This window comes from Zonotrichia leucophrys, chromosome 4 (assembly GCF_028769735.1).
Source record: "Zonotrichia leucophrys gambelii isolate GWCS_2022_RI chromosome 4, RI_Zleu_2.0, whole genome shotgun sequence".
Taxonomy (NCBI): Eukaryota; Metazoa; Chordata; class Aves; order Passeriformes; family Passerellidae; genus Zonotrichia; species Zonotrichia leucophrys.
In genome coordinates this window covers 5,460,174-5,532,262 of record NC_088173.1, presented here as the reverse complement: position 1 = coordinate 5,532,262, position 72,089 = coordinate 5,460,174, and the positions used below count along the sequence as shown (strand labels likewise).

The window sequence follows — 72,089 nt, the reverse complement described above, 5'->3', positions numbered from 1 at the left end:
TCCATTGACTCAACCCACAGATCTCCACATCAGATCATTCTTGGTGCCTTTCAGGATGCACCAGGCACAGGCAGCACCATACAGCTCTGACATGCAGTCAAGCCTGACTTATCCTGCAGTGATTATCAAGTGGCTGGTACTCATGCACCCCCTTGGATCACTTGTTGCTGACTTTAAGTTAACATTTCTTCTAACCTGCCTCATCTCAGTGACCCTCTGAGGCAGTCGTACTACAAATAATGGCTGAACAAGGTGTGTTTGTGTCCTGCACAAAGGAGTGTCATACAAAGGAGACTCCTTTTAGCAGATGAAGGACTAGGCAAACTAAAGGCAAAACTATTGAGAAGGAAAATTAGAATTTTTGATGAAAAATATATCATGAAAACATCTTTCAACAGCTTGTAGAGACAGTAATTTTCAATCAATAATTATAAAATTAAAAGAATTATAATTATTTTAATAATTATAAAAATAAAAATTAAACTCAGATGAGCAGTTTTTGGTATTGTAATGCCTCCCTTTTCTTTGTCTGGTCACATATTAGAATGACTTGTTGAAATGTGAAAACAGGTAGAAAAGTGAAACAAGCCATTAATGGGAAGAGCTAAAAGCATAGTATTTTGTTTGGTTTTTCAATAGCTTGTACCAAAGTTTGAGCAAAGAGAGTAACAAAGCTTATATCTCCTGTCAGCACATGTTCTTGTGTAGTGGCTGGAATTCAGCATTACACTGTAGATTTTCAAGAAGGAGCACCCTGATTTCTCATGTACCCATATATATCAAGGCTTGCATGTGATCAAGAATTGCATGCTGACATCCATTTGGGATGTGGTTGCTGGTTTGTCCATTTCTGGTTATCATCAGGACATTTATGTATTAGGTAGATACTGCAGAAGTATCATTCTTTGAATACTAGACTATGTGTAAGGAGGCAGAACTTCTGCTAATTGATACAAACAAAATCAGTTTAACTGTAAACTATGTGGTGCAGACATATAAATAGCTAGAAAATTAGCTGATTTAAGCACAGTTGCTGTGCTGGCTTTCCTTGTCCATTATCAGTGATACATTCTTCTCCCCAGCTTTGTTTGGTCCCCCCTTGGTCTGAGGCAACATCAGGACAAGAGTACTGCCTTTATTTTACCTCAGGTTCCCTCTGTGGTGCCTTAACTTACAGTCCAAGCTCCAGGTATCCATGGAGGCTTATTCAGGCTTTGGTGGTCACAGATTCTGTCTTTCCCCATAACAGGCTGCTCTTTGTTTCACCAGTGATATGCCTATGAGCAGTTGCTTCTTCACACAGTTTACCAAAGCAGGAATTTTAGTTGGTATGCATGACCCAGGAGGATCTCCCTTTTTTCCTCCTCCTTCCTATCAAAGAAGGGATGAAAAGATAATGTGAAACAGAATTTACTTATGTCTCCTCAATTGTAAAAACCATTTATAGGAAATGATGTTAGAACAAAAAGTTTAAATGAGTCACATTTCAGATGCCTTATATAATGTTTCCTTCCTGACAACACTAAAGGGTCATCAGAGTAAGGAGGCTGAAGTTCTTGCATCTGAAACCCTGTATGTTGGTTATCCTTTAATGCTGTAAAAAGCCAGGGTCATACTAACACCTTTGATCCTCTAGAGTAATTAATTCTGTCAAAACCAATGCAGCCAGACCTATTAAATCTTGACCAAAAAATTACCAAACCAGGAGGTAAATGGGTTGTAACATGGTGGTGCAACTCTTTCAGTTGTGAAGAGAACTAAACTTCAAAGGCAGAGATGTCTTTGCTCTTCCTAAATTTTAATTCTTCACCAAAGTCAATATAAGAAGAGAAGCACAGTATGTGGATCTATATTCAGATTTTATCTGTTAGAGATAGCCCTTTGTGACAGGGCTCCTTCCATCTTAAAGCAAAGGAGGAAAGTCCCAGGGACTCCAGACCTGGGAGCCCACCTGCACTGTTCACCAGAGGGGTTTGGGTGGTGCCTGCTCCAGCAACAGAGAGAGCATCCTCATGTTATTAATGAACAACTCTGCCATCTTTCCTTATAATAATTTCACATTGCTGTGAAGTGCAGCATAAAAATTCTAAGAAGAGAGGCCATATAGCTCATAACTTTAAAAATACTCTTTTAGTTTAAGAAAATTGTTCTGTTAGTCTGAGTCATAATGATGAAAGAGAAGCCACTTGTGCACAAACAATTTTACTAAATAATTAAACTTATTTCATCTTTCTGTTAGCAGGTGGAAGTGTGATAGCTTTTTTTGCTTGGAGTTGGTATTAAGGCCTGGTTTGAAAGGTGTTGCTTCAGTGGATGAGTAGTACAATTACAAAATACACTCAAATATCCAATGAGAAATGTTCTTAAGGTATGATTCAGTAAGATAATAGTTACTGGTATAAAATTTTCAGGGCTATCTTGTGCACAGCTGTTATTTTTAAGGAGAAAAAACCCTTCTGGTGCTGAAGCTGTGGAAATGAGACCCATTTCATGTCAAGAATGATCTATGGACTAATAGCTCCTGAAAGGTGAAGACTTACTTATCAGATGTCTACCTTTAGAGTTATGGCTGGCTGAGGTAATTTGACCAATTACTTTTACTGATGTCCTGAGCAGTCTGTGAGCTTGTTTTTGTTACCAGTGACAGTATGGTCCAATTTGATGCCCTCAGACCAACATAACTAAACAAATTAGCTTTTCATTCCAAAGAAAATATAACCTAAAGCAAGCTGTGACTTATGTGAAACAAATGCTGGCTCCAGCCCTTAGGGTCTGTAGTCTTACCTCCAGCCAAATTACCTTTAAAACCACACAGGAAAACTCTGAAATTCAATTAATGGGTACTTACTACCAAAAAATAAATTGCTAGGGCCTGTGTGGATACTGGAAAAAATATCAAACTTTCCAGAAGTGCAGCTTTTTATGAAATGTTCAAATTACTTGAGAGGTTGGGGTACTGGCTGAGCAGCTCTGCTCTGGGTTGACTTTCCTGTTACACCACATATCCTGGGATTAAAAACACAAAATATATGTACCTAACTGAAAATGTGTCTGTTTTGTTTGTCTCTGATACAGAAGCAGAAATCACTTTGCACTTTACACAGTCCAAATCTCCTTCCTTTTCCTGTTTTCTCATTCACAGGAGTTGGTATTCTTCTGCCCCTCAGAAAGTGGAAGGTTGGAGGATGTTGTAGGATAAAGGTTAAGAAGTAATAAACCATCGCAGTTACAATTGAGTTTATTTCCTTTATTCCACATTATCAACTCTCTCTGGTTCTGAGTAACAACAGAAAACACAAGGACATCAATCCCTGTTGTTATTTTTCACATTTTATATAAACTAGACTAAAATAAAGACAAATAAAATAAAAATGGTTGGAATGTCTGTATAACATAAGAAATGCTTAGGCAATGTAAGAATAAAATGCATTTCCTGACAGTATGAACACTTGAGCTTTTTTTCCCACCTGCCAGGAGAAGGACAAGGAGAAAGAGTATGGACAATGCCTTTTTTAGAGTTCCAGCCCCTTGAATCATAGCATTTTGAAAATAACATATTTTATTTTATGTTATTTTATGTTATTTTATTTTATTTTCAAGATAGTTGCCTATCCTTGTGGAACTAGGCAACTCTTAAAATAGTTGGCTTAGGGGAAAAAACAACAGTCTGAGTAATTATTTTAGAAGAGGTGACACAGATAAGATACTCCAGTGCCTATTTTCCCCACCTTACTTTGACTCCTGAGCACCTCCTGAGAATTTATACTTTTCTTCATTAGGAGCAACAAGAACTGCTTTAAGCTACATATCCAAGATGTGCACTCATCTCTTTTAAGGTTGTTTAGCTTTACACAAATGTCAAAAATATTTGTTTTTGTTACTACACTTACTAGAAAGAAATTCATAGTGCTAGTTGTTTATCTTGTTTATTCTCATTATCCTGGGCTTGACAGCATGACATCAAGATTATCTGGGTACATTTGTGCCTCAGAGGACTCTTACCAATACCTTCGTAGAATTAGATGTCAGGCTGCATTTTCTTATAATGAAAATACCCAGTTTTATCTTCTGGGACTCTTGTGACTGCCATCCTTACTTTGGGCCAACTATTGAGCAACTGCAGTCACAGGGATTTACTCAAATATGGGATGCAGACTGGAGTGTACAGCAGGAGTAATTCAGAAATTACTCTGATGAAAAGTGTTTGGATTGTGACTTTGGGTGTCCTCCTGAAATTCTCCTTTTAGAGGGACACTGTGAACTTCAGCTGCAGCAGCCTTACAGAATAAAGAATAGAATTGTCATATATACCTGTGTTCTCCAGAAATATGGTGTGGCGTTTACCAAACACACACCTCTAAGCACAAAGTCTAAGTTTACAGTTCTAAGTGTAAACATGATTGAGATTTTGCTTTTGACAAGTACCATTGATGGATTTACACTTGTGAAAATTGCAACTGGATTCCTTCAGGGTGCAAGTCTGATTTTATTGCATATAAGAATACAAATGTATTTCCAAAAATCACATATTCAAAGCTCTAACTCTGAAAGAATTGTAGACTATAGTTTCACCCTTTAAGTTGATGTTACACTTTTGAAAAATTCCTTGTTGTTTTATTTCATCACTCTTCTAAATATGGAGACCCAGGTACAGACTCAAAAGGGAATCTGGGATCCCAGCTGATTTCTTTCTATTCACTTATTCATCCCAGCTGTAAAGGTCTGTTGGTTAAATCAGGCCTTTAAAATTACTCCTCTGTAATGCTGTGTCTTACAATTCGGCCTTTCCCAATCATCTTTGTAACTCAACTGCCCTCCAAGGATTCACACAGGAGTGACTGACTGGCATTGAGACTGGATAAATTATTCTGTTGATGGTGCCTAGGAGGTAATAAAATTCACTGGAGTCCCTCAGATCTGGAAAGCCAATGAAGTCAGAAGAAGGAAATAGCAATAAAAGCTGTGTTTTGTCAAAAAGTTAGTGAGTGTGTGACTGTGAATACCTACAAGGGGTAGTCTCTAGAAAAAGAGGTTACCATTCTGCAGACACCTTTGACACAGACAAAACTTAGAAATAATGGATGATATCTCCATTACCTAGGACTGTAGCTCATTCATTTTCTTTGTGACCAGAAGAATATTTATATAGCAGTTTCCAGCCAGGGAGCTCAAGAAGCTTTAAAAACTACAATTAGTTTCACCTCTGAGTTTGGGCAGTGCTATCTCTATTGCACAGATGGAGCAACATTGACATGGGGAAGCTGTTTATCAAATGAGCCAAACCAGCCTGTGGAGGAGGTAAAGCCTAAGCCCCCAAATGCCTGCCCCCTGCTCCTGCACTTTGTCCATTTTTCTGTCAAAGAGCCTTAATGAGCTTTATATATGTATAGAAATATCAATGCATAATAATCTGCCTTAGCATTCCGAGGTAGGGCTAAAAAATGTAAGAATAAGACATAAATCATTGATTAAAATGTCAGAAGTGATAAGAATAAAAGATTGCTTCTGCCTTTGCTGAATTACATATGCAAATTTGCATACACTACAAAATGAACATCTCTAAATGAATGAATTAGAACCTCATGTAGAAATGACTGAACCACATTTGCATACAACATTTATTAGGAGGAGATGTTCTTATTTTTGGAATAAACAGTGAGAACAAATCCCTGGAATCTGCTGAAGCAGCGTGTGCCTGCAGCTTGTCAGAGCGCACCGTCCGCCCTGCCAGTGTCTGCAAACAAATATGAATTGCGCCCTGAAAAACCACAACTAGAAGAATCAGGAAAACATTAATGCATCCCAAATGTTTACAGGAGTTTATCACATTGTTTTTAGTCTGAAAAAATTATAACCACTGAGTTTGTCTTGATATTATTTTCTTTTCAGACAGCCAGATTAGTACTTTGGCAGGTTTGACTTCACCATTAGGACAGGCGTACCCATATTTATTTGAAACGAACTTTATATTCTACTAGCTAAAAGAAAGGCAACTTTTTAGTAAGACCAACCCAAAGGTACTGATACAATTAAAAGGTATTGGAATTGGAAAGTACAGTACATCCTACCTATATGTCCAAGACCTCAAATTATCTGGTATAGAGAATCATGAAATAAAAATCCTATCTGAAGTATATGTTCTTATTCCATGTATGAATTCAAAACATTGTAGTTTTCAAGATTTCATGAAGTGCTGAATCTTCTTTGAGGCTTTATTTCACCCAGAGCTTCTTTTATTTGGAGTAAAGGCGAGCACACTTCGCATCTGCATTTTCAGCCACCATAAAAACTCTTCCAAGTATAGGAAATTCCTTTCAGTTAGTTATGGTTAAAGCACCAGGGGAGAGAGGAGAACAGGAGGAAATCCATCCTGACTCCCACCCACAGGCATCCCACAAGAGGCTCAGACCACCTCTTCTTCCTTTGTTGCTCGTTTCTTCTTAAAACGAAGAGTTCATGGAAAAAGGCATTAGTCTCTTTTCCCTGGGCACCGTATTTTCAGTAGTGACCCTGCAAATGCTTTGCGTGGTTTAACCCCAGCCGGCAGCTCAGCCCCACGCAGCCTCTCACTCACTCTCTTGGGTGGGATAAAGGAAATTGGAAGGGTAAAATCCCCCTACTAACCACTATGAAGAAAATTCACTCTACCCCAGTCAAAACCAGCACAATTTATCAAAAACAATGGAATGCAATGAAAGAAAAAAAAAAAAAAAAAAAAAAAAAAAAAAAAAAAAGAAGGGGGGGGAAGGAAGAAAATAAAAGGGAAAAAAAAGAGAAAAAAAGAAAAAAGAAATTTTTTAAAAGGGGGGGGAAGGAAAAATAAAAAAATCAAACCACCTTTTGTACACACGCGGCTCTTTTCCCCGGAAGGCCTGTTGCCGGTGTTAATGTCTATCCCGGGCCAGCCCGCTGGAGCTGCGGTGCCGCTCGCTCGTTATCCCCGCGGGAGCGCCTCCAAACGGGGGCCGGGAGCGCCCTCTGCAGGCGCTGCCGGAGCGGGCGGGTGCCCCCGGCCCGGCGGCACCGCGGCCAGTGTCGCGGCCTGAACCCAGCCCTGCCAGTCCTGAACCCAGCCCTGCCGGTCCTGAACCCAGCCCTGCTCGTCCCGAACCCAACCCTGCTCGTCCCGAACCCAACCCTGCTCGTCGGCGCACCTGGGTTTGTCTCGGGTCAGCTGTCTTTTCTCTGCCCCGAGATGCGTGGGATGGTTCTGCAGCAGCCCGCGCTTTGAAGAATGAGTCTGGACTCTTCACTTTTCGGTCTTCAGGTTGTTTATTAATTCTTATCTACAAAATTTTCTTTCTGCCCAGCTGAGGTCCGCTCAGCCCGGCAGCCACGAGCACTCTGAACGCCTTCGAGGCAGTGTCGTCTTTTTATACTACAAACTACGTATATCATATTTGCTTTTGATTCCCAATACCTATCACCTATGTTAGACAGTGCATTTCTATTCTAAACTAATCCCCAAGTGCCAACATCACAGCAGAAAATGGAGAACAAGAAGAAGGACTAGACACACCTTGTTTCCTCCATCTTGTCTCCATAACCCTTATAACAAAAATCCTAAAATCTACATTTTCACCCTGTGAATACCTTATTATTACACCATTCAAACTTGTGTGGCTTTCACATCCCCATGCCAAGCTGGCAATTCATTGGAAGGATCAAAATCAAGCCACCAGGTGTTCTGGGCAGCATGCCAGGGTCTCCAAGCTCCCCAACGGGGTTCTCGGCAACTCTGGACATCCGGAGGGATGTGCTGAGTTCCCACATGTTTGTCCCAGCGTGTCCCCTGCGTCAGCATCCCCTGGCAGATGCTCACCCGTTCGCTCGCTGCCTGGGCAGTCGGGTGCACTGTGTCACGGCACCCCCAGCAATGACTTCCACCTCTCATGTTACACCTGAGACAGGGGATGTCATCCAGAGGGACCTGGACAAGCTCAACAAGGGGCATTTGGGAACCTCAGGAGGCTCAACAAAGCCAAATGCCCCCTGGCCTGGGTCTGGACAAGCCCCAGTATGGACTCAGGCTGGGGGGGGAGGGAGGGAGGGAACCCTGTGAGAACAACCTGGGAATGCCGGTGGATGAGAGGCTGGACATGACCTGGCAATGTGCTGTTAAGCATGGAGAAAAGAAGGCTTCAGGGAGGCCTCACTGCAGCCTTTCAGGGGACTTGCAAGAGAGATGGGACAAACTTCTCAGCAGGGTCAGTTCCAATAGGACAAAGGGTAATGATTATGGAAGTTGTAGAAGCAGGATTTAAAATAAACCTGGATTCTGCATGCCAAAGACATTTTCCTATGACATTCCCAGCTCTCAGAGAAATAAAACAGCACAGTACCTTGGTACAAATGAATCTTGGACAGCTGGCATTATCAGTAACACTATGTACCAGATACCTCTTGAGGAAAACGGTGTGAAAAGGAAGGTGGTGGCATTGTGTCCATTTGTAACATTCCCGTTTCTCTGTCATTCTGAAGTGTAGGATACAGGACATCATTCTGTGTAAAGCAGAGTCCCAAAACATGCCCAAAAATCAGAACAAATGTCTGTCTACACATCCTGATTTCACATTCCTCAGAGTTTCTTCCAAATATGTGAAGTCACATCATCCCACACATAGCAAACTTTCCCTTCATGGCAATTCCATCTCACTTTTGGCAAGCTTCGGTATGTCAGTCCCTCTAAGCCCATAGCTGTAATTTGGAAGGACTAATTTTTTGTTGTTGTTGGGGTTTTTTTGTTTGTGTTTTTGGTTTTTGGGTTGGTTTGTTTTTTTTTTTTTTTGTAGAACAAAGCACACGTTTGAGCAAGGAACATGGCATTTCTTTTCATCTCTTTAGCACTTCAGTGGCTTCAGTGGCTTGGTCATAACCTGGACCCCTCTGAACGAGCCACAGAGCAATAGGGTGGCTCCTACTCTGGCTTATTGACCTTCCAGAGAGAGAATTTCAAAATAATTAAAGTTCAGAAGCCTTGGCGGGTTCACTTGTTAACAAGTGTATTTGAGTAAGAGGATATCTTCTAGGTTTGATCTTAGCCCTGTCACAAACATTTCTACTGGAATTTCTAAATTGTTTCTCTAGCCAAGTTGAAGCCTGAGGAAATTGTCTTGATTCTTTGTAGTGATCAGATTTTACATTTTACTTTATGCTAATTGAACACCTAAAGACTCCATACTTCTCATCATAAACAAGAAAGGTTTCCTAGAACAGACAAACAAAATAAAAATTCCTCCACCAAGGGGAGTCTCCCTCAACTTACAAATCCAAAACCAAGAATAAAAAAACATATCCAAGACAATTATCTTTTAAAGATAATCATATTCTTGAAAATATAATATTCATTGCTCTGCATATACTTGGGGGAAAAAACAATATGTGCTTAATGTATTTTCTCCATCTTTGGATACAATGTTTTATTGTTGGAGTCATGCCAATCAGCTGGCATTCCCTGCTCCATAATGGACTGAACATGTCCCCAGAGTCATTCCTCTCAAGTTATACCCTGGATGGATTTATCCTTTTGTGTCCTTTCATCAGGTTTCACCAGACAGCTGCTAACAGGAGGCCAGAAAGAAATATTGGCAAATGTGTCAAAAAGTGGTCATAGCTGTTTGACCATTCTGAGTCTGAATATAATAAGTATTGATTTTTTTCCTCTTCCTTTTGTATTTGGTACCATTAGTTTAGCATTTTGTTACCATATAATTATTAGGGAAAAAAACAGAATCAATATAAATACAGCCTTTCAGTTCTTAATTTTCTGAGTTATTTCCACTCATTTTCACTTGGATTTGTATGCAATTTTTTTAAAATGCTCTATTATCATTAAAAGAAAAAAAGGAAAAAAAGTCCAATTCTATGATTCCAGAAATTTCTTTTAAGTTCAGTAGGGGGGGTACTAAGCATTTACAGTGAAAATCAGGCTTGTGTTTCAGGAGCTTCCTTCCCAGGAAGCTCTGCAAATAACAGACTGCTGCTTATTCTATGGATTTGTGAAAATAGATCCAAACTGATGGGATTCTAACCCAGCAGTCATCCAGGAAGTACTTAAAAAACAATTATCTCACAGCAGAAGGATCTTTCGTTAGAAACCTATGTAGAAATAAGTGAAAATTTTATGTGGATTCTGTTGTCATGGTTGTCTCTGTCCAAATCAGAAAACTTTAAAATAACTCCCAGCACCAGGTACTGTTACCACTGCCAGGTAGAAGCACAGAAAAGTCCTCAGGACAAGAAAAGATGGACCACTCCCAGAGGGAGATTATGGAAGATACTATGAACTCAAGTCACAAACTTCTTCACATTACTTTATTCAATTTTGCACTTGCCTTGGAACACTGATGATTAAAAAGAGGTCTTGGTCTTAGTTTTCCCAAACTAATCCAAATCTGTCCTTTTTACAATATATGTTCTTAAATACCATGAGTGTCCTAAAATCCAAAGACATCCACCCAGCATCCAGCTAGCCTGGTGCAACGTCGTTCTTGGGGGAGCTCTGATGAGCCTCCAGCTTGGCACACATTGGCCTCTCTGCAAGAACAATGAACCACCAAAAAGTGTTCTCTCTTCTCTCCACAACTCAAAGGTCTCCTGCCCAGTAGTCTCTGAGCCTGCCTAAACCACACCACGAGAAGCAGCAGCTCAGTTCAGCCCATAGAGGGTGTTCTGTACCATGGCCAGAGGCAGAGCAACTCGTACCCTGTGGCCTCATTCTTGCTGAGATGGTTTAAGCTGAATGGGGCTCTTGACTCACCTCTCATGCTGCCCTCCCCAGCCACAGAGGATTGCTCAACAGCAAGCCTCTGACTGCATTTTGTGGCATTTACATTCTCTGAAAAAATTCCTTCGCCCAGGATTTGTCTCCTGGGAAGCTGAGAGGCCTCAGAGAAAAAGGAAAGCAGTTCTTATCTCATTTGCTTCTCCTGTGTTGTGCTCGTGTGTAGAATGTGCTTGGAGACTGTTTAGCCAAAGGTGATTGCCTGATTGGATTCTGGTGTGAGTTGTTTTAACTCGTTAGCCAATTGGGGCCAAGCTGTGTCGGGACTCTGGAAAGAGTCAAGAGTTTTTATTATTATCTTTTTAGCATTCAGTAAATATCTTTTCTGTATTCTATAGTATAGTATTCTTTAATACAATATAGTATCATAAAGTAATAAATTAGCCTTCTGAGAACATGGAGTCAGATGAATAATTCCTGCCTTCGTTGGGGCATTCCCTACAAACACAGCAGCATTTTGTGCTCTGAGGGACATGAAACTCACAATGAGAAACAATGGTCTCTGCTCTACCTTTTCAAGGAACTGGTACAAATTCTTAGCAGAAGGAAAAACTCTGATATAGAAGTAATAACCAACAGCCCTGAATGGATGAGCTGGTGATCTGGCAGGAGGGAGCATCACTTTTTGAGTGACCATTAAATGGCATTTGGAATAATGCTGTTGGTCAGTACATCTCCCCTTAATATTCAGGGTTTTTAAAAAAAATATTCTCTTTAGTTGATGAACAGTTAGTGTCTGAATTTCCAACATCTGCAACAAATCTACCAAGCCTAACAAGAGTTTCCCAAAGCCCTGAAAACCTTGCCCCTCTGTCAGCAACAGCTGTTCCATTAGTTTAACAGTCTGCATAGTGCCCTCAAGATCCTCAAATTGCTGCTTTATATTTCTGCCTTGGCAACACTGATGTATTTTGAGAGCCTTTTTTGTCACCAACCCACTCTACTCCTAAAGAGAAATATATGAAAACAGGAAACTCTTCTATGGCTGCAAGCAAATGGTACCAGTGGTCCATGAGATGTGGAACATTCCCAGGAAATTTCGCCCTTCTGTGTGCTTCTGGAGGGGTGTCTTACAATGTTGCCAGTATAAATTAATGAAACCACTGTAGCATCTGAGCATTATATAAAAGAAGGGTGGTAGTTTTCAGAAGCAATTACCTTTCAGAGTGAAACAGTAAGAGCATACAGGCCATTTTAAAAATGCTTTCTGGGTTTGTGTTGCCCATTACTGCCAAATATTCCCAATCCCACAAATAGTTTGTTTTATCTTTATTATTCTTTTTTCATTTTCTTTGAAATTATGAAAGTGCATTAAAACCCCTTAAAGAGAGCATTCAAAACAAATACAGAGTGTGCTTAAAGCGTTCTGTCAGAATATGCTTCAACTAGAAAAATTCCCCAACTCAATACTGAAATGTCTTGCAGGAAGATTTTCTATAACATTTTGCTTCAGTTAGTAAAACATTTTCAAAAATTATAACATCTGTTCCAACACATTACATCTAGATTAACTTGATTTCATCCTCAAGTTATTTAGTTCAGAAATTTTAAATCAAAAATAAAATTATAAATGTAATTCTTGCCAATCAGAATATTCAGCTATCTTTCTCCACGGGATTTTTTTTCTGTGTCTTCCACAGAATGGAACTGCCACTAGAATTTCCCACAGAAACAGGACTCTGTGCACAGCCCTCATTGAAACAGCAGTCCTACTGACAACTCTGTGGGAATTTGCTGTCCCAAGCTCCTTAGCATCACCTCTCTGCTCCCTTCAGTAGCAGCATTAATGAAGATGTGGTGTCTCCAAGATGGATTTGAATTTAGGGCAGCAGTTTATAATTAAGTTTCCAGGTTTCAGAGCTTCAGGACAGGGTTGGCTCCAGCCCTCCACATAGAGACACCTGAAAGAAGATATCTTTGGATGCCAGCCCAGCTGAGCCCATCAGCTCAGCCCGGCAGAGCCCCTGAGCAAATGGAGGAGGGCTCTGGAGTCCGTTCCAGCTGAGTCAGTGAGGATGGAGAAGAAGAAGCATTTTGATGAGCCCTCAGGAAGGCCTGTCAGAAGGGTGCCCTGCCTCTCCTTTGGATGGAGATCCATGAGCTCTTTCCCAAAACAGAACACTGAAAATAAGGCTTTTCCACATAATTCAAATTTGCTGTGTGCCCATTCACCTCTCTCCAGTTTCTCTCCACATGAGTGCTGGGAAGTGGGATCTGCCTTTCTAAAGTGCTCCAAGTACAAGTGCTCAGAGAGCTGGGATCCATGGCACAGCCAGAGGCAGAGCGAGGATCCCAGCCCCTGGGTCCTCCCCAGCCTCTGTCACCCAGTGCAGACCCTCCCTCTGTGAGACTGATGTCACCCCTGCAAGACACTAAGCCTAGAGAAAGGGAGTCAAGGAAATTAAGAGTTTTTAGACACTAACATGTTGTTTTAATGAAACAATGTTAAGAATCAAGCAAACTGACAAGAGAAGTGCCAGACCCAAGCAGGACCCCCCCTTGGCACTTGCTCAGGGGAGGTTAGCAGCATTGCTGCTGTCCTGCAGGGATGTGCCAGCTTGTTTTACTCACCAGGTTACATTACAATCAGGATCATCATTTCTGTCCACTGGTGATCCCCTTGATGAACTGTCTTGACCTACCTATAGCTCCACAGCTCAAAAACCTAAACCTATGCCTGAAAACCACTCTAAGTCATTGTGGTTAAATCTGTGCATTTCTCTATTAATACATTAATTAAAAGCTGCCATAGGTTTAAATTGTCACTCTTCAAAAAAAAGGCTCTGTAGTTGTCTTAGGAATGTAGTATATAGAAAGAAACAAAGGGCTGAGAATAAACAGAAACCACAGTACAGTGGTACAAACCCATGATACACACAAATTTGGAAGACTATTCAGTTCAAACCTTAGTAAGGAGATGAATGGAAAGGTAATATGGTAAAACCATCTTCATTTACAGGCAATCATAATAACAGTTACCTGCATGATGACCCAAAACTTCATTGATAATGTACATCATGCAATAAATCATTGTTCTGACATTATCATATTGTCACATAATTAATCTCTTTATTTCTTGTAAGTGCAAATCCTGAAAGAACTGGGAAATTACTGCTATTCCATTTTGGCAGTCACAACCTTCAGTTGCTCAGGCCTTTGGCATTGCACATTTCAGCGCTCACCCTCACACATCCAATCTGTCTGAGCAGCTTCATGACTTCCCTTCTCCGTCTTAAAAGCCTTCTTAATTGCCATCTAAGCTCATTTACAACCAAGAGGCCCAGATCTACAAAAGAAAGTCTAATTAAATTGTGCTATTTAATGCGAGAGGATGTTACAAAGGCCAAGTAAAAATGAGCTCAGAAGAGATCAGATACATTCATGGACAGTGGTGCTACTGCTGCCTACTAAACATGGGTTCAGAGGCAACCTCTGGCTTAGAAAGTCCTTGAGGATCCAAGAGGAAGGCTCGTGCTACACGTGCACTGTTATTTGTGTTCCTTGGGCTTCCACTTCTGGTGGAAGCTGTTTGTGTTCTGGGCTTCCACTTTCAGAGAACAAACAGTGGACCAAATGCAGGTGCTCTCTTCCCAGCCTGGTGTCTCTGATATAATTCACTTCCAGTGCAGGATGGAAGTGAATTATATCAGAGACTTGTTCATGAGCCACCAGACAAGAAGGGCTCCTACTCCTTGAGCTGAAGGGAGATGGTTCAAATGTGGAATAGAGTTGCCTTAGCAATGCTCACTCCCAAAGCCCATGAGGCTGCACAGAACTCGTACTCAACACATTTCACTGCTTTGGTTCTATACTCAGGGGAGGAAGAGTGTGTGGCAGGAGCAGGAATTGCAAAACACAGATGAATGGAGGAAAATCCAACCAAGATGCACGTACAGAGATCTGCAGTCTTCAGCTGCTAATCACTGTATGGCCAATGCAGACTAGATCCCTCCTAATTTACAGACTCCTGTGTGGATAACTGAAGATAACTGGTTTCAAGAAAGGAACACAGATCCAGAAACATGCAGGATCAGAGCCTAGAGGGGTTCCTGCCTCAGGACCAAGATCCTCATCGCGGTGACACCTTGCCCCACTTCACCTGCTTGGAAAAAGTCCTACAGTACAACCCAGTCCCCAGCACGGAGGAGAGCCAGCCCAGACCTTTTTTTTTAACAGACACCTATTTGCATTTTGACATCATTAATAATCCTGACATCATCAATCTACAAAAATATCCTGTCTTCTCAGGAATATGTCACTGTGTGACCATTTCACCTTCAACATTTTCTACATTGGCAAAAGCTATGTATTTTAGGCTTAAAATCTTGGTATGTTATAAGCTCAGCCTTCCTACACAGAAAGTATGTCACCCTATTTTGATCTCAAGCATCTCTAGCTGCAGCCCTAAACCCTACTTACAGTAATGAATAATAATAATCAATATATACTGTATGCTTTCTTTCATATTTTCATGTATAAATTGCCCATATCCCTTAAGAATTGGTGTGGGAAAATACATTCTGTAGAATTCTTCATAACAAAATACTTACAGCCTATGCTACATACTAGAAATTCAGCAAGACACAGCAAGAAATCAATAAAAACACAAATTGCTCCATCAATACGTACATTCATTTATACTCTTCAAGGTTATCTTTGCTATGCCAGCACAGAGACACATTTTCTCCATATATAGCCTTGCATATTAAACCAGGCAAGAGAGAAGGGAACGGAAACAAAAGCTATCAGTACAAATCTAATCTAGCTAGCATGCACATTCACAGACTTTAGAGTTGGCTTTCCTCTCTGTTCAGGAAGCAGTCTGTAATCTGGGTGCACCAGCTGACACTGACTCTCCATTCCCTGTAAAATTATCTTCTCCCAAGGCAGATATGTTTAGTTGTAGAAAATAACCCCAAATTCATCTTATGTACATATCACTCCATCCACTGGTATAACATTTATGAACAGAACTTTTTTTGCATCAGTGAAAGATGAATGTGTTATGACCCATGAATTAATGGGTTAAATTCTGTTGGTGGTCTTTCATGTCAAAAGAGCACAAAGAGAACCCACATAAATATCTTTGAGACCCTTCATGTACATGGACTTGAGCTGGAACCCACTGTTCCAGGAAGACCACACAATGCTTACATTTTTACTGACATTCCCATCTATGCATTGTGATGGTGGTATTTATACAAGGATATATAAGGCAAAACTAGGTCTGTTGTGCAGAAAAACACATCCTGCAAACATTGGAGTTTAGGGACAGAATAGGCTGTGTTCCTAGCAAGAAAATGGAAAAATACTAGGAAAGATGTGAGGTAGGATCTGTCAGAGGTCTCTATTTAATGGAGTCTAAACAAGCCCAGCAGTGACAGGTAAAGGTTTCATTGCATGAGGTCTGTGATGCAGACTAGCTGCACTGGGAGATGTCTTTCTTCCTGTGGCAGTCAGTCATTGTAGAAAACAGCATTTCAGGAGACCACCCTGGTGAATGCATGCACTGCTGTTTTGGCATGTTATTAATATTGCACACCATAATACATTGCTTAGTTGCAGAATTCTAATTGCACCATTTATTATTTGCACTAATCAATCAAAGCCTGACTTGCCATGCCTGTGTCATTGGTATTTTCCCATTCTGTCCAGTTCTGATGCAGTCTCTTGCCTGTTATTTCTGTTGTGTTTACTATTAAAAACAAAAATTCTGCAAGGTTAAGCTGAACATGCACTTCCTACTAGGAGCTGACTATTACATTGCTTATGGTGGAGAGCCATTATTTTTGTGGGCAGATCTTCATGGTGTTTCCAAGAAGAGAAAGTGAGCCTTGAAAAAAGCACAGAAAGAGCTGCTTCCCTCGTGCTACATTCCTGATGCTGAGTGTATGGGCAACAGCTACACTTTTTACTCTTACCCACCACCAGTGAGAAGGTATAGATGAGAATTAATATGATATGTTCTGGGCATCTCAAATCTTAATGTAGGATCAGCCATGTGTTTCTAAAGAGTGTATTGTGGATTAGTTCTTTTGTTTCTGATCAGATTTCCATGCCTAGAACTTAAATGTCTGATCCAAGTAGTTTACTGAAAACCTGTTTGATTTTTAACTAACATGGATTTTCATTTTTTCATCAGATAGTCACATGAAACCTTCTTAAAAGGCCATAACAACGCCACATAAGAAAGTAAGATGGAAGTCTGTATTCTTGGAAAGCATCTTGCTGCTCTGGAGAACAAATGAAAACATCTCTTTGCCCATGCAACACTTAACATGATTCAATTCCTCTGCATGTGAGGTGTGTTTATATAACCCCTTACTTCAAACACAGCACAGGGAAACCTTTTCTGAGCTTTCCCTGATGAAACCTCAGAGAATCTTACAGGCAGTAGCAGACATCTGGGCCAAAGAACCCAAACATCCAGACACCATGGGAGCTGCATAGCAGCACAACCTGAAACTGCAAAACTGTGTGTTGGAGAAGTTAAACAGAGCAGTTAGCAGGCTTGTTTGTTTCCTTCTCTGGAGGCAGCTGCAAGCAAGCTTCCTAAGTGTTTCCCCCCACGTGTGGTGGTGTCTCAGCAATACACTGAGACACGTGTTATGATTTTTGCCCAGTCCATGTTCAATATGGAAATGACAGTCTTGCAATTTCTGTAATCATCTCACCATCTATCTCTGGATTTCAGCATTTAGGCAGACAGGGGCACTGCAATGCCCCATGATTAGCTCTGATTGTGAAACTCCTTCTATAACCAAAATGATAAAAGTGATCAATCACCTTAACAATAGTTAATAGCTCTTTTCCAAAGCCATAATAATCCTGTGCTGCAGTCTGACTACAGCAGGCTATTACCCTATGAGCCCAGCCTTGTTTCTGAAAGAGCCCTGCCCTCTCTCATCTAGCTGCCTGAAAGGACACCATATATCATGGTTCCAGAGGCTTCTTTCCACCTTCCTCCATCCCTGCACGGTAACTCCTGCTTGTCTCTGACTCTCAGTCAGCATCATAAAATCTCAGTTAGCTCCCTGGGAGGCTCTCATAGGAGGTCTCCAGTCCCTGAAGCCACTTCTTGCTGTCTGGCTGTCTTTTACCTCACCACAACTCATGTCAGTACCAGACCATTTATTTTCACACCCATCCTTTCCCCTAGAAAAACAGAAAAATATTGTGAATTTTTAGGCACATTAGCACTTGGCATTTGAATGCCAACAAAAAGCAGGGAAATGAGCTTGAATCATAAAAACTGTGATCCCTCTGGCCTCCATGTTTGGATGCAGTGGGGCCTACACTGTAGCGCCTCTCTGAAGGGTGGTGCAGGGATGCTGTGACTCTACCTTTTCCAGTTCAGCTACTGCCTCTCTCCAGAAGTAATCAACTACCAAAGATGTCACAACTTTAGGGTCATTCCACTGAAATGTCTCTGTCTCTCTAGTTTGCCTCAAACTAATTTTTTTCTAATTGCTAATTAAACTAAGCTGAGTATATTGAATGTTAGAGGACTTTTCACTTTTATAGGTTATGAGATAAAACCTTCTGAGAAAGTCAAGACCAAATTTGTGAGACTGATGGAATATGAACACATGACAAGTTTTCATGCCAGAGCAAAGTCAGCTGGGCATCACACAGGAGGGATCATAGAATCATAGAAAAGCTGGGGTTGGAAAGTACCTTTAAAGGTCATCTAGTCCAATGCCCTCTCCAATGGATGCTCATCACCATTTATGTTTCAGGAAAAAATCATCTTCCTTATGCTGGACTCAGAGAGCAGCAGGGTCGTCAGCATCCTGTAACTGAGTGCTTGTTACTGCCATCTGCATACTGCCTGGTACTTGCTGCTGTTTTTCAGACCAACCTGTCATTTCTTTCATATAGCCAGCCAGGGCACTTGTGATGCTGATTTAGGGCCAGGGTGAGCTTTCAGTTAATATTACTCAATCATTTTCTGCAGATTTATCACCAAGAGCTAGGGCAGCCCATCACCAGTCCTGAAGGGGTGAACACACAAATGGAAAAACAAATTCCTGCTGAGATAAGATTTCTCTGTAGTCTTTGGAGAGCCACACAGACCTCTGTCCTGAGACAAATAAAGGGCACTATTGAGCTGGGAGAGGTCTGCAGCATGAACCAGGAGCACCCACAGCCTCCCAAAGCTTGAAGAGTAGCACAGCCTCGAAGTATTCTTACACTAATTATCTTTTCATTAGGTAATTTATTGAATAGTGGAGAGAAGGAGAAAAAAAATCAACTCATCAGTAGTGCAAGAAAGGCAGTATCATAAACAAGGTAGAGATAGGATGAAATGCTTGAGAAAATGGAGGCAAATTTCTCAACCAAGACAAGGGAAAACCTGGGTGCAGGATGGTGAGGATTTTGCTGACCTCTCCCCTGGAACATAGCTTGAACCTTTGGGCATTTGTAATGATCTAGTAGAGCCAGCAGCTCCTCAGGAAGGCACAATGTGGGGAGAACAAACACTTTCTCACAAAGGCTGGACAGCACTGGCACATCACAATACCTTTGGCAAGGTCCATGTTTCCAGAGCCCTGTCTCTCTGAGTAGCTGACTTCAGCTCCCACATCCTTATTTCATACACCAATAAACAACCCCAGATTCTCTTTTCCCCTGCAATGATCTGAAATTGCGCCCACTCTAGAGGGACACTTCATTCACCCTGTGATTCAGTAGCAATGACTTCACTAGTTGAGCTTTTGACTTCTGGTCTAGGATGAGAGAAAAAACCTGATTTGGAGGTGATGGAGAATAAAGGGTTTATTCAGATTTGGTCTGGAGGTTTTTTCCTCCTTGCCTGTCCTCTGAAAGATCCTCTCAAGTTCTTATCAAATATATTTAGCATTTTTTTCATTGTAATAACCATAGTTTCTTAATACATTGGAGTTTAAAATCAAAAATAGATTCCCGCATCTTTGGCACATCTGCAGGTCCTTTTTTTATTAATTTAGCATTTATTATACATTTAGTTCACACACCCTCTTAATAAAGATATGTTTCCCACTGTAAACCCCAACATTTCCAGTTCCCCACCATCTGCAGCTGTTATGTCCATGAGCATATCTGTGCTTCTGGCTTCACACCAGCTTATCTGCCTATGTCCAACTTAAAATTCATAAAAGTTCCATTTGATTTCAATCTAATATTCCATTCATCTTCTGCAGCAGTGTCCATTGGTCAGAGGGAATTTTTCTGAGCTGGTGATGTTGTTGTCATCTTCTTTGTCCCTGCTTTGTCTGTGTGCACTCTGCTGGCATATGCACTCTTGCAAAGTAGCATAATCCATTTCAACTTAGCATTTCTTCCCAAATATCAGGTATTATTATTGCTTACATTGGTTTTCACTGCATATCTATCCATTATTTTTGTTGACCAGGACTTTCTGTCACTCTCTTTTCTCTAACATTCTGTACTTCCCTTAGCAGCCATAGTGTCACCTCATGTAGTCCCCATGAGAAAAAAAACACCTTCATTTGGCACCTCCAGAAATATTATTTTTTGTCACAGATTAATTCTAACTTCCTAAACACTCCTGTGAGTATTTTGCCCAGATTTTTGTCATGATCTTGTCCCTTATTAAAAACTTTGGACCTTGGGATTGTTGGCCTTAGATGAGTCACAGACTATGTTCCTCTTTTGAGTCTTGGATTTATTGATATATATATATATATAGATAGGTATACATACACATATGCTTGCATTTATATACATATATGAACATACAAATACCACACATGTCCATGTATAATATATCATGCAATGTTAGCAACAAGTTTTTCTTCTGTGATATTTTTCATCTCTTCCCAGTAATGTCTCCAGTCCTCTTACCAACCTTGGGGACTCCTCTGGACTTGCTCCCACTGTTCCATGTTCTTCTTGTGTTGGGGACACCAGAAGTGTACCCAGTACTCCAGGTGTGTCTCACAGAGCAGAGCAGAGGGGCAGAATCCCCTCCTTCACCCTCCTTCACCCTGCTGGCCACGCTGCTTGTGGTGCAGCCCAGGACCCATAGGCTTTCTGACACTGCCTTCTCATGCTGAGTTTTTCGTCAACCATCACCCCCAAACCCTTCCCCACAGAGCTCCTCACATTCTTCCACTGCTTTTAAGACCATTATTTTATTTCTCAATAAGAAAGGCCACATGAGACAATAGGCCTTGAATGATTGTACTGGGACTAAGGCTTTCTTTTTTATTTTTTTTTCCCATGATTATTTTAAACATATCTGAGGTAATATGGGTTTTAGCCTGAGCAGATCTTATTTAATCAGACTTCTCAACAATGTCATTCATAATGATGACAGTCCAGTGGGAACTTGCAGCATCCTGAATTAAATCAAGTAGAATATAAATATAACCAAGGTATTCTCAAAGTAAATACAAGTAACCAGTTTAAAAATGGCAACTGGCTTTTGCTTTTTTAATTGGGGTGACATTTTGCAAGGCCATTTCTGGGTGAGTTTTATATCCTTTCATTCTCTTCAGCTTTTCTTATTTGTATAATGTTACCAAGGCATATATGAAATACATTTCAAAGTACAGATATCAGCTCATTTACAGCTAATTATAATAGGCAAGTGATGCAGTAAATGGAACACCCGATTTTCTCCCCTCTTTTTTTTCCTTTTGGTTGAAGCTTTTGTGATGTTCTCCAGGTGACTCCCATGCATAATGTAACACTAGCAATGCTGTTTGCATAATAAGCTATTTTCTACTACAGAAGCAGAAACATTTTATCACTATAGAGAAGGCTTGGATTATGAATACATTTTCATATAAGTTGATTTATGTGAAAATTACCAATAAATGCATTCTAGCCATAAGTAAAATGTTTGTTCCTGCTTTAAGGAGTAGTATCATTTGAAACTTACTGGGAGGGGGCATGCACATCCCACCAAGGGAAACTACTTTATTAGTGTGATTCAAATGTCAGTCACCTTCTGAGGTATGGAGCTCCCTGAGTTTCCTCCACTGAAGTCAAATGAGAGTGGGAAATGCTCAGCACTAGACAGAAGTATTCTGCATCTCAGTACACTGAGTTCCCAGTTCTATGGCATTTAATGCAGTATAAACACTAAACCAAACCTGCCTTTAACCCATTGGCACCTTCTGCAGTTTTCACAGCAGTTGTTTGTTGCCCTCTTGTTTCAAAGGCAGCTACCTTTTAATATTTCGAGGTTTCCTTATTAGTCTTATTTTGAACATTTTTATTTAAATTGGAGCAACCTTGTCAGCAGCTCCAGAGGGCAGCTCTGGAGCCTCCCCTCCCTGCCAGTGCTCTGGGAGCAGAACTGTGCAGGCTCAGCCCAGCCCAGCAGGGCCAGGCAGGCCCCAGCACCTCCATGTGCTCACAGAGACCCCAACCACCCTCACAGCCACCCTGCAGCAAGGGGACCAGGGCCCTACACACCCCCCACATCGCCCTAGAGCCATCTCAGGATCAGCACAGGACCACTGCTCACGTGTTTGGTCACAGATGAAACCTGACCTAGATGCATATAAAGTACCAGTCTCAAAACTGACACCCTTGAGACTGAGCTGGTGCCCTTTGAAGGCAGCAAAATAGAGGGCTTTGGATGTGGCCATTTGCATTGGAGGGTATCCCAGAACCAATTAATTGCCATTGCAAGTGTGTTTTTGATGAGCTAGGGTAAAGAGGAATTCCTCAGGGAGTGCTGGACTTGCTACTACTCAGTGAGGAGCTGTTCCTGCAAAGCACAGTCCGGGAGCAAACCCTGGTCGTCCTGAGCCTGTGGAGACCTCAGCATAGCTGTCTGGCACAGCAAGGCTGTGTCTCACCAGAGCAGATCAAGCCTCTACCTTTGAAATAATGAATAAACCTACACCTCAATTTTTCAAAGCTACACACTGCTCAGATCTTCTGCTACTGTAAATCAGGGTGGTTTTATCGACACCAGAGGAGTTCTGCTGGGTTACATGAGCTGAATGCCTGACCCAGTGCTGGCAATCAAGATTATTTCTGCTTAGTAGATAACTCATGGAAGAAAACTTTTCATACAATATGTCAATTGTTTTCAACTCTACAAAATTAAAAGGCTAACTCTGTAGTTGGAGGGCGGTTGACTACTGCAAATGAACAACATATAACATTTTTTGCCTGAAACACTACTCTGTAGTTGTAAACATTGCTTAATGTCATAATTTCCCTGTAGATTTTGTAAACTTCTGCAAAGCCACTCTTTGTAGAAATCCATTGATTTCACCTGCATTACACCAAATAGGTTGCTGTGAATTTTCTTCCAAATACATACTTATTTTCCTAAATGCCTTCCAGTTTTACTAATTAACTTCTCTCCCTTTCCCCTGCAGATTTGCCTGTGAGGAAAAGCACTGTTCAGCACACAGCCTTGAGCAGTACACGGCCCTCCTCAGCTCAGCAGCTGAGAGATGCTGGGGCTCTTTAGCAGCGATCACTGAGCCTCGGTGGGGAGCTGGGCCCGCCACAGCAGGCTCAGCTGTGCTCAGGCCCCACTGCTTGTGGTCCAGCCCTTGCTGATGGCAGGATACACCGTGCATTGTCTTTGTTCGAGATCTGACAATGCTTCTGCCCTGAGTTGCCTCCAGGCAAAATCCTGCATCATTCGCTCCCACACTGCTGCCGGGAAGTGTCTGTACCTACCTCTGCTCCTCATTTACATTTGCTATTAGGGTCACCTTACAGAGCACAGCTCACTGCATTTCTCACCAGAGAGAAGAATATTTTATATAAAAAGGGAAAATAAATCCTTCTCCTAAAAGGGATATTCCCAGGACACACCCAGATTTCCTACATGGCCCAGGCCCCCTGTGCCCTGAAGTCTGCTCCACACCATGAGCCCCGAGGCACAACTCAGCCAACTCCTGAAACTTGTGATCTGTGTTATGTTCTCAGCCCCTCCCAGGTGAGCATGGCAAGCTGCACATTTTGGCTCAGAATCCCTTTTGATGGGTACCAGAAATCCTTGCAATTCTCTCATGCCTGATGTGCTCTTTGTGCTGTGCCTGCCTTGTAGCCTGCTTGGGAGCCCTCCTCTCACATCAGGCAGATTGGCTAATTGCTGTGGAGATTCCTTCACAAAGTTCCTTTCCCTCTGAGGTTCCTGCCTGCTCTCTGCTCTGACACTTGCTGCTGGCCCGGGTGCTGTGGCAGCTCCACTGGCCCCAACTTGGGTCACTCAGCCAAAATCTCTGATATGATGAAGCAAAGGCCCAGGTTACCCTGCTGTGGACATGCCAAGCTCTCCTAAGCAGGAAGTACCACGTGGGTATGTTCCCTCACTGGAAGAAGTCCTGTGAGAAAAGTCCTGGATATGTTCCATCACTGAATCTGGGGATCCCAGCAAGAGGAGTCTGGTTCAGCTTCCCTTGCTCTGCTCCTGTGCATAACAAAACTGATGCTAATTCACAAAGTAGCACTGACCCCTATATTTTCATATTTTCAATTTAAAAGCATTTTAAACTGTATCTATTTTACTACCATTAAATACATTGGTTTCTCTTTAAGATACTAACTAGTGTAACTGCTAGAGCATGGATTCAAGAAATTAACCTAATTCATGTTCAGATGTTTAGTGTGGAGACTAAAGGTGGAAAGCAAGCTACAGAATAGGGGTATTAGATCTTGCATTCTTAGTTACACATTTACTATATCTGTAACAGCTCACTTTTCCATTTTAAACCCTACTAAGTGGAGACTATTTAAATGTACTGCTGTAGTAATAAAGAAAAGGTCAACTCAATGTCTGTCTTGGCCATTAATCAATCTTCCCCATACTTTCTAATTATCTTGATTGCCTGATTGAATGAAGCATGGGACACTGATCATCTCTATGTTCCTTGGTTATATCTGCTATGGGCTTTTTTTTTTGAGACAAGAGAGGATTTTTTCATGTAGTGACTGTTTTTCAAAAAAGATTGCCAACTTCTTGCTCTGATAACGATCTCCTTTGCTGCCTTATCTCCCACCATTTTCTGTAGCAGTTTTGCAGCCTGTTCCCTATAAAATGTTGAAGTGTCTTTAATCATCTCAGGCAGCAATTTTGTGTTGGTTTTTTTCCTCTCCTTTTCAGCAATCTGGGATTCCCAGCATTTGTCTTTCTCTCCGTCTCTCTCCCTCTTTCTCTCTGTCTCTCCCCCCTCTCTGGTTATGAATTGCAGTTTTTTGTTTTTAGAGAGAGCTTAATGCAATGCAGCAAGACACAAACACAGGAACAAATTACAGACATGAAAAGATGAGATTTTTTTATAGTGATAATTCTCTTTTACTCCTGGGTGTCACACATCCATGAGGGACCCCAGAACTCCACCAAGAGCAGCCAGATATCTTGTTACCAAGGCACTCGGGACTGCACAGCTCATCTCCATCCCCAGGTGACAGTGACAGGGAGGGCCTTGTGGAAAGAGTGTGGCAGGGGACAGGCAGCAGGTCACATGCAGCCTGCAGAGATCCACCCCAGGGACTGGAAATACATGTGACTAATGGCATACAGAAAGGGACAATTGTGCTGCTCCCATATGAGCTCTGGGAGATAGTTTGGTCTCAGTTCAGCTGCACAGGGTGACAGGAGACCTGCAAGGATGTAAGCCTCATCTTAATTTTTCTGTGCTGAATTCATTGGGAGTTTGAGAGAATGTTTGAAGAATGCAAAAGGGGATCCTTTGGAAGCATTTCTCACCCCTTTGATTATCTCTACAGTTTGACTGAATGAGTCATACAACCCAGCTCCTTCAGATATCCATTAATGCCAGGCAAACAAAGCATATTCAACACATCACTGTCTTACTGTGAGGTTTGTTTTCTTCCTGTTCATAAATAGTTTGAGAACAAATGTGTTCATTGTTTGAAATCTTTGGCCAGTAATTTGTGCAACTTACACAAACCCTGAGATTTTCTGAAGTAGCTGATGGTGAGCCCTGTCTTCCTTCAAAGCTGCATCAGCAGGCAGACAGCCTCCACAAGCTTGCAGTGGCAGGCACCAGCAGCCTCTCCAAACCTCTGCACTACTTGGCCCTTGCTAGAACCAGTGTGCACTGGTGGGGTGATGGTTAGGTCCTCCACCACATCCCAAAAGCCTGGATCAGACTGAACTTCTCCATCATGGTATAAAAGTGGAACAGGATTATTGCTGGGCAAGTGTTCTCCTGTGTTTCCTGGTGTGAATGCTGTTACTGAGAGAAAACCCAAACTCTTAACACCCCCATTCTTTACACACTGACACCCCCAAATCAGGGTAATTTCCCCAGCAGCTCTGGAGCAGTGGGCTGAAGCTGGGGGAACCTGAGCCGCTGCATTCCCCAGTGCAGCACCAGGACCCCCAAACTGGGTTGAGCCAGGGGACACCTTTCCAAAGCAGATACCCCCTTGGTTCCTGAGAGAGGTCAGCTGGGACTGCTGGGGTGTCACACTCCTTTCCCCTCCACTTGTCCCTACTTCAATGGCAGAAACCCCTCACAGCGATGCCTGAGCACCTCCTGCTGCCCAGCATGCCCTGAGCCTTGCTGCTTGCCTGCTCTGCACATTAACCACACAGCACAGGTACATGTCTCTGCCCTGAAGATCTAGAGAGTATGACTTGATCTGGTAGTATGATTTGCTTTCTTTTCTTCCTTTTCTTGGGAGAATCTTGTAGGAGCCAGATGCTGATTTTACACATAGCAAAGCCACAATTGGAGTACCCTGGTGGATGCCACCCCTGGCAAATGGTGCACTCTACTAGAAATAAACAGTGCAGCCAGGTTAGCACCGGTTGAGGGAGATCACTGTTGTATGATTGTCTTATTTCCTAGTCTTCCAAAGACAACCCAGCAGTGATAAATGAAACAGTACCCCTGATGGAAAATTACTAGCTGCAAAATTACAAACTTTAGATTCAGTAACAGTACATTCAGGCAATATTTACATGACAAATAAGAGAAAACCTCTGACAGAAAAATCTTTCATGTACTTGTCTGGTTTTATCACTCAGCTCACAGTTTTATCTTGCATTTAATCATATTGCCCTTCATGTGCCATCCAGTAGCCAAAGTACTAAACTATCCTTAATCTCTCTGTATCTCATTACAATGTGAGACAATGGTTTTGGAAAACTTTCTGTTAAGTATGATATATCTCAGCTGCATAAAGTATATGCTCAAAATTCATATAGTGCATGGAATAGCACTAAAAATTCTAGGACCATCTTAAAAGCAGAAGAAGTGGATAAAATTATGCAGAAAATACAGAGTGATGGGTAGGTAAAGCGTTATTAATAGATCATAAAGACAAATGAAAAATATCAAACGCAATTTCATCTAATAAAGAACACAGAGAAATACATATCAGTAGGTCTGATGGCATAAGGCTTGCTTTGAAGGTTGAATCCTTCCATCCTCAGAGGAGGGCTCTATGATATCTGTTTAGGGCAAGTACAATTGAAGAGAAATCACTTTGTTTTGGTTTTGATACCTAAATCTGTAGTCAGAATGACGTAACATATTTTCAGGCCAGAAGAACATGGTACAATAAGCCAACAATACTTATAAATATTGTTATTTACTCCATTAAATCCTTATCAGCTTTAGATCATAGATATTCAGCACTGCATAACAGTGGGTCCTTAATTGCATGTGATTGTTGTCACACCTCAGTGTTAAAATTACTTATTTTCTACCTGCATTTACAAGTGGAAATCCCTTTGAAGAAAAGTAAGTGTGAATAACATTGTTATTGTTGGTTTTGTTGTTGCTATGATTATTATTATTGCTATTATTTTAGCCTCATCTTGATGGGGTGTTACATTCTAAAGAGTATCAAGTGGCATTGTGGAAGTCGAACTCAGAATGCCTGAATTTGGGATGCTGTATTATACTGCAAATAGCTGGCAATTTATTAGTTACACATTCCATTTAATACACCAGTTTCTGTGTATTTTAAGATGTCTGTTTTTAAGTCTCTCTAAGACCCCTGTTGTTTCAATTACTTATCACTGTGGCCTGAGGTATCATTACTGTGCTGAGGATAATAAACAACTCCTCCTATTTCTGCTGCTGGAGCTGTGACTAACTTAGCATGATCAAGAAGCAGCATAGGATGGAGAAGTGCCATATGGCAGGTGGTTGATCCTAAATCATATTCTGCTCTGCCAGCTTTATTTTGTGGTCTGGGGCAAACCTCTAAACCTTGCTTTTTGGAAGAGCTGAGCACCATATGAGCCCACAACATTTATTGACTTCACAAGATCAGATGTGGTTTTGAAATCATGTATCTTTTGCTGTAATAGGATTGGGGTCTGTTGTTAGGAATAGCAGGAGTCGATTTAACACAACAAATTTAGAAATGCAATATTGAAGGACTAAGCATGAGAGCAGTTCCATTTGCATTGCAGCATGGAGCTGCATGTCAGCGGATGTTCTGATGGGGATCTTTAGCACTTGGGGTCTGAGGTGTTTGTCTTCTCACATGAAGTCACAATGCCTTACTAAATATCAGTCTTGACAACTATCCCACAACCCTAATGTTCCCTTTAAAGTTGGGATACAGTTTCACCTGGTTCTTCCTGTGAATGTCATTAATATTCTCTCCATAGCATATTTTTATATTCTCTTACCTGTTACCAACATTTGACCAATTGAAATCAGAATTCAAGTCATGTAACCTCTGCTTACTTGTTATAACCAGGTCCATTCTGTTGATTTGGAGAGTCTTAGTTTACAAGAATTTTGTCAGCCCTGAAGAATGTCATAGTTCAGAGTTATCTCATCTGTATCTGTGCATCATTGAACTTATGTCAGTTTTAATGGCAAAGAATTATGTCACCTTTTATTTGCTTACAAGGCCTCAGAAGTTATATATTAAGAGCTTTTTCCTTTATGGAAGAGTAGAAAAAACACTCCATAAACTCGAAGTTCATAGAGAATCCTGCTGTTACCATTCTTGCAATCATGTCTTTCAGCTGATTTATTCCCATTAAATCTAATGTTACAGAAAAAAACTGCTTTACAAATATTTAATGGCTTCTATGAATCTGAAAAAGTTAATCAATAAGCTTGTGCCTCTTTAAATATCTTATTTTTCCCCCCACATATTCAAAAGAAGCAGTGTCTGGTTGCTTTCTCCTGCATTTGGGAGATTGTGAGGTCTCAGGCATTTGAACATCTTCTTTTCATGGGGTTTTTTTGGACAGGTTTTTTGCAGACTTGCTGACCTAAAAGTGGATTTACCATCCAAAAAGACCCTGACACTTCAATAAGAAAGTTCAGAACACATTTCCAATGCTCTTCTGTCTGTGCCCAGGCATAGCCAAGGTTTCATCGTGTTGTCTGTTCCCCATGTTCCACCAGCAGCTCTGAAAAGAACCTGCCCTGCCCCATCAGGCTGCTGGCTCAGGTGTGTGTAGACTTTCAGAGTGCTGGGAAGTCACACACCTGTGAAAGGTTCCCTCTGCAGATGCCTTTAAAATTGCTCCACCCATGAACTTGCCGTCACAGCAACTCTTCTAGCCCAAATGTCTTTGTGCTATATTATTGTGATACTGTCATCTGCAAGGCAGGAGCTCAATCCCACACGTGGCAAGGCACAAGTGTAATGGGGACAGGCACTGGAGACACATCTTGGAGAACAGGGCTGCTTGCAACCATGTCAGCCCTTCAGGAGAGCTGGCCTCCACAAACCTGGCCCTGGATGGAATATCAGCTGGCAGAGATGAGTTTTTAATGCCTCCAGGATTATTTTGGAGAGAAATTCTCTTTACAAGATGGGAAGAGTCCACAGAGAACTGATGCAGGTCCCCATGGATGGACTGTGAGCAGAGCAAGGCTGCCACGCTCTCCAGAGACAGCAGCTGCTGGTGGCCGGGTCTGTCACAGAGATGAAAAGATTGATGGCTTCTTCTCCATCCCTTAGTGGAATGGTCAGTCCCCAGTTTGGAAGAACAAAAGAGAAATATCATTGAAAATTAAACAGAGAGACAAGGGTTGTTTACAATCTCTGCCTTAAAGACGTGCAATGGGATGAAGAGATACCTTCCCCAGTGCTGAGGGTGTTGTGCAGTCATTTGTTGCAGTGCAGAGTGTTTATACAATGCTTGTATTTTATACCCCCACACATAAATGGCAAAACAACCTCCTCCCCAAATAAGTAATGACCTTTTTTCAGAATACAGGTAAGTAAGGGGACTGCTGTATATGGTCAGCACTTTAATTTATGTCCTTACAATTAGACTGTAATTCCTCTCACACTTGTTTTTCCCTTCTCTGCTTGAAAATCCTGTTGGATGAGTCAGTGTCACATGGCAGATGTAAACATCAGGCTTGGTTTTCCCCACATACAGAAAGCTCCTCCCTCAATAAAAACTGAACAGCCTTTTTTATTTTGCCTCGCCCAGATATAATCTTGAGGTGTTATATACAGATCTACCTTACAGAAAGTTACAGACATTTTACAAAATACAAAATGAAGAATTCAGGTCCTTCAAAGTGAAAATTGGCACTGTTTTTATGTTGCTTTATCTGCAAAGGCACGGAGAGCCTTAGACTTCAGAGGATGTAAAAATCATCGCTCAGATGTTTGGTAAAGTACCATTAGTTTCCTAAAAATAACATTTGTATATGCTAAATCTTCTAATTGTAGATTGTTTGGTGTTAATTATACATAATACCTTGCTATCTGTCAAGATTTCATCAAAACCTAATTCCCTGAACTAATATTTCATGATCTTCAATTATGTAAAATACTGACTTCTAGACCCAACGAAGAGTGAAATAACAGACCTTAAATCTTCAGTGGAGCAACACTCTCATTTCAGGCCTGTCAGGGAGAAAAGGGAGGACTGCTCTGCACTTTGGGAAAAGAAAGGACCATTTCTTTTGCAACCCAGTGAGTTTTTAGAAACAATTGTTTAAAGAACCTCATTAGCATAAGAAAAAGGCTCTTGGTAAAAATGAATTAGCAGTCACAGTGCAGGTGAAGGAGGCAGATAATGTATGCAAGGTAAATGGAATAGATTGTGAATATGGTCGGTCACATGGCTGTCATCTCCACCTGATTTCTGACATTCGCTTCCATGTCATAGGAAAACAGCCCCATTTCAGTTTTGTGCTGCATGTGGGAACACAGCCTGTACCTGGAGAGTGTGTCAGCTCCTGTGTCCCCTTGGGCATCTCTGCTCCAGAGCTCCCAGGGCTGCTCACTGTTAGTGGCTGGCCCAAGGGCAGCCAGCAGTGGACTGTAACAATCTCACAATCAGTGCCTGTCACTAGAGTCAGGGAGAGAAGGCTCTGAGGTGCAGGTATATATGCTTCACACAGCTGAGAAACATTGTGGAGGATTCAGCTGTCCTCTGCTCAGTGCTTAAAACACCCACTTCTACAGTTCTAGGGTAAGATCCTGCTTGACTGTGGAGCAGTGAACAGGAATGGAATCTTACAGGGACAGTCCTGCAAAAATTTTAGGCTGGGTTATTGGGATGCACAGAAGCATCTCCAGTAAGGAGCATTTCTGAGGATGGGGTTTGCAGCTGGTAAACAGACCAAGGAGTCACACTCAACTCTCCTTTCCTTGTGGCAGGGATCCCAGATGTTGGGCATTACTGTCATCATCATCCTCATTGGTTTGTATGCGAACGCTGGTAACTGTGGTGCTTTGAAAACTGGCTAGCAGTGGTTGTTTGCAGAAAGAACAGAAGAAAAATTAAATGAGCCCTTCACAGGTAGATCCTCCTAGACCCTGGTCACCAACAATTAATGACTTCTTGGCACGGGCAGTGTACCTCTAGCTCTCCTGTAACAGTCAGCAACAGCCCTGTGGTCTATACATTTCTCTTTTGGATGCATTGTAGTTGGGATCTTCTCGGAGTCTCCGGTGCTGAGTCCATGTGTACGGCATGTAAAATAAACATGTTTTAAGCTTGCTAGTTGAATGAATATTCCCCAGCTCTTACAGTTGAAGAAATATTGAATCATCATTCTTCACTCACCTTTCCTACACCACTCATTCTTTTATAGCCTCTTATTATATCTCTTTCCAGGTATCCCTTCTCCAGACTGACAAATCCATGTTTATTTGAAGCCTTTTTGTATGAAGGTGAAGCTGAAACCTCCCTAATGCACCTCACACTTTGAAAAATGAAAAAAATGTAGATATTATACTGTATAATCTGAGAAATAATATTTGATCATGTAATTAGACTGTATCATAGGCAAATGCTCTAGGGAACAGAGTTAATGTTGCATGTACAACCTTAATTTTATTTCCTGACTTTTAAATGCCGAACTAGGCAACTTTAACATTTTCTTAATGCAATTTTTGTATGGAATATTATATAGGCTATTACATATGCATGCATCTTGAAATCTGGAATACATTAGGCTGTAGCACACAAACTGTGGCACACACATCTGTGTACTAGATCTCAGCGCTAGCCTTGACTGGCACCAGCTCACAATTACACAGGTCATTTCAGAGTGGTGGTCTCAATCCTTTGGAGTGTCACTGCCCTATTGTTCATTTGGTATTTCTGTAAGTCTTACACAGGAGTGCTACAGAGAATTAGCTTGAGAAGTATTTTTTTTTAATGGATTGATGATAACTTTCACAACCTCCTTTTTACAAAGCTAGCCTTATTTGAATATTTAGGCTTCAGCAGCTTAAGAGAAAAAGTATGTCCTTAGAAGCTTTAATGATTATGAAAATGTCAGAGAATACTATAAAAACATAAAATAATTTTCCAAACAGAATGACACCATGGCTTTACTTCCTGATCTCTGCAGACCTCCCTGGGTATGAAGACAGTACAATCGAAAGCTAAGAATTCCCCTTTCAAGTGGTAAGTGTAAGAAGTCCTTTTCTAGCTACAAAGGGCTATAAGATGACTGACTTCAAGGCTGACTTGTAAAGGATTAGACACTGTCCTTTCTCCATCTTGTTCCACACTGTAATGTCAGGGTATCTCTGAAGCTATATGGCAATTTTAGAGGTTAGAAGAAATCCTTGGCAAAGACAGAGAACTGAAAAAACTGCAGGGTAGACACTTGGATAAACCAGAATATAGGAATGATTGATGTAGCTCATCTAAATAATTCAATATTCAATCATCAAATAAAAAATAAAACATACCATACATGAATTGTCATGAATTTGTGACATGAAAGTGTACCATTGGAAACAGGGTTGTATTTCCCTGGTCAAAGACACCTAATACATGTCAGGATTACAAAAGTTTAATATCATATGACAAGAGCAAGATATCTACTGTCTTTGGAGGTTACTCTTGAAGAATGTCACCATGGACTGGATGGAATATACCACTAATAAATCACAGCAATGTTCTTCCAATAGACTAAGTGATTTTTGAAAAGGGCAAAAAAAATCAAATAACATATTCAGCTAACAGGATTTGATCAGCCGATCATCTAGTGAATATTAAAAGAGCTGATCTGATGAATAAATTATTCAGTAGAAGAAGGCAAAATTAACAAATTATGTATTTGCTGAACAACAGCTAAACCATTCAGCACATATATAATTAAATATTTATTCATACATATTTATAAATAGTTCTTGCACTTTTTTGTTTGTTTGTTTCATCCAGGTGAATAAAAACTCTCAGCTCTTTTTTTCTTTCTTCTGAAGAAAAGAGCCTGTCTTCAGAAAGCTTGATCTCAGGTCAGCATCTCACTGAAGCCAGCTTCATTTGCATTTTTAATCTATGTAAGTGAACATGTGAAATCTTAAATGTGTGTCAGGTTTTAATATTTAGCTTTCCAGTTTTTCAGAGGCAAGTGTCTGCAAGTCTGCAAGTCTGCAATTGTAAAGAAAGAAAGGCTGTGTCTGCTCATGCTTTGGTTAGATCTACTGGGGCAATGCAGCTGCCTTTCTTGATACTTGGGTTTGCCAGGAGCCACAGCATCTTGCTTTCATACGCATATATGGCTAGAAAACAACAATTTCTTTGGAAATCATGGTCTACTCCATCATAATAGAGCTGACCAGAGAGGATTTCTTCCCAGCAAAAGAAAATTACAGGAACCATAATATTAAAAAATAAAAGTGATTGAAGAAGCACAGAGACAAAAAAAAATGAAACAAAACCCCACCAACTTTGTTTTTCTTAACAAGCTGAATTCTACATAAATGCAATGGTTGTTTTTAGAGGGACAGCAGGAAATGCTTCCTTGAAGAGACACTCTTCTACCAGCTTGGAAGATTTCAATAAATTTTTAAACATTATTCCAAATCAAAATAATGTATATTATCTAAATTCTGATCTCATCTAGTCTACCTAAGGATGGCAAAACCAGCATCAAACCCAGTAGATACTTTCAAGGAGAGAGGCCAATAGAAGCCTTCCTAAATTAGGATTCAGAGAAAGAGCATTAGCTAAAGTTAACTCTCACCTCTCTGCTGGTATCAATGGGCAAGTTCCTCTGTAGTAGGCCACAAACTCACTGCCACATAGCAAAGAAACAAGAATATAATCATGAGGATGCTCAGGATATAAAGAGATTCTTATGACAGTCACAAAAGTAAAGTTGATGGACACTCAGGGTAGTCTCATATTATTTTCTGAGACAACCTCACACATCTCATCTTTTTTTTCTTTTTCCCCAGATCCTTTACATTAAAACAAGTAAAAGCATACACTTTCATAGAACATTACTTATTTGAAGTGCTGTTCTGAGATCAGCTCTGGATGACTTTTGGTAGCACCTGACCTGGTCTGGAGAGCCAGAGGTGGGTGATGCATCAGAAGAACTCCAGCCTCTGCAAATACAGCATCTGTGCATTTACCCTGCAGCAAACATGGTTTCACCTTTTTTTTTTTTTTTTCCTAAGCAAAGGTAGCTTGTTGTGGACACATTCCCAGGCATAAAGACTTGCATGGTGATGGAATTCCATCTCACATGAAACTAAAGCAGTCTCCTGGCTCTACTTCCAGAAATTTTTGCCCGTATGTGCTGTTGCCTTCCCCCCCCCCCATTTCTATTAATGAATTCAACTCAGTTTATGTTTCAAAGTTTTTGGAACCTCTCACAACTCAGCCATTTTGTGGTGCACCAGTCAGTCTGCAATTGAGGTCTCAGGAAATTCTAGGTTTTGCCCATCACTTTCTTCTTTTCTGGACTTCTAAGAAATTATTTTGCCTCCAGCTTTTAGGACCCCCCGCAGGATTACAGGTTCTGCTTATACATGATTACTAATGTAGAGGAAGTTGTTCATTTCAGTCCCATGAAGTGGTTGAGCTCTGCATTTAAGGATGCAAAGAAGCTGTTGTCATTATTTCATGTAAGATTTAGGGGCTGCCTGAGAATGGGACAGTGATGAAGGGAAATGCAGGGAAGAATTTGCACCCTTCTGTTCCTAGGCTCTCTTTAAAGCTGGAAAAGACATCTAATATGGGCTGAAGCCTTATTTCAGCAAAGAATCATGTGTCATTCCCATTCCTCCATCACTGTTGGTATCTTCAGGCTGTGTTTTTTGTCAGATTAATCTGAGTTGACTCTCTGCTCAGTAGACACCACAAGGCTGATCGTGTCTATTCTGTGGTGCTCAAACCACAGTCGGGTTCCCCATCTTGATCAGTTTAAGGAAGATTCTGCTTCCAGCTGTTTTCCTCTGTCCATCCCATCTGTGATTCCATTGTAACTGATGTGCACAGCTTGCTTGACAAAATTTGACCATATTTTTGAACAGCCATCAAGCTGTGTGAGTGCTGAGCCCAAGTGTAACATTTCAGTGCAAAATATCAGTGAGGTCTCTGCTTGGGGAAATTAGCATTTTCTACACTAATTGAGTTCTAGCTCAGTGTGACTTCTGACCTGCAAGGACCACCTTTTTACAAGCCTGGACAACAGAGATTGGAAAGTACATGAAGGGCAGGGACCAGCAGGACCAATGAGAGTGGCTCAGGTTTAGTCAAGAAGTTGGGTCCCAGCCTGAATTTTGGTCAAGGAAGCTCTGCCTTGCTCTGCACAGCCAGCAACCCTCTCAAAATGCTGGTCTCAAAACGCCAAGTGTGCAAAATGAGAAGCATTGCAAATCTAGGCATTGCAAAGAGCAGCTATGCAATATAGAGCAGCTCTACATTACACGGTGATGGCCAAGACCAAGAGAAAGCACCAGCAAGCTTGGGCAAGGGCTGGGGAAAGAGCTAATGCTCCAGGGAGCTAAAGCTACTCTAAAATGCTCCAACACAGACAGTGAAGATTTCTTAGGGCAGATGGAAGTTTGGACTGTGTTATGTCATTCATTTTATTAATGATGTATTTCTAAAAAAGGCTCAGCAACAAGTATCCTATACTGTTTCTCCCTACTTGAAACTGCTTTATGTAAGCTATCTTTAATTAAAACAAGCTTTTTCATGTGTCCACAATTGATTCCTTAAAATATTAATATTTTTCCCTACATTGGGTATCAGAGCCATTACATTTTCCTGTGTATCCTTTAACTATATTTAAATAATTCATTTATCCATTTTCCAGCCCTCAGGGAGATTGGGGTTTCTTTTACACCATGTGATCCCATTTGAAACAGAGGTTATTTCCTTTTCCTAAAGTTATAGGATCTTTTCTATCTTTCCAGTATTTACTAGGCATAAGAAACCAGTTAGCAACCATTTTATTAAGACACAAATGTAGCATGGAAATATGTGTCTGCCTGTGTATAAATGCCCTTTCCACTGCTCATCAATCTTTTACTAATTAGGAAGACAAAAATATTTTAAAACCAATTAATGTCACTGAGAAACATTCCAGTAATTCTCAAAATACAATGTAACCATGATAGATACATTTCAATTATTTCAAAGCATGTTCTCAGAGCTCTGAGTAAGCATAAGGGAAAAGAAGTGGCTGAAAGCTGCACTGCTTGGCTGATGAATCTCTGACATAGGATGTGGATTAAGGTGTAAGTGAGAGCAGCAGTCCACATTCTCCCTCAAAAAGCCCCTGAGTCACCTGATTAAAGTGCAACCTTGACAAATATGCACAGCGTTGTCTCTCACAGTTGGAATCACCAAAGAGGCTAAAAACAGCACCGTGCACTGCATAATCTCTAACCTCAGGGGACAACAAAAACAGAGAATTGCTGTGTCAATCTCATTTCCTTGTTAGGCTCATTATCATAAATGCGGGCCTTTGGTTTTGAATGCTACACTTCAATAAGATTTACCTATCAACAGCTGCCGAAATATTGAATTCCACAGTCATCTTTTCCTTTTGATGCTTTCCCTTTTGTTTCTTTATCCATAAACATGAGCAACTGAGCTAAGCTTAAATTAACTAGCCGGGGTTAAATGTTTGGGGCAGCAAATTATGGCTAGCCTGCCTGCAGAGTGGTTTAGATTACAGAGGAGAGTTGCCAATCTCAGCTCTCATCATACACTCCAAATGTGCAGAGCAATATTGGCAGTTCATGGCCAAATCCTCGTGCTTTAGCTATCACAGTAGCACTGCTCCCATGAATAAGTGGAGCAAGATTTAGCCCCTGCTCGGAAGATAGGGATGAATCACACTTTTATTCTTTGAGTACCTCACAGTACCTTCAACACAGACATGTTCAGTGATTGATGGCCTGTGTCTAGATTGGGTATTTTTCTATATACTGACAAATATTCTCTTTGCCATGATTTCTAGGAGCAGAGGAGTGTATACTGCAGCAAGGTTGGGTTTCTTATTTGTCATTGTGCCCGTTGTCTTTGTTTTGATTAGGTTTTTTACCGAGGGTCAGTTACTCCCCATCATTTTTCCACTTAGAGTGCTCTGCAATAATCCTGTTACAGATCTCCAGCCCTTAGTGTCAGTGAAACAGTGAAAACTCGAATCAGTAAACAGGTAGGGAAAGACACAACCTTCTCTTCAGGGTCAACTCCCAAGTCATGGCACAGTCTAAGGGAAATGAAGGTGTTTGGCTTTCTGAAAATGAGCTGCTGGTATCAGCTAACGGTTGTTTGGGGTTTTTTTGTTTATCAAGGTAAAAGCTATGTGTTAACTGTTTTCATCCAACTGTTTTCATCAGTGTGCAACCAATCTGTGTCTGTAATTCAGAGTTAAATGTTTGGTTAATAATAATTTCATGAGTTCATGCTGAGACCACAGGGGAGCTGTAGGCTGTGCCACAGGGAGCAGCCACAGAAAAGGGCAGCCCAAAAGTGCTCACAGCAGATACAGCAGCATCTTCCATGCTTGGAGACCATCACTTCACCCAGCCTGCCTCTTTGCCAGGCTAGGGCCACGCTCCTCCCCTACAAAGGCACATAGTCCTCCTGCAAGAGTGGCTGCATACCTGCACAGAGCTCACACAGAGCAAAATGGGGTTTCCTTATAAAAGGGCATTCCACAAAGGAAAAGGTGGGAGCACCAGGGTTAAACACTTTTGTATCACAGGACTGACCTGCAGGAACCCATCAATCAGGCACAAAACACAGTCTTTTGGCCACAACACCAGAGTCCCTCGTCTGAAACTCAGGGGAAAACACAAAAGGAAAGGTGAGGAGACATCCACAGATTTTTTTTTAGGTATATGTGCCCAAAAGAATCACTGAGAGCAAACTAGGGGAAAAGCCGAGCTTTCCTAAAAGCAACTGAAGTGATATTTTGGTGGTGATGGGCACTGTCAAAAACCTCAGCAGAAAGAAATTCAGTGCATATTCCATTTTCCTTACAGATGAGGTCCCCACATCATTTCAGCAGCTTTGAGCCCCATAAACCCCAAACCTGCTTCTCTCTCCCTGTCCATGGAGAGCCAGCATCTGCCCAGTGATCTGCCTGGGATCAGAGAGGGCAGCTTGGAGGACATCACCTGTCACCCCTGCTTTCTCTGTCTGTACAAGGTTCCTGTTAGGCAAGGATTGTTTCCTCCACGAGGAGCTCAGGGGTAGGTATCTGCACCAAAGAGTAGTGAACTCTATGAATGTAGTTGACACCTGAGAAAGTAATTTTGGGCTGTTTATTTGAATCTAACTTTTAGGAGCCTAATACTAACCTTATACAATTTTAGTACTGACCTCCAATAGCTGCTGTGGCAGAGGCCAGTCAGATGAGACAAGGTAGAGGACATATTTTATTTCTGAGTGGGAACAGTTTCTCTCACACATATTTCCAGTCTTTATTTTGCATTACAGTACAATTTTCTTTTTTTAAAAAAGCACAAGTGATCAGACTCAGGCAGGAAACAAAGGGACTTATGATTGATTTTGCTTAGGTAAAACAGCGATTTCTATCACACTAGCCTTTACTTGATGCTTTTGGCTGCTACAAGGAATCGATTTACTCTACTTGTCATAAAAATCAAAACCAAAACCAGCCCAGCTCCTGGTACACCCTGCATGAAAAGAATGCCTGGCTTGCAGAACTAAACTTCACTGTTCTGCAGTAGATGGGCAGGAGTTAATTACCTTCAGCAAAGGGTTGCATTTCATTACCAGTGAGCCCGACTCCGACTAAATAAAAAAAGCTGGAATGGGAGAGCAATGATCAAAATAAGTGGCCAAAATTCCATGTGATGAGAGGAATGATTTCCCACTGCCAACACTTAAATACAGCTAAGGTGTTCTGCAATTTTACTTCCACAAGCCAGAGGGTTTATTGTAATCCTGATAAATTATAGTAACAGAAACAGGCGAGAAGTGGGACAGAAGAAATGGTAATGCAAAATATAATGGTAATGCAGAAAAGAATGGAGAGAGCCAGTGAGCAGTTTGTTATCATTTATTTTTCTTCAACATATCATTCGGTTTCAGCTGTCTCCCATCTCACCCAGATCCCCACCATTTCTCAGAAATGTCTTTCGATGGCATCTCATTCTCCTCCTGTCTTTCACCATCGCCTCATTATTTCATAACTGTCCCTGAAAGGGCCCGGGCAGGCGACAGAGGAAAGTGAGCAGGGGACGCGGGACCAGCCTGCGCCCCACGCGTCCGCCGCATTTAAGCAGTTTGCAAAAAGCGGGCGGGGGGCGTTGCAAATAATGTTAAATGTGATTAATCTCCCGGATTCCTGGAAATCTGACATGCATGAGTTACAGCGAAACCTCTTTTATTTCGCCATGAAATGCTTTTGCATAATGAGAAAGAAAATGTCCTCTGTGCCCTAATCAACTCTGACAGGTCCTGGACTCCCAAATACTTTTATTTATGGCATTATTTATTTCACCCCTAATAACCGGGGAGGCGAGCCCGCGGCTCGCTCCGTGCGGGGAGAGGAGGGAGGGAGAGCGGCAGGGAGGGATGCCCGGCGGCCGGCGGGGCTCCGCGCCCGGCGAGGGGACACAAAGTTTTCGCGGCGGCCGCCGCTCGGCGGGGCGGGCGGGTCCGGCAGCCCGCGAACCCCTCGGGCCGGGCGGGGCCGGGGGGTGCCCGGGGGCGCTCGCCCCCCGCCGCTGCTCACCTGCCCCGCGGGGGTGCCGGGGGCGGCCGCGGCCCCGCCAGCGCCCGCCTCCCCGCCCGCTGCCATTAGCGGCGATTACCCTAAACACTTGCCGGTCGCCGCCCGTCTCCCTCCAGGCATTGGCGCGGCCGCCTGTCAATCAGGCCGGCGCCCCGCCGCGCCGGGGCTCCGCCGTGCCACAGAGACGAGCCGCGGCGGCGGCAGACACAGCCCCGGAGCGGGGCCGCGCCGCGCCGGGGGAGGCGGCGGAGGATGGAGGAGGAGATGCAGCCGGCGGAGGAGGGGCCCAGCACCCCCAAAATCTACAAGCAGCGGGGTCCCTACAGCGTCCTGAAGACCTTCCCCGGGAAGCGGGCGGCGCTGGCCAAGCGCTACGAGAGACCCACCATGGTGGAGGTGCCCCGCGGGCGCGGAGCGGGGCAGCCCTTCCCGCACGCCGCCGAGCCGCTGCCCTACGCGCCGCACGGCGCCTTCCCCAACGGGCCCGCCCGCCCCGGCGCTGCCCCCGGCGCTGCCCAGGGCCACCCCCGCCCGCCGCCGCCGGCCCCGAGCTCCTCGGGCCGCTACGGCCCCTGCCCGCCGGTGGCGGGGGGCGGCGGCGCGGAGCTGAGCGCAGGTACCCGCAACTCCTCTCTCTCCTCCGCGCAACTTCGCGGGGCACTTTGCGGCGGGCGGGAGCGGCATGGGGCTGCGGGCTCCGCCGCCGAGGCGCGCACCTCTCCCGGGCGGCTGGCGGGGGGCGCGGGGAGCCCCGCTCGGGGCGGCGGCGGGCGGGGACGGGGCTCGGGCACCCCGAAGTTCCCTCGGCGGGCGGGGCCGCTCCCGGCCGGCGGTGCCGGGGCCGTGGGCAGGGTGGCGGCGGCGGGGGCTGTGCCGGCGGCCGCGCAGCACTTGGCGGGGCAGGCGCCGCCGGCCGGTGCGCACCTGCGGGAGGGAGGGAGAGAGGGAGCGAGAGCTGCTGCTGCTGCTGCCGCTGCCGGCGTCGGGGGAGGACGGGGGGAGCCCCGCGCCGGCCGCTCCGCTCAGCCCCGCTCCGCTCCGCCGGGGAGGGCGGCAGGCTGGGGCCGGCTACCGGAGGAGCTGCTGGTAATGGAGAGGCTGCTGATAGAGAGAGCGGTGGTGATTTTAACAGAAAGAAAATAGATCGGCTGCTTGCCTGCACCGTTTTCGTAAGATGCAGTGACAAACAGGAGATCAAATTATTTTTTTTTTCTTTAAAGGTGTAAGATACCGAGATGCTGAACGCATATCTTTCCTCTAGTGATGGCTTGGAGTTAAAAAACCACGTAGATCTTGATATGCAACCTAAATTTGGCATCAGGAAATGGGAAATTGCATCTTTAAGCAGAGTACAATCAAAAATGAATTACAATAAATCCTATATAATTGCATAGGTCATTCTCTTTAATGAGATTTTATTAACCTGACTGTCAAGCTTTTGAGTCAGGCAGATATTTTATCTTCTTCAACTGATAAAAGTGTCAGCTATAAACCACCATATAAATATTCATAAATCTACACATCTGTGGCAGCCTATCAGCATCATTCTTTTGGACATTAAAAGCATTCTAATTACTTTCTGTCTAGCAGAGCTGAAATGCTGCCTGTTATAGTATGTGCTTGGCAGGCATGATTGCTTTTGTTTGCCATCACAAATAGCAGCATCCTATTTTATATACTGATGGTCCAGAATATATTCAGGGTTTGACTGAACAGGATGAATATTATGAAGCACCATCTGGTTTTGATATCATCGGGTATATTAACTCATCTGTTAATTTTTGACACATCATTGATTTATTTATTTAGAAAAATTGGATCCTGTTTTGGTATGTTGCTGTTTGCCTTTGTAACAAATGTGATGACATTTCCTTACTAAACAGGGAGAGACTCTAGTTAATAGGATATATGGCTATGTTCTAATGCCTGTTTATGCTTAGAAGTAGCCTTGTAGTGGATGAATTTAGTATGTCTTGTTACAAATAATTCAAGTACTTTACCAAAAAAGTTTAACACTTGAATAGATTAGCCAGAGAATTCACATCTCTGGGGCATAGTTCTGTGATCCGTGGCAGAAGGTCATCTTTCTGCATGAAATTGCTTCTTATATGAAATGCCCAAATGGTGGTATTTAAGTATTCTTTGTGGCCCACAATCAAAACACTGATGATAAATGTGACACCTACATTCCTTTACAGAAGCAGATGACGCCATGGAAAACATTCAGCTGTCTGGTAGATGATATATGAGACCATATTCACAGCAAAGCCCTCTGGGCTTCAATGAGCGGAAGTTTGGACTTTCTTTTTCCTGACGTCATTGTGCTAACCAGGCCCTAGAGCAGGCTCCAGAGCTTGTCTTTGATTTAGTTCTATGCTAAAGAGAGTGAAGGAACTGCCATGTGTGCCCCAGAGTTCTTTGAGGTCCCTGTCCCTTCAGGTGCACATGCAGTCTTTACTGTAGGTTCCTATATGGGTCCCAACTCACCCTTTGCTCAGGTAAGTGCCAAGAGAAACAGAACAGGAGGAAACAAACCAGAAACTTGCTACAGTGTGTACAAGTAGTATTTTGCACAAGCTGTTACCAGAGGTGGCCCAGAGTTGGAAAGGGGACTGGAGCAGGTCCCTCTGAAGACAGGCTGAGAAAGTGGGGTCTGTTCAGCCTGGATAAGAGAAGGCTGCTTGGGCACCTCATAGGAACCTTCCAGCATCTTAGGAGGGCCCACAGGGAAGCTGTGGAGGAACTCTTCAAGAGGAACTGAAGCGGGACAAGGAGTAATGTGTTCAAACTGAAAGATGGGAAATTTAGGTTAGATATGTGGGAAAAAAATTTACTGTGGGGCTGATGAGGCACTGGAACAGGTTGCCCAGAGAAGTTGTGGATGCCCCATCCCTGGCAGTGCTTAAGGCCAGGCTGGGTGGGTCTTTGAGTAACCTGGTCTAGTGGAAGGTATCTCTGCCCACACCAAGGGGCGAGGAACTAGATGAACTTTAAGGTCCCTTCCAAGCCAAAACATTCTGTGATTCTATAAAGCAATAGGCAAGGCTTAGATCTCCTGGATATTTTAATCCCATAGGTAGGGATGCTTTGCTGAGCTGTGTGCCCATCCTTCCTGCTTGGTGATGGAGGAACACCATGCAGCTTTTTCCTGGGAGCTGTAGCACCACTAGGATGAGCAGGAAGCTATTTGGGACCCCAGTGCTGTATGCATGTGAAGAAATCCCATTGTCCAGAAGCTTGAAATCCTCTTAACTAATGTGTGAGCCAATTTAATAGCACAGGCCACCCCTGGGGAAGCAGAGTTGGGGTTTTGCCCCTGGAAAGTGAGAGCATTTGCATGTTCTCCATGCATAGTTGCCCTGTACTTTGGCCAGCACCTGTGGGGTCTCTGTGCTCCCCACAGAGCGAACAGGCCCAGAACACCTCTCAGCCAGAGGTTCATCTCCAGTGATGGGTGGGTGTTGTAGGGAGGGACAGATCATCCCTTAGAAGGTGTCCAGCTGCATGTGCATTCTCCACAAGGCAGTCACCATCCATGATGTGTACAGTTTGCCCACTTAGTTTATCCTCAGCTCTTGGTAGGTGCTTACTTGAATAAAGGGGTGGAGTGCTGTAGGGCATATTTTTGGCAAACCCACTTCCTAGGTTCAGAGCTATCCCTCTTTTTGCTGATACCTTTTCACTTGTGCAGGCAACAGTGAGCAAGGAGCCAGTAAAACACCACTCCTGGGATGCCCAACTCTGTGCCAACAACTTAAACACTTAATGCAGGTGATTCCTAAACTTCAGGCATGATATTTCTGGCCCCTTGAGATTCACAGCTCCAAGTTTGCTTTTGAAAGTGGGCACCTCAAACACAGTCACGACTGAAGATGCTTCCATATTTTTGCAGCTTTTTCTAATGGTTAGAACTCTTCCCAAGGGTAACCAGATTTTCCCTTGGTTGCTCTCTAAGAGACCACTCTCACCTCCAGACTCCAGCAGAATTGCAGGAAGAGGGGCTGGGGAAAGGAAGGAAAACAGGAATTCTCCACCCAGTGCCATGGTGAAAAAAAAATTAGTTTGAGACCCCATCATGCAGGGAAAGATCCTGCATGAGAAATGTCATCTTACAATGAGAAATGTGAAGCTGCACTGAAACACAATCCTCCTCTCTCCTCTGGAGGTTACTCTGACTGCTGTTGATGCTGTGAGCCACACAGATGGATTCATGCAAAGCACCAGCATATACCTATTTTCTTCTATAAAATATAAATTCTTTATTAATCTATCCACATTATTTTACTGGAATGAAAACTATCTGTCTTTGGTAGTATGTGCATTGAACAGTCCCATAATCCACCAAAGAAAGTCCTTTTCCTTAGGAAAGCATGATGTAGACCTTACAGTGCAGCTTCAATTTTAGGGTGGGCTTTCATGGAAAGCAGAGGAAGAAGAGCAGAGCTGGTAACACCTGTTAGCAGTGCCAAAAACATGGCATATTTAAAATGACCGGTTAATGAAGCTCTGTTATGCCCAAACAGAAAAACAGTTTGTTCCATGAACAGCTAAGATGAAGATCAGTGTTTTGACCTTACCTTAGAAATTGTGAGCCCTCATCTGGAAGCCGATCTCTCAGATAAGTACTGAAATGGCCAGACACTTGTAGTCTTAATCCACTGGACTGTCCTGATGATCTGTATGCAAAATGCCCAAGAAAATGTTGTGTAGTCATTGGAGGTGTCACATGCTCTCGATTTTGTGACTTAAGCACAATATTTGCAGCAGTGGTCATATCTAAAAATATAATGACCAAGTCTCTGTGCTTGGATAAAGGCCAGTTTGAGGGGTACAAGGCTGCTGCCCCAGGATCTCAATTAATAAAAATATTGTAATAAACAGATCAAGAAATACAAATAATCAGGTGAGAGGGCTGAGTCACTGCAAGGTGAAGAGTGAGACAATTGGAATTGCTAAGGAACCTGAACGTCACAATCTTGCTGAAAATTAAATACCAATGAATACATTCCCTGCAGGGGAGAATGTATGGTATTCAGACCCACTCAATATTATAAAGATGACTTTTTAAACCAGCTGCCCGAGAATACAAAGGAAAGTTTGGAAAAGCCACAACCTCAATCCAGAGCCACTGAGACCCAACAAAATCCTTATTAATAAAGCTGTCTGATCTAAGTATTGAAAAAATCCTTAGGTGTGGGAAAAGCTGAAGTTATACCTGCCAGATTTTCCAGACATCTTTTTTGATGCATTAGTTAATGTAAGTTATCAGAGTGAGTTTCAGACATATTAAACCCTGTTTTCAGTCTGGCAGTTGAGTAGCTGAGAACCTCCCCTAGTCCCAGAGTCAGTGAGAAAATGATGTAAAGATGGATGCTGTGTCTGGAGTTGGTACCTGATTTCCCATATGATAGTATCTTCTGGTTGCTTGCAGTCCCAAACAATCCAGTCAGGAATACTTGTGCTTTTAGCAGTTTAATCCTGTTCTCTTAGCACTTCATGGGTCTTAGGCAGCAAGTCCACCTCCAGGCAAATGTCTAGTTAAAGTCAATAGAAGCTCTGTAAGGCTAAAGACTCTGGGGTCTGAGACATTAGAATTACATGGTTGGTGAGCAAGGTAATAAGGAAAAGGAATATCACAATAAGACTTTAATAAACTGCTTACACTGTTTGAGTCCAGTGCAGCGATTTCACTGGAATCCTACTTTCATAGAAAATACATACATTATGTTAAATCAATTAAAAATCATAGATTGGTGTTTATTCAGTAGTAATCACATAAAAACAACTTTTTGTCATTTCTTAAGTGATTAGACATTGCACAGTGCTTGCATTTCTAATTATAGGCAGTCTGTAAAAGCTGAAATCCCAATTTCTACAATATATGCTAATGGACAACATTTTTTTTTCTCCATCATAAGAAATAACTGCAGTTATCATTCTCATTTAGGGTTGTTCAGACTGTGGGTGTGTGCACTATTACTGGTGTAAAAGTCTCTTCAAAGTAGAACCTACTTCAGCATAGAGACAGAGATTTCCAGAATATGTGCTGAGGGCGTCCCTCACTATTGCTGTCCAGCAGTACCCAGGAAAAAAAAAGCATTTGTGATCTCTGGGTTAGCCTTTCAGATGAGCCCTGCTTTGTCATGGCTCATTTTTATGTCTTTGGGTATGGGTTGAAGTTAAGAAAAACATCAGTAATTGCTGTTATTGTGTCTTTGTAATAGATCTGATACTGAAGATTAGATCAATAATGTCATTTCTGTATAAAATTTCAGTTACATTTTAAACCATTATCACAGTGAATATGCCTAATGCATTAAATTTTAAAACAAAACTAATAATGAATTTAATCTTTACAGATGTTAATGTGTATTTTGGTATTCTTCAAAACTAGTAATTTGAATGTCAGGTTACCTTTTGCTGTTTTTAGAATAAACCATAATATTGGAGTAACATCTCTTACATGAGTCTAATCCCTTTTCAGTTGTTTCGTTCATATCTTGTCCCCATGCAACAAGGATATGCAAAGAATACGTAACTGTTTTGTGAACAGAGACAATAATGATTAAAATACAAGCCGTATAGATGACTTCAGGTCTGGAATCAGATTATAGGATTAAAATGAATGAAAAAACCATTCTGTAGTAGGATTGCAAAGTTACAGTCAATATCATCCTGTAATAATTTTAAAGGGGAAATGTGGAAAGAAGTAAAACAAAGAAAGCACATCTTGGGGTTTTTAGTGATGCTTGAATTTCCTGATTTCCTTTTGGTTTAAAGCTGCCATGTCACCAGGATTCTGTTCTTCTAATTCATGTTACATCTCCTGTGTTGTTTTGCAGTGGCATTGGTTGTAAGGGTTAAAGACAGCTGGCCTTAGGTTAGTGTAGGAGAGGAGAAGGAGAGGCAGTGGGTGATGGACCTGGCACCTCATTGGCACCCGCTTGCACTGTGCATTTCTGCCCTTTGCAGTTTAGTGTGGACAGAGGGTATTGCATAAAGCTTTGGGTCTGAGAGGTGTTGTAGAAACCTGCCTTCATTAGTCTGAGCCCGTCTCCAGGAGTGTGATGTGGCTCATAAACACAGGAGGCTGATGCTGAGGATGCTTGCAGTGGTCTTAGGGCCACTCCAGTCCTTCCCCTGGGCAATCCCTGCATGGCCCCAGGCAGCCTCATGGCCCAGCACTGGGCTTGGGCTTGCTCTGCCCAGGACCCTCAGGTTCCTGTTTTTTCAGTCCTCAGGAGATCACATCCTTGGGTTTTGTGCCAGGGACGGCTCCTCTGGCTGCATTTGAGGCTGAAAGTATTTGTATGCTGCTTCAGCTCTGCCCTCTTTCAGAGGTCTGGAGCATGGTACAAATGCAAATTAGTGTTGTTTCAAATATTCTTCAGGTCAGCTGTAGTGACCTCAGTGTAAAGTAGATTTTCCACCAGATAGTGGTAGATCTTGCAGAAGTGCTGTGAAAAGTGCTGTGGTATTTTCAGGGTCCCCCGTCGTAGGGAGAAAATGATGACTCTGACTCCATGTTCTTAGAAGGCTAATTTATTATTTTATTATATTATATTAAAGAATACTATACCAAAACTATACTAAAGAATAGAGAAAGGATACAGACAAAAGGCTAAAAGAAGAATAATGAAAAACTCGTGACTCTGTCCTCAGAGTCTGACACAGCTTGACAGTGATTGGTCATTAAGTCAAAACAATTCACATGAAACCAATGGAACAATGACCGGTTGGTAAACAATGTCCAAACCACATTCCAAAGCAGCAAAACACAGGAAAAGTGAATCAGATAATTATTGTTTTCATTTTTCTCTGAGGCTTCTCAGCTTCCCAGGAGAAGAAATCCTGGTGAAGGGATTTTTCAGAAAATATGACGGTGACAAAAAGTGCCACCCCGTAAATGGCTGAATTCTGAACATTTCTGGTTTTTATGTGTCATGACTGTGATGACGCTACTGATGAAGTTATGGTAAATGAAGGTCTAGGGTGCTCAGTCTCATGTATCTGTAGCAGGTTGCCTTTTCAACAGTAAATGCGTTTGTCACTTTCTAAAAGTCAAGCCTGCCTGAGAAGTGCTCTCCAAAATTGGCACTGCTTTAACCTACCAGTCTTTTTTTTTCTTTTGCAAAATGTTAGTTACATCTGTTTAGATACCTAGAGGAAATTAGCTTTGAATAAGGTAAAAAAATTTAAAAGGTACTGTTTTTGCTGGGGAGCCTAACAGGTGGTATCATAAATATCCTGGTCATTTCCTGTCTGGTTCCAGGAAGTATTATAGCAGCTTGAGCTATACATGTAGACATTGCAGAAATGAGCCATCCTGCTCTGTAGGTTTAGCTTGTAGCTGCTATTGCTCCCTGAGACATGACGCCTCCTGTCATGAGAGGAAAGCTGACTAGGTGCAGCACGGCATCCCTGTCCTAATGCCAGAGCTGAGCTGCTGTCTCCAGAAACTGCTGCAGAAACAATCCTATGCAGAGTTTCCTGACTGTGTGCTGAGCATCTTGAAGAACTCCACTCTCCACTGTGCCATACTGGCCTGCCTGCAAACCTGCAGCCATGCCTTTGCTTGATTTAAGGAGAGGGGTTTGTGCTTATCACTCTGGGTAGTTCCTGGACATATCTGGAACCAAGAGCAAAAGGAACAGAAGCAAAGTCCATTGAATTTAGGGTCAGTTGTGTGGAGTGTTCCGTGCCCAATGTCAAACAAGTGCATCAAAGACAAAAAGGAGAAATAACAAAGCTTGGAAGCCTTGTTGGAGAGCAACTGGGCATAGGACAAAGGTATGGTGCAAAGTCCTACAAGTATGTAGAGTTAATGCCCTCCAACAGCTTGAAATAGGCTTTCTGGGCAGTACTTACTTGAACTTGTAGCAAATTGGATGTAATTTGTATTTTCTTCCCCATTTTCCTGACTTAATCCCTCTGAAAGAAGATGTCAGTAGGCAGTGTCTATCATCACAATGCATTTCTGATTAACAGCAAGGTCACAAGGGCACTCTCAAAATAGAAACAGAGTCAGGATTGTTTTAAATCACAGTGTTGCAGAAGTATTAAAGCAGAAGGCATAATTTTAATATGTTCAGAAATAAAATGCATGCTACTGTAAACAGTTGTGTACATTCATCTAGCTGCTACTGCCTGGCATAACCTCTTGCATTAGGTTTCTGTGATTCATCTTTTCTTTTGTTGCAGAGAGTCGAATGATTCTGGATGCCTTTGCTCAACAATGCAGCCGGGTTCTAAGTCTCTTAAATTGTGGTGGAAAACTGCTGGACAACAATCACTCTCAGTCCATGATTTCTTGTATAAAGCAGGAAAACCCAAATTATAGTGAAAGACAAGAGCACTGTCAGCTCGGGAAAATGGTCCATAGTCAGACGTCAGACATTTTAGACATAGAGATGCAGTATATGCAAAAGAAACAACAAACCTCAGCCTTTCTGAGAGTTTTTACTGATTCCCTTCAGAACTATTTGCTTTCTGGGAGCTTCCCTTCTCAGAACACCTCATCAATAAATGATTTTAGCCATTTGGCAGATGTGGATCCACTTTCAGCCTCTCCAGTACACACTTTAGGTGGATGGACATCTCCAGCAACATCGGAATCTCATGGTCATCCATCATCTTCTACACTTCCAGAGGAGGAAGAGGAGGAAGAGGAAGAAGGTTACTGCCCTCGGTGTCAAGAGCTAGAGCAGGAGGTAATTTCATTGCAACAAGAAAATGAAGAGCTTCGTAGAAAGTTGGAGAGCATTCCAGGTAAATAATCTCCTGCCATGAAATGTTGCCGTTGAGTGATAAAAATAATGTGGGTGATGGTTTATTTCAAGTTCTAGTATTTTTTAAAGGTTGAAATCATAAGAATCAAACACTGGAATTTGTCTCCAGCCAAAATTCCTATAGCTGTGCCCACTGGAAAATTACCTGCTGATATTCATCTCTATGAATATTGAGTCCTACACTAGTAAGGTATGTTCAGGTGGGATGTACTTGTAATCCCATATTCCAAATATAAATTTGGTGGTTTGTCATAGTAATTTCAAACATATGCTTTCATAACTCTTGGGGGTTTTTTTGTTTTTTTTGTTGTTTTTTTTCTTTTTTTTTTTTTTAATTGCCATTACAGCTTATAAACCTAACTCCTTTTGAAGCTCCTTCCTTTTGGTTACTTAAGGAAACTATTCAAAGTTATATCCATGGTTTTACCTGAAATAATTTTGGCTTTTACTTTGAACAGTTTCTCTTAAATTGCTGCTAGCTTAGTGAGAAGCATTACTACATCTCCTCCCATTCGTCTTCAAATAAATCTGAAAAAAAAAAAACCTACAAAAACCTAACAACTTTTCCAGTTCAGCAATACCTAGAAGCCACTGGGAGAGAGAAAGAATTCAAATAGAAACCCCTTCTGTGAAAAGCTTCTCTTGCTCTTTACACCTAGGACCTCTCACTTTTCAGGTGAGCCAAGATACTTGAAGAGTGGAATGGGATAAGAACAAAGTATCTTGGACCTGTATTTTTAAACTTTCAGCACAGGCAAAAATACACCTCAAATAGTAATACTAAAGGCAAATTGGAATTTAGCAAAGAAAGAAGCATACATCATGCTTTTGACACATATAAACACTAGGGAACTGCACCTTTTTTACCTGAACTCAAGGTCTTAGAGTAGATCCGTAAAGAGTTAATTGAGCTGATCTCAGAATGGCAGAAAAGCATGTCTAGTACAACATGAGCTGCAAGAGAGAAAATAACTTCAAAGATGCTAACTATGCAGAAAGGAAGAAGGCAGTAACCAATTACTGCCCCAACATGTAGAGGCAGTTGCAAAATCTGAGCAAAATGCAAGCAGTAGTCTTCATCATTCTTCTCCCCAGCTATCAGTGATGAACTGTGCATTATTTGTATCATATCATGTTTTTCTTTTGTGCATTGGTCCATAGGGATGCTGGCAAATCCCATAAGCAGCATTGTTCAGTGCAAAGAAAACCCAAAATTTAGAGTAACTCCCTCACCTCTCCCAAAAACATAGAGTTACCATGACTCATGCACTCTCAGTGGTTTCAGCAGGGGTTAGTACATCATCTGGAACTGTGTGACAAAGAGAATTGTGTGGACTTCGACTCCTGGGGGGTCCTACCTTCAGGTGTAAGACCAGAAGTGATCCTGTAGGGTCCGTAACCTCACTGACAGCTTTCATTCAGTCACCTGTACTGAACACAGTGATTTATTTTTTTTTAACTTTCACTAATGCATAACTTGTATTTGACTCAAGTAGTATCTCATACAGCCTCCAGTTTCTGGTGGCAGTGGCTGTATCCCTTAGCTGACATTTCGTTCCAATGCTTAATGACACTGGTGAAACTATGTGCCTTGTTCCCTGCCTGACTACCTGAAATCAGCTTTTAGCCATTGACTTTTATGCTTTGCTCCACTAAATGAAGTACTCTATAGGTCTTGGTACTTCTTCTGATTGAAGGTACTTACAGACTGAAAGCTGACTTAATTTCCATTTTAAATAAACAAAGCAAACAGTACTGTTTAAAACTCCTCAAATTACCTGAATCCTTCTTTGCAGTTTTTTTCCTCCCCTTCTGCTAATTTCTTTAAAATCTGGGCACTGGAAATGCCTGCAATATGTTCCCATGAGCCTGATCAAAGGTGAATAGACTCTTCACTTGTACCTGTGGTTTCCCTGGTGGGTTGTGCAGCTGAGCTTCTCATTCTGTGCACATTTCTTCCTAAAAGTACACGCTTTGTATTTGTCTGTGTTCATGTACTAAGTGTTCCAGATTGTCCCACTTGCCCACTGTTTGCTGATTTCTCAGTTTCTGTATCATCCAGAATTTTTCAAATTGTTTTTAAATTAACTTTGTGATACTGGTTAGGAATGTTGAATAGTTTTGAAGGTGTTGTTAGTTCTTGTTGGGCCTTTCTAGAAACTTGCCTATTAATGATGATTCCTGCAGTGACAGATATTTGAGATGTCAATAGCAGGTTCCTGATACATATTTGGTTTGGTCTGCTGGTGTTGTGTTGCTACTTTTGCAGTCAGCTAACTCATGGTAGGCATGACATGCCCTTCAAGGGCTGGGTATCTTACATTGTTCAGCCCAGCTTTTTCAGGCAAATCTATATACTTATCAAAGAATGACAATCAGGTTAGTCTGGCAAGTTCTACTTTCCATAAGACCATTTTGACTGGAATTAATTGTATTCATATTCTTTAGTTCTTTATCATTTGAATCCCATTGTGATTGCCTGTATTTTGCCAGGATTAATGCTAGGTTAAACAGCAAGTATTTAGCTGGGTCATCACACTTACTCTTTATCTCCCTTTAAAAGTGATAAACATGCATAATCATAGTCATTTTACACCCCCCAGGAGTCATGAAACTCCTTGTTTACAGAGTATCAAAGGAAGCAGACAAACATAAAAGATGTGCAAGGAAGTAGGACTTCATCTGCCAGCATAAAATCATCATCAGATACATCTGCTGCTTTCTGGTGACATATTCAGATAGATCTGAAGTGACCCATGTGTTTGCAGAAGTGTTAAGAGCCACAGAAGTCCCTCAGATTTTGCTGCATGGTAGAACAGAAATCCTCAGGCAGTCACACGGCCACCACTGAGCAAAGTTAATCAAAAATCAGCTAAAGGCAATGTCTAATTATTTTTGTCTCTCGTGTTCATTTTGCTCCTGTGAGCTCCTACTCCCAAAAAAGCTGGCAGAATTTTTTCTGTGTTGCCCAGGTCTATATGTAAGCAGGAGCTTACTTTCTGTGCCTTTTTTTTTGACCCATGAAGATGCCTCGGGAGGGAGACAGAAAGCCCTCTGCAGAGTGTCAGTGTTGTGTGCCACCATTTATCACATCAAAGTAACCTCAGAGCCCAAACTTCCTTCCCTGCGTGTTCATCCCCCTCGTTCAGGCCGTCCGCGGGGCCAGGGGAGGCACTGAGCGTGGTGGGGAGGCAGCCAAGGGGGCAGCCAGGTGGGTGTGAAGGCTGCCATGCTGTCCCCATGGAGCCACTGAAAGGGCAGGACGTTTTTACAGGGTGGTTTCTGTTCCCAGGCTTGGGGAGCGGGTGCAGAGCCGCTGGCTGGGCTGGCAGGGGACCCTGTGGGGCGATGGCGGCGCGCGCCGTGCCCTCCCCACGGGCACTGAGGCTCCACCAGCAACTCTGCCAGCAGGATATAAAAGCACCAACCCCTCCCTTCTGCTGTATAATATGAATCATTCTATCCTTCTCCTGAAATACTTTGCATTTCTTTTTTTTACTTTCCATATGCAAAAGCCCTTTTAAAATCCATGAGAGTTTGCGATCTAAAAATAGTTGCCGCTATACATCTCTGCCTCGAGCTTTGCAAAGCAAGGCTCACAAAGAGACTACCACAAAAAAGAGTGTTTTCTCTGCAGATGTAAAGGCAATCACACTTTTTTCTTTTTTTTTAACAAATATTACAGAAGACATATCCTCCTGTAGCTTTTGGACACAGAAAATAAGATTTTTCAGTTTTCAGGACTCTGCCCTGTTGCTGTAGAGCCCTTCAGTTCTGTAGGATCTTTCTGCCTGTAGCCCAGCATCACTCTTTGGCATATCACCACAGGAGAGAAACGATTACATGGATAGAATACCCCATATATTTTGGTTGCTGGATGGGTAGATTTTTTTTCTCAAAGAAACCCCATTTGATTTGACTGAAACAATACTTAATTTTGTGTTAAAACTTAATTGTTCCAGCTGTAGAATAAATGAAGAATAATTTATATTTTAGTGCTTGGGGTTTAAAGCAGTGCAACTTCTTTCAGCTTGTCCAGTTTTCCCAATAGTTATTTTTTTAGGGCAAAATATTAACCAAGAATTTTCAGTTTTCAATTCAACTGAACGGAAGAGAAGCCGAATTTTCATTCGGTGTGTTATCATGTCTTCCTCTGAAAAATAATTGAAGTTTAGATAATTCCTGGAAGGAATTACCTAGATTGGCAACATCATCATTGATTCTTTAAGGTTTTGAGATCATTAAGAACCAAACAAAGTAATCCATGTACATGAGAAGAAAAGTGTCTCCTAGTTTCTTTCCTCTGTATAGAAATGACTGTGGCTGTGAAACTTTCCCAATAGTAAATCTAAAGACATATTTGTGGAGCTGCATACAAGACATGGATTTTAACCATGAGGATATTAAACAGCTCTTCATTATAATCAGCATGATTTTTTCACACTTTTTATCTGAAAGGGAAAAAATATTTCCAGGTGATTAAAGCAAAGGTCTATAATCATGAGTTAGGGTTTGTCTCCTGGTGCTCCCAGTTTTGCTGCACGGTTTTGGATAAAGCAATCTGAAAGTAGTAAAAAGTTGTGATTTAGTAAGTATATGAAGCAGTGTGTGACAAATTCAATGATTATTCGAACTTTGTTAGCCCAGCAGCAAAAAATACTCCAGCAAATAGCAGAGGGATGGGGAAGGAAAACCCCCTCAAATGTTGAGTCCTGGTCACCTATAGAGGCTGCATTCATGGTGGATGGAAGTAGCCAAAGCAAAGTGGGATTTGCAGGTAAATTTAATATCAGTGTAATTGAAAAGTCAGACAAGTTTTCCAGGAGGTTTTGTATGCTCAAGGCTTGACTCCTCTTCCTGACTATTGGATGATACAATAAAAGATATTACTTTTCCCTACAAATCCAGTCTCCTTTATACTTTCAGAGCCTCATGTTTCCAAAGAGCCTACCACAACCACAGTGTAGATAAAGCAGCCATCAAGGGTTATGATGAACACTTTTTCATGTCCTTTTTTTTGTCCTTTTTCTTGATGTTCACATTTAACCACTTCTTTGGTTTCCCTTGATGTTCTGGATGTTTTGGTCTGATCTGTGGCCTCGTTCTGCTCTTCAGCTTCAAAGTGTGAAGTTACAGTGAGAAGAGAGAGCCTCGAGCACGGTCACCCAGTGTTGGGCACAAGAACCCCTTTGAATTTGTAGCACAGCTTTGCTTGCTGCTGGGGGGGACAGCTTACTTTGCTAAAGCAACCTGAGTACAAAAACTTACTGAAACATGTAATTGCAGCAGACCAGGGCTTGCTTTCTCTTTTTTCTCTGTGTTTCTGGATACAAACCCACAAGAATTTGGGAGATCGGGTTTCTCAGCCAGCTTGGGATACCAGAGCTGGTGAGAATTTTTTTGGGGAGCTGCAGTTCAGCCTGTCAAGGATGAACTCCCAGGTCTCAGCTTTGGTTTGGCCTTTGCAGGTAAACATTTGGTTTTTAGTGCCACAAACTGCTGTCCCTTCTCACAGGGGACTTCCTGGTTTCCCTGTTAGTTACCAGCAGTAGAAATGTGTCGTAGAGGGGTTTGCAGAGGATGTCCCCTCCAAAGGGAAGACTTCACTGCTGAATGGAACCATAAGAAGAGGCTCCTTCTAATGAGTGATGGAAAGTGAGAGAGCACAGACTCTATAAAAGCCACAGGAGCATGTGGCAGCATCACTTAAATGAGATGCACAGCTGCCTCGTTTTATCTCTTTTAATCTGTTGTTTATGCAGAGGTGTATATCCCAGGGGCATATGGGAGGGGAACATTCTTTTTTCTGGAAGAAATCTATTGCAAAAGAAAATTAAAAGTACAATGGCTTTTCAGATGCAGATTTATAGAAATTAAATTATTTGCCTGGAAAACACAGCTGAGAGGGATTTTTTAAGTAATGGGATATTTCCTTGAATTTTTCTCCCTTCCCTGTTTTCAGCTGGCATGTAGGTCAGTTTAGGAAATCTTTAACACCCTCCTACAGATTGTGTCAATTCTTTTGATTTCTGCTTTATGCTTTCGCTACAAATGAATGCTGGTTTTATTTTACCATCCAGTCACAAATATCCAAATTTGCAGGCTCTTGAGCACTGAGATCAGTTCCTCCCCTATCTTTCCTTGCCCCTTGCTGTTTTTCCAGCCCATCACACTCCAAACAAACTCATCTTCTTGGACCATCCATGCAGCTTTTGCTGGCTTTCAGCTGACTATTGAAATAAATGACCGTATGAGCTAAAATAATCCAAGCCATGCACACTTGTTCAAATCTCAGGCAGCAAAGGCATCTCCATTAATGCTATAAGAAATTCACACAGCCCTGTGGTTCGTCAGCACGTTCCCTATCATTTGTTACATCTTTTTGACAGTCGAGCATCAATTTAGAAATGCCCTGCAATGAACTGGGAAGGAAGCGCTGCTCAAGGTCAGGTGAAGGAGGACACAGAGCAGAGCTGAGCCAGGCTGAGCTAACAGCTGCTGGCCTGAGCAGGCTGCAGTACATGTACACCCTTCCCAATTTTCCTCCCCTCTGGTGAGGCAGAGCTAAGTGGTCTCGAGTGCTAAGGGATTCATCTTCTGCAGAGCACCAAGAGGAATACCAGCCAGTGTCAGCTACAGAGCACAAAATCTTATTGATTGCAGAATAACCAGATTTCTTACTGTCTGTTTATGGGGCTGAGGGACTGCAGAGTCACACACAGCCAAACTGGGTGAGCCCTCCCATCTCACTGGGACTGTCTGATGCTGCAGGAGAGGTTGGAGAGACACTTTATTTACCTTGGAGATGTGCAAGCCCAAGCGTCTCTTCACAGTGCTGTGCTTTGGCAATGCAAACAGCCCTGGAATGTTTTACACTGAAGGCTGCAGTGGAATTTTGGGTGAATAAATGAGAGTTCTCATTGTGACAGATATCAGCGTAAGTCATGTAAGTGATTGTGTCCCAGTAACAATTTATAATGAGCAAAAACCCAGCTCAAACCAATAATAGGGATGCTCGTGGCCCTTCATAAAAATTTGGAAACAATTATCAGAGGCAGAGGTTTAAAAAGAAAAAAAAATGGAATGAGTGATAATTGGGAAACATTAAAAACATGTCACTGAAGGCCCCAAAAGATTATCTAAGAGGAGAAGTATAATGCTGATTACAAAACCAACCGGTTTAGAGGGAAAGTAAAGGAAGAATTAGAAACATAACAAATGGATTCAAGGGGAAGTTAATGGTGATGTGTAAAAAGCAGTTGTATCAGTGGTAAACTAATGATTAAAATGAAATGTGGAGCATTGTCTAGAGAAGGCTCCTTTTCCCTGGCAAAATAAAGGAAAAATATGTTATCCTAAGAACAGTGTCGGACCATTATCAGACAGAAATAGATTTTATCAATAATATGGAACTGTTCATTGTCTATTTCTGTTCTGGTACTTGTGGAGGACAGCATGATGCAGTCACACCAATATAATAGTGATGGTAAGCAGGTAGAAATATTTTCCCTTTCCAGTGTAACTCTGGGTGTTACCACACATTCATCAGCAGCCTCAGTGCCTGTCCCAGCTGCTCCCAGTGCTGGGACTCTGGAGAGCAGTAGCTGCTTGCACACCACAGCTTTTCCTCCCTAAGTGCGCATCAGCTCACTACCAAAGGCTCAAGGCAGCTGCTACCCAAGGGCGATGTTTGCAAAGCCAGGAGGTTTGGACAGCTCACTTCAGGAGCTAAACCCAACATGAAAAACACAATTCTGACCATCGTTTTTCTTTATGCTTTGTAATATTTTGGATGCTTCAGAAGACTGAAAGATGGAAATAGTATCTGATTTTTTTTAAAGGACATATCCTGGATGATGGTGATTTCGTTGGCCTGATACTGAGCCAGACAAACTAATTGCACAGCTGATGCCAGCTTCAATTAATAGAGTGCTAAACCAGAATAATGGCATTAGTACCAGGCTACATCTTGCCAAATTATGGTTTTGATGAGATGAAAAGTTTCGTTGATGAGTATTGCAGATATTCAGGGTGTTACATAACATTAAATTACAAAACACGATTTAAAAATACAAATATATTTGTATTCGGGAAATTCGGGAAAACTGCCATGATGCAGTTGAATTTCTGGAGGGATATTTTATGTGAAACTGTTCACAGCCCATGTTTTTAATACTTTAATCCATGAGCACACAGTCATTGCTTACAGCTTGCAAGAGGTGCAGAGGCAGCTGTGAGGAGGATGTGAGGTGACAGACCTGGCTGATCTCTGTGTGCTGGGGCACAGAGAACATGGCTCTGCTTGGCTTCAGCTCCTGGGAAATGCACTGGGAAAGGCACTGAATGCCTTCAGTGCCCTGAGAAAGGCTTTGGGAAGTCACAGTGACTTTCTGCTTGGGTGTTGATGCACAGCTTGGCCAAAAAACCCACAGCCATCAGCTGTACAGACAGGAGATGTAAGGAGGTGGAGGGACTCTGCTTTTAGTGGGAGCCCAGCACCTCTGGAAGGTCAGTGTTGGGCTTAGCAAAGAAAAAATGGAGAAATTACTTTACCTCCATTAAGTATGTAACAAGTAACAGGCATTTTCCATTTTTCCAAAAAATTCTGTAAACTCCAGTTTGAAGGAAAACAAAATGCAGACTTGAAATAAGGTTTATGTTCCTGTGGGTAGAAACTGCATCACTGGGGGATGACTGCTTGAGTTCCGTGGTGTTTTACCCACTGATGCTGTCTGTTGCAAGGAGGATTTAGTCCAGGGAGTCACTGTCCTGTGTGGCAGCTCGGGCTGAGAGACCATAGCCTGGATTTTGTCATTGGCACAGGGTGTGACCACCACAGTCACTGTCCAACTGTTCATTAGAAATTAGGGTTCTTTGCAGAGAAAGCTGTGACAAGCTGTGCTGAATAAGCCCTTGTTACAACATACAGATACCTAGAATAACAACATCTTAAACTTGGATCAATGGCAGCAAACACCTGCCCCTCCTGCGTGTGTCCTGGTTAACATCTTAGCCAGACCAGCCTTCCCTGGCACACCGGGTTCCCTGTGGGCCCCATTCCTCCTTGCCCTTTAGCTCCTGCAAAGACCTTGCCCTTTCATTCTCTGCAAGCCAGGCGGCTTTGCCATCTCCAGTGTCCATTCTGAGACACTGGCACTTCCAGAAGGTAAAGGCTGTGGAAACTTCTTCCCTAAAGGGCAGGAAAATTACTGCCTCCCCACAGGCTTTCTGCTAAATCATAACAAGTGTTATCTCAATGGTGGTATCTCTCCCACTGCTTACAGTAAGAGCAAATCCCTGTTGGTGATGTCCTGATAGTGATACCTGCATAAGCATGCAGAGTATCAGCCCATGGGGCTGTGGTCTTGTTAACCCTGTGGAGACCCCATCAAAAATAAACAGAATAAATAAACTAATAGACTTAAATGATTATTCATCTTCCCAGCTGGGACCCCCAGGCTCTTACAAAGTTAAATTTCCTGAAGGGTTTGGAGGAAACAGTTCTAAGCAAAGAGAATATCTGCAGAGCCATAAGAGCGACACAGCAGCAAAACCAAAGCTTTGACTCTCCACCTTGTGCTGCCCTTTTGTGGTTTCTTCTAGGCTTCAGTTAATATTGCAGCCCAAGAAGTCTGGATTTGCAAGTAGCACCTGGTGTTTGAAAGGTTGAGGTTATTTGTACCAACAGCAAACTGTGCTGTATCATGGCTTTAAAGTCAGAAGTGATCAGCATCCTCCAGTCACTACAATGGGGTTAAAAAAAGTCAAACAATGTTCTGCTCAAAACATTGCTGCTTTTATGAGGATAGAAGTTTTTATAAGCTTTGGCCAGGTTTTAGTACTCTCATGTTTCTCAGTGGTAATGAGAAGGCATTTTATCAGCAGCACAGAGTTCAAGTAGAGCTGCACTTCATCTGCTGGGGACACAACAGGTTAAGTAATTTCCTGTTGTCTTCTCAATTGAGCCCAAAACCCTTGGAAGAACACAGGTAAACACATCCTTGGGTAGCCTGCAGTGAGATTACTTACTGTGTGAAAAAACACAAGCAGGAGTAAATACACTGATGGGTTGTCTTTACAGAGAAGTCAACGTGGGGTGCAATAACATAGAAATTTATTCATCATATCAGGCACTTTGCATGACTTCTGTGTGCAGAGGGCTGGATGTAACTCCTCTTATCCTACAGTAAAGGGTCTGTTTTGCACAGAGTAGTTTTGTTTTGCATCCTGTCTGCCTAGACAGGGGCATAGTAAGCTGTGTGGTGTAAATGCCAAGGAAAGAGGGCAAAATACCCATAAATCCTACCTTCAGACATTCTCAGATATTTCAGTGCTTGCTTCCAGACTGCCAGCTTAAGATAAAGCCCAAAACACCACATTTTTTCAGAAAAGAAATAATAAAATGCCAAGAAATAGTAATTTTTTAAAAAGGAATGTAAATATTTCTTCTGGGTTTTGAGCTTAAGTTGTGATTAAATCTGAGTACTTTACAAAAACGACCCATTCAAAATGTGAAAGTCATAAGGTACCTTAAAAACTATGCTTATTTAGTCTTGCACAAGTCAGTTGTAATGTTGGATTAATATCTGTTTAATTCTCCTATGGTGTTTCAGGCTCAGGAGAAAAGAGCTGTATTTCAAAAATACTCCAGAGTTAATCAGGGATGTGGCAGCATCTGCTTAAGAGAGACCCATAATTGAATCATCCCTAATTAACCTATCACCTCAACAGAAGGGAATAGGATGTTGGTACCACTACTGAAATGGATAAGAGTGATGGGAATGGAAAGGGGGGAGGATGAGGGCAAAGAGAAATAAAGCAATTTGCCTAACACCTAGTTTTATAATAAATCTGGGAGGAGGGAGGGAGTACAAATTGGAATATACAAGTCATTGAATCTCTTTAGTATATTTAATCAGACTGTAGTTTCAAAAATATTTAATCATATTTACATGTTAATCAGTGCATTATTTAGGTCCAGTAAATGTTTCCTCCTTTGTACGGTTTGGGATTTTTACAGTATTTACAGATATATTTTTTCTTACTATCATTACTGCTGACCTAATTTGTATTTGGAGTAATTATAATTTCAAACTTGGGAAAAAAACCTTTGAAAATTAGTGGGCAGAAAAATAAAAGTAATTGCAGAGATCTCAGTATAGGCAATACAATACTTGTGCATTTATTACATGAAATATCTTCACAAATCAAAATGAGAAGTATTTTCTATTTGAAATAAATCTCACAGACATAGAACAGAGATACTAAGGAACATTGTTTGATTTAATGTTGTTGTTCTATTTTGTGCTTTATACCTAATGTACAGTAATTGCAATTTGTTTCATGCAGTGCCCTGCCAGACGGTTTTAGATTATTTGAAGACTGTACTTCAGCATCACAACCAGCTCATGGTACCCCAGCCAACAGACCACCCAACCGAGGTAGTGTACAGTGAAAACACTAAGCTGCATCTCTTTGTGCTGGATAATTCATTACAAACATGCAGGCAAATAAATCAGTAGGCGTTTAGTAGAAAAACAGGTTAAAACCTGTAATTTTTAGGTACAGTAATACCCTAAATGGAGGAAACACATCATTAGTATCATCTAGAATTACTTTCCTGAGCAGCACCTAACTCCCTGCATCAGCACCAGGTGTGCTTGCCCTGCTTTGGGTGGCTTTTCTCTCCTCTTTCTTCAGAAACACCATATTTGTGGGTAGAATTTGGGCTGGGGCTCCCTGGTGACAGCTGTAGCTACGTGACTGAGCGTGGCTGCACGTGGCATGCTGCAGTTCAGGGTGTGTATGACTTTGCTCCTCCATTCAGTTCTATCCTGTGCAAATTAATATATACGTATTTATATTTATCACTAGCTGTTATCATCCAAGGATTCATTTTCCTTTTTTTAATGCTCTTTTGCTTAACTAAAATTTTCAAGTACTGTAAAAACTGAGGCTGTTTTGTAATATCTCACAAGGAATAGCTTGTCACAGTGTGACAGAATTTTTTATTCAATTAAACACACAGATATTAATCTTTTATTCGTAAATTTTATCATGTACAAATACAAGCAGAGATACATTTGTATTTTTGGTTCTTCCTTCAGAGTCTGGTTATTTCATTTCTGGGAGTTTTTATGTTTGTTTTAGTTTAATGACTGCTGGACACACCAAACCACATCATATATTTAATGAGAATGTTTTGCCCAGAAGTGCTTTACTCTCTGAGGAAGCAATGAAAGTGTATCTGTAGCAGGAATCCTGTAATTGTTTAACAGAGTAGCATAACACTATATCATGCCTTGGAGAAGAATGAGGAAAAATATCCTCCATTTCAGGGGGAACAAGAGAGAAGTGTTATAAAATTGAGGCTGAGGAGTTACACAAAATTTATTACCCTCTCCTCACTTAATAGCAGTGTGAGCTCTCATGAAATCTAGATTTGGGCCTTGCTGCACCCTATTTTCATCAGTGCTGTATATATATAAACACAGAATAGCTTCTAGGATAGCTTGCTGCTTAGCAAAGCCACCCATGAGCATCTGTCCCTAATGCACATGAGCAAGCCTGGAGCCCAACCCTGTGCCATTGTGGGCTTGCATTGCCCAAGCCAGGTCTGGCAGGGCTTGACAGCAGGGCAGCACCTACAGTCACCTGCAGCTTGTACTCTGCAGTGGTGTCAGTAAAAACCGTCATTGCTTCACTAAAGGGGTTTTTTATAGGAAAAAATAGGTTTCAGAAATCAAAGGTAGGAAAATAACTTACTTTATATAAAAGGGATGTGAACTAGCTGCTGAAAAGCAATTAAGTACCAGTGCGAGGATCACATGGTCCTTTGTACGGATGCAGTGGAACAAGCCAAGGGAGTACTCCTGCCAGCTCTGTGGCAAAGTTGTCACAACTACTTCAGCATAGGAATATATTGCCTCCAAAGAGCTTTCCCTGCTGCCCCTCTGCTCTTCTTCCTTCCCCAGCTCCTTCCCAGTGTTGGAAGAGGACAAGGAGCTGGACTGGATGGATTATAATGTTCTTCCATGGCAGAGCTCTTCTGACATTCAGGCATCCCAGGGGATCATGTATGGGCAAAAACTAAAGCAACGGCCTGTGTCATGAATGGAGGGGCAGGAATTGACCCTGACCTGTTTGCAGTGACGTGAGGAGAAAATAAAGTGCAAAGAGAAAGCCCCAGATTTAACAGGGCTAGACTACAGGTGAAGGGTTTTTCTCTTGGGGGTGAGAGCTTGAATTTACAGCTACAGGGGAGTGAAGTGTTGAAGTGTCTGGGGAGGAGTGGCTCTTCAGACAGACAAAGCCCATCTCTTCTCTTACATTTTGGCTTTCTTTGCAACATTTTGTGTTTGTTCACAGCTATCTTTGCCAGCAGCTTATAGCAAGGCAAGCAAGTAGCAGACATCACACAGGTGAGCCCCCAGTGATGCTAACCCCACTGGGAGGTGGTGTGACTCTAGATCACACAGATTATCTAATGATAATCTCAGCACAGTCTCACTAAATTCAATCTTCCATATTTTACCAAACTTGCCAAAAAAATTATAAACAAATACCTGAGGAAAACTTCAAAGATGCTCTCAAGCTGTCTCCCAGGATGCTATAATAAATATGTGAAAGGAGGCAAGGGTAGTCCTTAAAATAGTTTTCAGATATCAAAGGCCTGGAAGTGAGAACTTTGCAGCACTTGCCCACAAGTGTGGCTTGTGGCTGAGCACCTCCCTGAGCATCTGACCTGCGTTTCTCCAGCTCACTGCAAGCTCCTGCCAAACCTCAGGGCTACACAAAGGGTTCACTAATTGGGCTATCAGATTTATGTGTTTTGATAAGGAAGTGCAGCTGTAAAAGTGAATGAGTCTCTAGGAGGGTGTGGTTTGGGTTTTCATTGTGTACTTCAATTATTTCAAGTATATTAACAGTACCATCTTACATTAATTGGGTAATCCTGAATTGTAGCATTTTATGGGCAACAAGAATTAAATACAATTGAGGTACAATTGACTTAAGAGGGCTTATAAATGTGTGTGGATTACAGGAATCCCCATAATTACTCCCACAGCATTCATTTAATGTTAGAATATTGAAGCACACAAATTATGAAGGTTAAAAGCAAAATTTCTTTCCAGCTGACACAGTGGCATTTCTTTAAAGCTATAATTTGAGTTAATACAGCATTCATTAATAATAATGAAGCTTTTAGTTTTCATAGTTGCTTTACTTATTTTCTTTACATTTTTCACAGTAACATAATTGCTGTCAAGTTTCAGGTGTGTTCTACAGAAGTAATAAATTTATTATAAAAATAGACCAAAAGAGTCGCCTCTGAAGGAAACTATCAGCTGTGATGAAGTGATCCATTTGATCAGGCTCTTCAAAGACCCTTTTTATGCATTTTACCATATTAAGAAGAAACATTACACTTAAATAGTATGCCCAGTTGCTGATTCTTAACTCTTTTTAACCTGCTTATGAAAGTGGAAATTATCAATAGCTGCACCTCTCAAAATGTATACATTGTACCTCACCCAACCTGAGTTCTAGAAAATGGAAATGTAATTTTAGAAGTGCTTATTCTCTGTAAGGGTAACTAAGTGTTCACTTTGGGTTGTGTTTCGCTGTCAGTATCGTGGATAGTTAAAAACGTATCTTTTATTGCAACTAACATTTTCACTTGTCTGCCTTGTAAAATAAGCAACAGAGATCTTTCACTTTTTCAGGGGAGTAAGCAGTTGCTGAACAACTACCCTGTCTACATCACTAGTAAACAGTGGGATGAGGCTGTAAATTCTTCCAAGAAAGACGGACGACGGCTCCTCCGCTATCTCATCAGATTTGTTTTCACAACCGATGAGCTTAAGTACTCATGCGGCCTTGGGAAAAGGAAAAGGTCAGTGCAGTCAGGAGAGACAGGTCCTGAAAGACGTCCTCTGGATCCAGTTAAAGTAACATGTCTCAGAGGTACTGCATCTTTTCGCTCAGTGTCCACCATATGTGATCTCATTTCACCACATTGGCTCTGCCTCAGTAGAAGCATTTTTGGCTGAACTAGAAGGGGTTTCACAGGCAGGTGGCAAGCACCCAGAAACCCTCCACTTTCTTTTCATACATACATACAAGTGTGTGTGTATGTATGTATGTATAATATATGTGTTTGGGGTGTTTTTGATGGGAAAAAACAAGGCCTCTTATTTAAGAGAGGACCCAAATGCAAGGGTACATGACACTAACACACTTTAAAAAGCAGTGAAGCAAAACCAGACATTCCTGATTACACTCTTTTATAATAAGCTCAGGTAATTTGTTAACAGCAATACACAGCAAAACTAACCAAAGGAATAGTTACAGTTTAATGTTTAGTAAGGATATGATGCACAAGAACACAGTGCATCGTTGGAGTTAGAAGCTGAGTTTCAGAATAAGTTTGAAAACGTCTTCTAGGGTCAAGAATATCTTCAGATTAATTACAAAGTATACATAAGGATGTTTTCCAGAATTTACCTTATTTTTATGCATACTGATGCAACATTGCCTTAAAATGTTAGGGAAGAACTCTCCCCCATGTTTGGCCTGAAAAGGGAGGGGAGTTTTGCAAGCATTTCACAATGTTAGACAGTGAGGATATTGCACAGAAAGAGTACAGATTGAAAAGAATGTTGTGTACTTTGGTTTCCTAAAATTGTTTGAAAAGGCTGCTAGCAAGCTTTATAGTAAAACATACAAAACAGGACTTTTTAAAACCAAAGTAAAAATATGTTTTTAGTTTCAAAATCTGCATTGTATAAATGCATATGCTTATTATTTCCTTAATTAACTCATAGTTAACTTTGTAATATTTTTTGAGCACATACGGGAAATTTTGGTTGAACTAATCTCAATAATGTTTTACTAATCAATGCAATGTAAAAAGCTATATTGTGGTCAGTCAGTGATAAAAATATCTTCACTCATCCAACTGGAGTCCCAAGTGGTTATACACATCAGATGCATGGGCCTCTTCCAATTTAGGGTAGAAGAATCCATCAAGGCTAAGTAGATAAGGCCTGAGGTTAGGGTACAATATTGATGTAACCAGGTAATGAACTCAGATTTTACATACAGACAAATGAGGCAAACAAGCACTTTTTGTACTAAAAAATAATCTTTTAAGCTGCCGTATGAGACTCTACCAGAACTCTATCAGAGCTAAATTGGAGGGCAAATCCATTGTACACTGTGCTGCAGAGGCCTAGAGAGAGCGGGGGCCCAGAAGTTCTTCTGGAAAATGAAGGCTGGAAACAAGCACTTTAGCATTTACTAAGTTACTTTAAGTATCACCTAATAATTTGTGCACAAGCACAGTGTTGATACCCTTTTCTTCCCCTTTCTCTCACCTGCCTCCCAAGGCTAATAGTAAATGCACCTGTACATGGAATTTTGCTTGTAGCCACTCTCTTTTTGAGGCCCTGGACATGCAGAACATAGGGAACACTCCTTGGGAGGAAGAGAAAGGGTAATTTCTTTAATTAGCAGAAGCTTGAAGAGGAAGCCAAAACATGCAGTGTGTAATGGCCAGCTAAGAAAGCAGAGTAGACAGCTCTCCCTTGGGCCTTCGTGTGTAGGTGGGGACATGACAACTTTCTCCAGTGCTGAGAGTTGGCCACTGGCTCCTACTCATTTACAAGCCAAGGTAACAAGTGTCTGACTAATTCTCAATCCAGCTAATTATGCCTTTCCACCATAGCAGAGAGTGCAAATTGGTTCTCTGTCTGCACTCAGAGTTTAAATATATATAAACATTTTTAATATATTCCTACAACTGACTGGTGTCTGGAACCAGTTTTAAAACATCCTGGCATGCTTAAATTATAGCATTACTTTACATGGTAACCATTTCTCTTAGAAAAAGATGAGTGTGGAACATAACTAGGTAGGAATTACTGTTGCTTGTGTGGATTTCCAGGGAAATGAATTTTAAACAGAGATTGCTATCACTTCTGCAGACACACTGCTGGAGGAGGTATGCAAAAATCACATCCTAATTGTCCAACAGATGAGATACCTTGCAGGCACGGGAACTTATGTAAAAGCACAGCATTCCCTGTCTGGAGATGTGGTGACAGTAATGAAGTTACCTTACACCACTTATTGTGCTGTTGGCTTGTCAACAGTAGAAAATAGAATTTAAAAATATCCTGGGACACACAATGCTGCATGAGGGAATTACTAATGTTACAGAATAAATAAGCAGCTCCATTTCTATATGAGCTACACTGTATCCAGTATCTCTAATAAGGTGCCCTCACATTTAAAATCATATTTGGATGTTTCAAAGTCCAAATACACCTATTTGAGCTATGCCTAGCAGTTACAACTCCAGACTTGGCAGGGCACCTTCTGCAAGCCTAGCATATAGCACGTCAAAGAATGTGAAAAATAAATTATAAAAAATGTAATCATCACATACAAATAGCTGTATGTGGCAGCAGTAGCTATTTAAATAGCTAAAATACACGCAGTACAATTCATTTTCTCCTGCATTGAAAACTATTGCAAGGCTCCCCAAATCAGCTCTCTGATCTCATTTAGCTATTTCTAAGGCCAAATTAGTCTCTGAAAAAATAGGTATAAAATACAGGGAGATAAAAATAGCAGAACTTAAAAGAAAGATCTCCCAAACAGACAGGAGCACCAAACTGAAATAATGGCAGTGACATTTTCCAGCAGGCTGGGGGCTCCTGCAGGTTGCAGGTGCTGAAGGAGCCAGCAGAGGGAGGTCAGGAAGATCCAACAGCAATCACCTTGAGGTATAGATACCAACAGGCTTCTAATGAAATGTGTCCTGGCTCATGTTAGCTTTTACACTTGCTGCACATGCTGAATCACAGCCTTCACTTCGAATTAGTTCTTTGTATTTCTACAAGAAAGGAGTTTATATCCAGGTCCCATAAGTCACCTAGGTAGCTGAGGTGTAACAACATACACTGCATGTGGAGAAGCACACTTATGCAGAAATAAAATAGGTCCAAGTGGCATTATCATGGCATCCCCCATAAGGCTTTCCCTCTGCTTAAGCACAGCAGCAATACCTCCTTTCTTATTTCCCATGAGCTCCTGACACCTGGGCAATAGCAGATGCTGCGAAGACAAGTTGCTTTCAATGCTTGCCTGTTTTCCTGCAGAGTTCATTAGGATGCACTGCACCTCCAACCCGGACTGGTGGATGCCCTCTGAGGAGCAGATCAACAAGGTGTTCAGCGACGCCGTGGGGCACGCGCGCCAGGGCCGCGCCGTGGGCACCTTCCTGCACAACGGCACCTCCTACTACGAGGGCACTGAGCACCCGGGCTCGCAGGACGAGGTCTTCAACAGGGGCATGCAGGATGCTTCTGGAGATTGATGGCACTGAGAGCCACGTCATCCTGCAGTAGCAACCACTTAATTTAGGAGAGACTGTTTGTTGAACATACTTAACCCTGCTGTCATTTAGGAGTCCAAAGCATGTTTGAACACATACTGCATACATTTCAGCTTCTCCATCCTACCATATCCCAGTTAACAGAAAGAAATCCATTTCAAGACCTGCTTTACTGGACTTCTCAGTGCCTATTATTTGCAAACCCTTCATAGCACACTCAAAGGGAACATGCAGTCCATTTCATCCAGTTGTAGAGGAAAGGTCATTTAAAAACTATAGAAGTGTCTAAAGAAACAGCAGCTACTATCTCTTCAGCCTACTGATAACAATCCCAGGCCCAGACTCGGAACAGCTGGGTGCTATTTGCTTTCCCTGACTAGATTTCCACAAGTCTGCACACTCAAAAGAGAAAAAAAAAGGAGTGGTTTCCCATTTGCTAACAGAAAAGAACATAACTATGAATACTACCTTAAAGTACCACACAAGACAGAAAATCCAGGGACTTTCTTAGCCAACTCTGTCAGGAAATTAAGCTTCCCGAGTAAAACAGCAGCACTCATCAACAGCAGAATCCTTCAAAGACCCAGAACAATAACAGGCATTTCTAACAGATAAAAATTGCATTGTATATCAGATAGACAGTATATTTATCTAGATTTCTAGAGGATTAGAGTTGATCATGACAGTTTTCATTAAAAGAAGATTGCTAAAAACAAATTGCCATTTCAGAAGACAGATTTTCCTTTGTCTGTTCCTATTCTGCAGCCATATTATGTAGCTTTAGAGGCTTTAAATTGCCTTTTCTTGTTTTCACTTTAATTTGTGCTTTATATCCGTTCCTTGAAAGAGGTGAGGCAATGTGCTGGTTTTGCTCAATGTTGCATTCAGGGAGGGGTTGGGCTAGAAGAATCTGGTTTAGTGTTCTGTGGTAGGTAGACATGAGATCCAGACTGAGAGCTGTAAGAGCTGTTGGAGCAGAGTTTGCAATGGTGCACAACATTGGAAGCAAATACTAGCTTTAAAAACAAAAGCTGATCCACAAAAAAAGTTTAATTTTGAATGTTTAGGAGTCCATTGTCCTTCTAAATTGATCCACACCAGAAACATGCAATGCCAAAGAAACAATGCCCTTTCCTTTCCACATCAGGGTGTTTCCGTCTCCTTACCTTGGTATGCTCACTCAGGCCAGTGTTGGCATCCTCCACAGCCTGAACCAGCACTTCCTGAGGCAACATTTCCCCGCTGGCAGGTAGAGGGAGCTGTTTTTGGGAAGAAATCTCACTTCACTTTTGGCCATCATTAGTGCTACCTCATCAGCGTTGGCTCTCCTGAACGCGTCTCTCATACACCCCCAGCTTTCCCCAGCGCCTTGTCAAGCCACAAGCATAGCTACTGATGGCTCCCTTTGCCTTCTCCTCCCCTTCCCCACCTTCTCCCCCTGCACCAGGCAAGGCAGGAGGCACTGGTCCCTTCCTCAGAGGCCAGGAAGGGCTCTGTGGGGTGCAGTGCTCCTGGAGCCCAGCCTGGCTGCAGGGCTGGGGCAGTCTCTGCAAGTTCAGCTCAGCCACACAGGAGCCCCTTGCTGCCCTCACCCCCTCTGCCTGTGGCTGTGACAGGTCTCTCCTGGCCCATGGGGCATCTCGGGACATGGGCTCACCATGCACTGCCATAGAGAGGACCTTGCTCAGTCCCTGGGTGCTTTAGGCCCTCAAATGTCCAATACCTCTCAGTTCACTTTAATTTTGGTGATTTTTTTTGAAAAGGGGTTGAAAGGTACTCACTGGCCCCAATATAATTAATTTATTTTTCTTAAAGTCAACTAGAAGTTTAGTCACTCACTGGACCAAGGGGTTTAGTACAGCATTCCTTCATTACAGACAGGAGGTGACTTTCTTGGAGCAGTCACACTACATGGTGGCCTCTGGAGGAGAAATTCAGTGTATAGAAATGTCACAGTACAGATATCCTATAGTAGCTTTTCGGTGTTGAACTTACACTTTTTTAAAAAGAACTATAATAGAAGATGTTACATTGCTCAGATGGTGTAAGTCTTGCTGGTCTATGTTTAATGTGGTGACACATGCCAGAACTATTTGGTAAAACATGTCAGAACGTGTGAGTCAACATTATACTGTAAATTTGTCCACAGCGATATGTATCATGCTGTATTTTTGTAAACATTGTGATGGTTTCCTTTCAGATGCTTAATTGTATGATGTTTAAGATATAAACACTTTATAGCAGTCGCAGAACAGAATTACTGAACTGGACAGACCTCTCAATAACTGAAAGATTTGCTGAAATAACTAGTAAGCCTAGCTTTATTTTTAGTGTAAAAAGCATAGCCAGCATCCTGGAGCCACTCACAATCCTCTACTCTCATTGTGCAAAATAACCAAAAGTATAATTTCATCCTGAAAGCCACTTCAGCAGTAGAAATGGCTTTGCAGGTTTGGACCTTTCTTTATAAACAAAATTTTGTCCTCAATTGCTTATGTGCACTGGCCAGTGACATGAATCATGGTCACAGACAGGCATTAACAGACACCTGCTCATATTTTTGTTCATGTTTTGTTTTAAAATAACAGAGTATAAAAACTTTTGTCAGTTGTCTGTTTTCAATTGCCATCATGGCCACTTAACCCACACATTTCATTTCAAAAATCCCAAACCTTGCACAACAACTTATTCCAGTTAATTTGTTCATTAGGTGTTATAAATTCACACACATTGAAGCATCTAAATATCTGCAATATGTTAGATATGGGACCTGAAATAATAGATAGCACATAAGCCCTTGCAGAGGGAGATATCCATATTTAGGCAGTGTGCTTTGTAAGCCAGCACATCCCTTCCCAGCAACAGAAGGAAACTGCTATCTATCATGTCACTCCAGGAAGTCCCAGGAGGACAGAGATTCTTGTCTTATCCTTCCATAGGCTTTAATCTTACTGTCATTTATGTATCTGCCTTCTCTCAAACTTTGTGTAGCAGCACCGCACGCCCATCTGTGCCAACATGCCTTCGCTATATTTTCTATGACAAATATTTGTGGAGAAACTGTGATTTAAAAAAAACATTAATCCTGATATTTTTATTGTTATGGTGTAGTTAATTCTATGAACACTTTCTTATGATGATTGTACTGTGTAGAGTAAGTACAGATTAGGGATAGACCTTTATCAGATATTGTACAAAAGAAAAGTGCATAGTGTAATATAGACTAGTAAGGTTTTTGTGACAATTTCTATAGGATGTGTGAATTGTTTTCTATGTGGCAACACACATTTCTTTTAAAGAATATAAAATCTTAGAGAATTTTTTAAACAGTCAATATTTTTAATTATAAAGACATTTGTTACCTACAGTTTACTATTTCAGGTGTTAATTCTAATTTGAATATTGGTTTTACTACATACCTCCAGTTCCATTTGTTCTGTTGCATAAAAAATGCACAATAAAAGCTAGTCTCTGGTTAACCTGTCTCTTCCTTTCTCTAGAGGCAATCTTGTGTCAGTGTGACAGCCATGATACCTGGGTCTCACTATAAATAGATATTAAAAGTTTTAGATTTATATAAAGGGCTAGAGCATTTTCTTTTGCATTAAATGCTTGTTTGGTATGAAGCACCAGAAAGCACAGGAAAAGGTTATGAAGAATTCAAGTATGAATATCATATAAATCATTTTCACCTCAATGTACAGCCACATAGATTTATGTGCTGGTTAAATAGAAAGACT

The 72,089-nt window shown here is 41.8% G+C and overlaps 1 protein-coding gene across 2 annotated transcripts; it reads left to right on the top strand.

Moving 5' to 3' along the window:
* The first annotated feature begins 40,325 nt into the window (after positions 1-40,325).
* On the top strand, positions 40,326-71,822 carry BEND4 (BEN domain containing 4). Of its 2 annotated transcripts, none has more exons than XM_064710324.1 (5): positions 40,326-40,774; positions 49,360-49,926; positions 61,296-61,387; positions 64,673-64,913; positions 68,114-71,822. In XM_064710324.1, the coding sequence occupies exons 1-5, from the start codon at positions 40,411-40,413 to the stop codon at positions 68,329-68,331; spliced, it is 1,482 nt and encodes a 493-aa protein (XP_064566394.1). In that variant the 5' UTR covers positions 40,326-40,410; the 3' UTR covers positions 68,332-71,822. The 2 variants fall into 2 exon arrangements, with proteins under 2 accessions (XP_064566394.1, XP_064566395.1); XM_064710325.1 differs by having other exon boundaries at positions 64,673-64,842; positions 68,114-68,254.
* Positions 71,823-72,089: the final 267 nt, after the last annotated feature.

Coding starts and splice junctions, on each gene's coding strand:
- BEND4 (XM_064710324.1), top strand. CDS start 40,411: ATGGAGGAGGAGATGCAGCCGGCGGAGGAGGGGCCCAGCACCCCCAAA. Junction 40,775..49,359: donor CGGCGCGGAGCTGAGCGCAG/GTACCCGCAACT, acceptor CTTTTGTTGCAG/AGAGTCGAATGATTCTGGAT. Junction 64,914..68,113: donor TAAAGTAACATGTCTCAGAG/GTACTGCATCTT, acceptor GTTTTCCTGCAG/AGTTCATTAGGATGCACTGC.